The sequence below is a fragment of the Oncorhynchus kisutch genome, linkage group LG18 (genome assembly GCF_002021735.2).
Source record: "Oncorhynchus kisutch isolate 150728-3 linkage group LG18, Okis_V2, whole genome shotgun sequence".
Taxonomy (NCBI): Eukaryota; Metazoa; Chordata; class Actinopteri; order Salmoniformes; family Salmonidae; genus Oncorhynchus; species Oncorhynchus kisutch.
The window spans coordinates 62,037,680-62,109,768 of record NC_034191.2 but is presented as its reverse complement, the minus strand read 5'-3'; the positions used below and the strand labels follow the sequence as shown (position 1 = coordinate 62,109,768).

Sequence of the window (72,089 nt, the reverse complement as noted above, 5' to 3'; positions counted from 1 at the left end):
AAGTGCAGTAGGGAACGTATAATAACCAACCATTTGAATCATTTACAGCTCTGCAAAGTTGTGTTTGTCATCTGGTTCATATACAGACAACAGAAATTAATTTTAAATTAATTTCAGCTCTGGCATTTGGTAAGCTGGAGGTTGGGAGAAAGACTGTTGGTGCATGTGTGCATGTGTGTGTGCATGCCTGCATAAATGTGTGTGTGTGTGTGTGTGTTTGTGTGAGATCGAGCGAGTGTGTGCGTGGGTGCGTGTGTGTGTGTGAGAGAGCTCAGGATTATGCAACCTAACCTACCAGAACCTTCCGACCAGAACTCATCAGCTGGTGGGGTTGGGGCTGCTGGGGCACTGTGGGCAAATACATGTCCAACAAAAGACATTTGAAAGGAACTGTTTTGCAGGGAACAGAACAGAGTGCAGTCTGTGGAAAAGTGTTTGAAGGAAAACACAGGCAAGGGACTTCAGGGAGGGAGTGGGGACTGCATACTGCATAGGGTTCCTGCTGCAGTATTTTGGATATGGTTTGGATATTGATGGCTTTTAACCTGGCCCAGACTCAATCAGTCCTGTGGTGGCCTCATCCAAATGTCCAAATGGATGGTTCTAGCACTGCAGAGAAGTCACTCTTACTGACTCTCTCATGAAACCCTCTCAAATTCCTTACTGGTTAGTGATGCCTTACAATCAAAATTAAATCAAATGTATTGGTCACATACACATGTTTAGCAGATGTTATTGTGGGTATAGCGAAATGCTTGTTCTTCGAGCTCCGACAATGCAGTAATATCTAACAAGTAATATCTAACTGTTTCACAACATATACCCAAAATACAAGTAAGGAATGGATTAAGAATATACACTGCTCAAAAAAATTAAGGGAACACTAAATATTCTTATTAAATACTTTTTTCTTTACATAGTTGAATGTGCTGACAACAAATTCACACACAAATTATCAATGGAAATCAAATTTATCAACCCATGGAGGTCTGGATTTGGAGTTACACTCAAAGTGGAAAACCACACTACAGGCTGATCCAACTTTGATGTAATGTCCTTAAAACAAGTCAAAATGAGGCTCAGTAGTGCGTGTGGCCTCCACGTGCCTGTATGACCTCCCTACAACGCCTGGGCATGCTCCTGATAAGGTGGCGGATGGTCTCCTGAGGGATCTCCTCCCAGACCTGGACTAAAGCATCCGCCAACTCCTGGACAGTCTGTGGTGCAATGTGGCGTTGGTGGATGGAGCGAGACATGATGTCCCAGATGTGCTCAATTGGATTCAGGTCTGGGGAACGGGCGGGCCAGTCCATAGCATCAATGCCTTAGGAGGAACCCAGGGCCAACCTCACCAGCATATGGTCTCACAATGGGTCTGAGGTTCTCATCTCGGTACCTAATGGCAGTCAGACTACCTCTGGCGAGCACATGGCGGGCTGTGCGGCCCCCCAAAGAAATGCCACCCCACACCATGACTGACCCACCGCCAAACCAGTCATGCTGGAGGATGTTGCAGGCAGCAGAACGTTCTCCACGGCGTCTCCAGACTCTGTCACGTCTGTCACGCGCTCAGTGTGAACCTGCTTTCATCTGTGAAGAGCACAGGGCGCCAGTGGCAAATTTGCCAATCTTGGTGTTCTCTGGCAAATGCCAAACGTCCTGCACGGTGTTGGGCTTTAAGCACAACCCCCACCTATGGACGTTGGGCCCTCATACCACCATCATGGAGTCTGTTTCTGACCGTTTGAGCAGACACATGCACATTTGTGGCCTGCTGGAGGTCATTTTGCAGGGCTCTGGCAGTGCTCCTCCTGCTCCTCCTTGCACAAAGGCGGAGGTAGCGGTCCTGCTGCTGGGTTGTTGCCCTCCTACGGCCTCCTCCACGTCTCCTGATGTACTGGCCTGTCTCCTGGTAGCGCCTCCATGCTCTGGACACTACGCTGACAGACACAGCAAACCGTCTTGCCACAGCTCGCATTGATGTGTCATCCTGGATGAGCTGCACTACCTGAGCCACTTGTGTGGGTTGTAGACTCCGTCTCATGCTACCACTAGAGTGAAAGCACCGCCAGCATTCAAAAGTGACCAAAACATCAGCCAGGAAGCATAGGAACTGAGAAGTGGTCTATGGTCACCACCTGCAGAACCACTCCTTTATTGAGGGTGTCTTGCTAATTGCCTATAATTTCCACCTGGTGTCTATTCCATTTGCACACCAGCATGTGACATTTATTGTCCATCAGTGTTGCTTCCTAAGTGGACAGTTTGATTTCACAGAAGTGTGATTGACTTGGAGTTACATTGTGTTGTTTAAGTGTTCCCTTTATTTTTTTGAGCAGTGTATATAAACTCAGCAAAAGAAGAAACATCCTCTCAAATCAAATGCAATATTTTCAGCAAACTTAACATTTGAAAATATTTGTATGAACATAACAAGAATCAACAACTGAGTCATAAACTGAACAAGTTCCACAGACATGTGACTAACAGAAATGGAATAATGTGCCCCTGAACAAAGGGGGGAGTGGGTCAAAATTAAAAGTAACAGTCAGTATCTGGTGTGGCCACCAGCTGCATTAAGTACTGCAGTGCATCTCCTCCTCATGGACTGCACTAGATTTGCCAGTTCCTGCTGTGAACTGTTCCTGGATATTTCTGGGGGGAATGGCCCTAGCCCTCACCCTCAGATCCAATAGGTCCCAGACGTGCTCAATGGGATTGAGATCCGGGCTCTTCGCTGGCCATGGCAGAACACTGACATTCCTGTCTTGCAGGAAATCACGCACAGAACGAGCAGTATGGCTGGTGGCATTGTCATGCAGGAGGGTCATGTCAGGATGAGCCTGCAGGAAGGGTACCACATGAGGGAGGAGGATGTCTTCCCTGTAACGCACAGCGTTGAGCGTTGCCTGCAATGACAACATGCTCAGTCCGATGATGCTGTGACACACCGCCCCAGACCATGACGGACCCTCCAACTCCAAATCGATCCCGCTCCAGAGTACAGGCCTCGGTGTAATGCTCATTACTTCGACGATAAACGCAAATCCGACCATCACCCCTGGAGAGACAAAACCGCAACTCGTCAGTGAAGAGCACTTTTTGCCAGTCCTGTCTGGTCCAGTGACGGTGGGTTTGTGCCCATAGGCGACGTTATTGCCGGTGATGTCTGGTGAGGACCTGCCTCACAGCAGGCCTACAATCCCTCAGTCCAGCTTTTCTTAGCCTATTGCGGACAGTCTGAGCACTGATGGAGGGATTTTGCGTTCCTGGTGTAACTCTGGCAGCTGTTGTTGCCATCCTGTACCTGTTCCGCAAGTGTGATGTTCGGATGTACCGATCCTGTGCAGGTGTTGTTACATGTGGTCTGCCACTGAGAGGACAGTCAGCTGTCCGTCCTGTCTCCCTGTAGCGCTGTCTTAGGCGTGTCACAGTATGGACATTGCAATTTATTGTCCTGGCCACATCTGCAGTCCTCATGTCTCCTTGCAGCATGCCTAATGCACGTTCACGCAGATGAGCAGGGACCCTGGGCATCTTTCTTTTGATGTTTTTCAGAGTCAGTAGAAAGGCCTCTTTAGTGTCCTAAGTTTTCATAACTGTGACCTTAATTGCCTACCATCTGTAAGCTGTTAGTGTCTTAACGATCGTTCCACAGCTGCATGTTCAGTAATTGTTTAAGTTTAATTGAAAAAGCATGGGAAACAGTGTTTAAACCCTTTACAATGAAGATTGGATTTTTATGAATTATCTTTGAAAGACAGGGTCCTGAAAAATATATATATTTTTTTGTTGCTGAGTTTACATATATGTCAGAGTGGCATTGGACTAAGATACAGTGGCATAGTATAGAATACAGTATATACATATGAGATGGGTGAGCAATATTTACACACAATTAAAGTGACTCAGTAACTTCCCGCCCTCCTGGACACCTACAGCACCCGATGTCATACGAAGGCCAAAAAGATCATCAAGGACATCAACCACCCGAGCCACTGCCTGTCCACCCCGCTATCATCCAGAAGGCGAGGTCAGTACAGGTGCATCAATTCTGGGACAGAAAGACTGAAAAACAGCTTCTATCTCAAGGCCATCCGACTGATAAACAGCCATCACTAGCACATCAGAGGCAGCTGCCTATAGACATAGATTATGACATTTAATAATGTTTCAGTATCTAGCATTACATATGTATAAACTGCACTTCACACTATTCTACGGTATCTTAGTCACTTTTAAATTGTGTTTACATATTACATCACCCATTTCATTTGTATATACTGTATTATATTCTATACTACACCACTGACTGTTAAACAGCAATCTCCAGCACATCAAAGGCAGCTAGCTGCCTACAGACATAGTGACACGGTATACTCCGCACACCTGGACCCTATTCCCAGTGATTAGTAATTGTATAAGTGTGTCCTTGGTTTACCATTGTCCTGTCGATTATTGTTACAATGTCCGTTGGTTCATGTGAGAACCTGTGCTGTGTGTTTTGGCTTTCGTGCCATTGTGGATTGCGCAGATGATTACGGGTCTCGTCCCGTGTGTTAATCAATGTGCACATGTGTATTTATTCGAGATACTCCTCGCTCTTTTGTTTGGGTTTCAACCCTGTGTTTTGTATAGTGTTTGTTTGGTCTTTGTCCCTGTGCCTTTACACGGCACGCTTTAATTTGGGTATAATAAAGAATCATATTACGCATTCCTGCGCCTGTCTCCCGAATACCTCATACCAACATGACACATAGATTAGGGATCACTGGCTACTTCAAGGAAATGAAACACCAGCCACTTTAATAATGTCTCCGTATCTTGACTTACTCATCTCATATGTATAAACTGTACTCAATACTATTCTACGGTATCTTAGTCACTGAGTACATAATAGTCTTCGGGTTTGGAACGCTTGTTTCAGGCTTTGGTTGTGTAGTTATTAGCTTTCAACCAACTAAAGGAATTCTACCAAAGTACAGGTTATGTTACAAAAGCAGAAACGTTAGTCATGTTTGTGTGGTGAGATAGGATCGAGACTGAAATAGTCTCTGCCTGGTACTCTTTACCCTCTAGTCCTACTGTTGAGTTTTATATGTCAGAAGTAGGATTTGCTTCTGGCCCTCTCACTAATTGACAGTAAAACAGAGGATGCCTTCTAATTGTATTTCCTCAAATTGAATCTGAGGTATTCAACATCTCACTGGGAGAAATACTGACTCCATTGTTCGCCCATGTTGCTGTCACTAACTCACAGCGTGGTGTTTGGACTATAGAGATACCAGATTCCCTCTGTTCCCCCATGGTTAATGTTGTATTGTCTCACCCAATGTCAACATGCAAGGAAATTAGGTCTAATTGCTAGACTGAGAAACAAGTAATTTACAGATAATGGCGTATGACTCTCATCCAGCACCCAGCTGGTTTAGATTAGCACCAGCCACAGAGGGCTGAGTTAGTGCACCTCTCTTCCCAAATGAAGATACAATTTGGGCTTCACACGCGAGGCTAATTCTTAGCACGCTAGGCAACTGAGAAGCATTATAGATGCTCTACTCCTTCATTAGAGATTGTAAGGAAAAAAGTGGGAGAATTTAGTACAACATTCGTATGTTGATGGCGAAGCAAAGCTTTGGTCTTTCCAACCACATGCTAACATTGCAGCAGAATGTACTGTGTCTTGGATGTGACCATGAGAAAAAGATCCCGAGAACCTTTTAGTACAGGTTATGGTGCAATGGTGGTTGACTTTGTACTTGTGCACATTCTCTGAGTCTGAGCAATGCAAACGTTTTGCTAACAGCCATCCACTGGCATGTGAGGGAGGATAGGGCCTCATCATACTCACTCCAAGACCCAACTCAACCTATGTATATTGGTTGTAGTTCACAACCAAGGACAGCAGTGAAGGCTTTTGTGTGCCCTTTGTACATTGTTTGACATGCTGTCATTCAAAGGTATCCCTTGAATACAGTAGACACATTCATTGTAGATTCATTGTGCAGTTTATTTGACAGGCAGTCAAGCAATTAAAATATGTTTCTATGTCAGGTACAGCAATTCCTCTTTTTAAAATGTAATCTTACAGGTTCAGGTTCACTGGGCTAGTAAAGGGCTCCTGGCTCCCGCAAAGGGACTCCCACTGGTCTTGGATCAGGGCCCAAGTCTCACCAGTAGTGACTGTATCTCATGATGATCACCAGCCCGTCAGCTGCAGAAAATGGCCCTACGCACACGCACACGCACACGCACACACACACATCCCCCTAGCCTCCATGTCCATGTATCTGTCAGGAGCCTGATATATCCTCCCCCTAACCCCTGTTCCCCTCATCCCCTGTTCCCCCCATCCCAGGCGAGATTCGTTGAGTTACAGCCCGAGGAGCAGCTAGCTGGAGCTCTCAGCTAATAAAGTCCAGACCTCGGAGAGACGCTAGCCCACAGTCTCCTTCTTTTCTATTGTCTTTGGAGGCAACCAACCATCCATCATGTGTCATTAATTCCCTGCGCGGCTCTATCACGTTACACTGCAAAACCAGGCCACTCGAGTAATATGAAATCAATAGAAATATGCATGGTGGTATTATTACCAAAATATTTTTCAAAATATGCATGGTTGATAACCTGAGATGAAGCTAAAAGCAGTTTCAAACCACAGACCCTCCGTCTGAAGCCTGGTCCTCTCATAGATGTGTTGACTGATTGGAAGATCTCTGGGCATTGAGAAACGATGAGGCTTCAATGTCAGCCACAATGCTAGATTTCCTCAGCTGCAATGTGAATACACACCACTGTACCTTCTCTGTTACCTATTAAAATCATTGGTAAACTTTCTCAAGTTACTGTAACTGACCAAAAGACACCGCAAATATGGAAATGAACCAAGACCGAAAAGTAGTCTCTTAAACAGTAACAGTCCGTGGGTAATGGTTACCACACATCGTTTATCAAAGACCTTCAGTATACATGCTTCCTGACATGTCTTTGGCCCTGAGCTCTGTGTGTGTGTGTGTGTGTGTGTGTGTGTGTGTGTGTGTGTGTGTGTGTGTGTGTGTGTGTGTGTGTGTGTGTGTGTGTGTGTGTGTGTGTGTGTGTGTGTGTGTGTGTGTGTGTGTGTGTGTGTGTGTGCGCTAGGTATCAACACGGTTTGTGTTTGCCTCCCGCCATGCTGCAGGACTGGTCGTTTCGAGTTCTGCCTTGCCTTTAAAGGCCTTCCTACTGCGGTTGCTGCGGTAACCACCTTATTTGGACTGCCTTCTCTAAAATTGAGTCTTGCGTTTTCGTCCTGGATTCCAAAGCTCACACACAAAGCACTGATTATTCCCAAGCAGTGAACTGACTGGGGCTAAAAAAGGAGACAGCTCTTGAATGAATGCCAGAGTTTTCTCATGAAGCCCATTGGTTGAGTTGGCATGTCACCGTCCTTGGTGTTACGAAGCCCAGTATGGACACACAGTCTGTTTGACTAGCTCTTCACATGGCTGGATACACAAGAGGTCAGCTACCAATAACTATGATGCTGTTGACGCAGTGTATAAGTAGGCATGATTCATAAACTGTGATAGTGTGAATTTGACAATGGAAAGCAAACAAGTGGATTTCAAGAATTATAAGACCTTGAGCGATGTACTTAATATATAATTGTGGACTCACCAAAGGAGAAACACTTTGTACATGCATTTCCACTAAAAGTTAATGGTGTGGCGTGTAACACAATATGTTAGGTCTGCCTTTACAAAGCCAGTAAACCAAATGCTGCAGCTCTTAACATTCCATCCAGATTGAGGCCTTGAGTGAATTACCATACATCGCCTTTTTGCAGACCATGTCCAACACTAACACTCCACACACACCCCATGTCCAGAACACAGACAGCCACCCTCAGAACTGACTCACTCAACCATCCCTTTCCCAGAACACAGGAATGCTAGTTCTCAAAACACACTCATCACATTGCTTTCAGTTCAGCCTTTCTTCTGCTTATTCCATTCAGGAGTGGGACAAAAAGAGAGAGCAGCAAAGCTTAGCTTAATTAAATTCAGTTTCCAAATGTCTGTGGATGCTGGCTGAGCTGCTTGTCCTCTGTCATGGTTGTTTATTGGGTTGGATCTCTGGCCAAGCCATTGGAACAGTTAATCAAGCTCTACTTTACTGTCACAATTGAAAAACAATTCCTGAGAAGCAGCATAAATGCAGTTATTTATTTAGGCCACACAGACTGCAGTTAACATTTTAATGATTCATTTTCAACAGTATATGACTAAAAATGGTCAGTAATTGATATACGGAGAGGCACATCAGGCAAGTTTCTCTTCAGCCAGTGGGAGTGTCAGTAATGGCATCCTATTCCCTACATAGTGTTCTAGTCAAAAGTATTGCACTATTAGCCCAGACAAATCCTATGACTTTATTTTGCAGACTTATTTTTGTTTCACTTTTGAGATGAACTGCTTTTCCACTCAGAGCAGTTACAACAGTCTGCACTGTGGGACATCGATTCAGGCAGAGGGCTGCTTTCCAAAAGCCATCTCAGAGACATCCACTGTGGCTAAAGCCTCATAAACAGAATTTTGAGAGTAATTTTAGGTCTATATGAATAGTTTTAATATACAACCAAAGCTCAGCGATGTTCCAATTTGTCATCATAAAATGTACAAGACTAGCATGCCCTCCTAATGAAATCAAAAGTCCTGCAAGCCTGTTAGTATTAAAGGGCAAATGCCAATCAGAATCACAATGTGGAAAAATACTTCCTGCTTCAGGCATGTCATTTAACTCTGGTTCAATTACATTACCGATTTATATAGAGGAAATTTGATAAAAGATTGTAGGACAGTGCAAATAAAGTTGACAATGGACTATGAAAGCTTGGAGAACCAAGGAATAGGCTTTATTTGGAACATACATTTTTTGCTTTAAAAAAAATAAAAAATAATTACATAACAGGACAGGCTGCGTCTGAAATAGAACCCTATATAGTGCACTACTTTAGACCAGAGCCCTGGCTAAAAGTAGTGCACTATATAGGGAATAGGGTGCCTTTTCAGACACCACACTAGTTTATAATGAGAGACATGGCAATAAATACAGGTGGGAATGGAGGGCTATAAGAACATGAGACATGGCACAATAAGACTAGCCCTACTGTATGCATCTGGTCTAATGGAATAGCCATTAGAAATTACTCTGTGCGATTTTAGGAAAATAAATGGTGCAGTGATTTGTATTGAAACATACCAAAAAATGTAAAGACGAGACGGCCACTGGTTACTCTGAGGCTCACTCAATTGTATTGATGTAAAAAAAAAGGTAATAATTGGTCCTTTTACGTTGGCAGAAACCAAAGCAGTTGGTGAATTAATTCCTTTAAAGGGATGATATGATCAGTAAAAGAAGTCTAAGGGATAAATTATTTTTAAAAAGTAGAATGGTTGCAAATGCTACAAAGTTGGCAAAATTTATCTTTACTTCAGTGTCCCATACTTCATAATGTAATAGTATAATAATATAGCATCTCCAACACTGTATCTCAGCACTTTATGCTTTAACGACATCGGCATGAACACTACTGCTCAAATGGAAGGAGAGTTGGGGAGGTGGTGGAGAAGGAACGCACTCGACAATATTTATCTCTTGTGCTTCAATTTTTAAAAAAAGTTAAAGATTAGCGAGGATAGCAAAAGACTTGCTCTGTTTGTCATCAATAAAATACACTGGTTTAATACTGCTCCGTCTAGCGGTCGTTGTGGTTTTAAGGTGGCGCCGGATTAACCTGGTCCCAGATCTGTTTGTGCGGTCTTGCCAACACCTATGGTCATTGACAAGACAGCACAAACTAATTTGGGACCAGGCTAGTGCCGGATGGCCCCGGACAGCCCTAATAGTCGATTCCCTGGTCGATGTTGTTGTAGTGGGCCACGTCGCTGTAGTTGTCCTCTTCCTGATAAGCCACTGGGTACTCCTCCCCCTCTCCCTCCTGGAGGAATTCCTCTGCCTGATAGTCACTGTCGCTGATCTCAGAGCAGTTGGTGCCCGTGCCTTGGCTCCCGTTGGCATGTATGACGGGCTCAGTGGGCGAGCCGCAGTACTTGGGGTCGTACACCTGGCGTCCCAGCCCGTACGCACTCATGCCTTTCTGGGACGCCACCTTGTTGGTGCCCATCTGCAGGGAGATGGTGGAGTTGTCCACTGGATGCACCTGCTTATTGTCGAAGATGTCCCGACGCGTTCCCGGGCAGGACATACCAGCCTGGGGTGGGGGGGAGAGGGGGCACACTTTAGGAGCTTTCCAGGAAAACAGTTGTTGACTTTGATTGTCTTCAAGACAAATATACGTATCATCAACCATGTGATTATGGTGATGTGCAATGAAAAGCCATGTGAAGTCTCCGTCATATTGTACACTAGATCCCATTGCTCTCCGTTACATTCCCTTGGCTCTCTTGAAAGTAGCACTTGCTAGCTAGTTCCTTCCATTACATAGGTTCCATCGAAGTAGACCCCTATAAATGCATCAGTGTTCGTTCTACCCATAGACATTCACAGTGTTTATATAAATAATTGGTTATACCTGGCTGGCTCCTTTGTTGGTACCCATCTGCAGACTGATGGTGGTCTGGTCATAAGGCTTGTCTGTCTGGGACCTTGGGTCGTAAAGATGTCTTCTGGTCCCATATGCTGTCATACCAGCCTGGCTCGCACACTTGTTAGTCCCCATCTAAAACACACAGGAACATAGCTGAATAGACGTATTACACTTACATTTTAGTCATTTAGCAGACACTCTTATCCAGAGCGACTTCACCTAGTTTGTTTGGGGATTAGAACCAGGTTACTGGCCCAACGCTCTTAACCGCTAGGCTACCTGCCGCCCTACATCTATTACAAGCAATTGAAGAATCTGTTAAATAAGCTACATATAAAACATTCATTAAATCAGGATGATTTCCATTGGCAAAATATTGAAAGGTATAATAATGGAGAAAAAACAACAACATTGTATTATATCGGTCACATCCAGTAACAGTCCAACAACCTGTGGCTGTTTGAGCATCAGCATGTCTTACCTGCAGTCCGATGACGCATTGTCCAGCCTTGATCTTATCGTCATCAAAATGGCGTGTCTGTTTGTCTGCGTATTTCACACCAATGTCACACGATGTGTGCATGCCTTTGGTCTTTGCCTGTGGAAGAAGATAAGAATGTGGAAATATATTGATGCTACAAGTCCCTTGGAGAGAAGGAACCCTATCAGAATGTCTTGGTAACACTTTACAGTAGGTGTCAAAGTCTTTCTCCCAGCAGACACTAACTGTACCATAACATGTCTTGTATGTTTAAAAACAAATCTAAATACTATTCATAATTAAGGAAGTCTTTCTACCCCCCTGGGTATCACACTCACTATGCTAGCAAGGGAGAGCAATGTGCTCTGGACTTGGGTCATGTTGCCGTTCTCAAACAGGTCATTGGCCTCGAAGATGTCATTGGGCTTCATGCCGTAGGCCAGGATGGCTTTGATGAAGTTGCCAAGGTTCTCCAGCTGGGGGAATAAAACTCAGGTTACAGATAGAAATAGATTGAATAGAGCTGGCACGATTCCTTATTATTTCTGACAAGACAATAATATATTTTCTACACGTTACATTTCTATCCGAATGTTCTGTGACATTATATCCTCCTGATGGGCATAGCAGAGATGGGGGGGGGGGGCTTTAGTAAGAACATCAGTAAGTAATAACTCCATAAAGAAGGTGTTGTGTGTGTGTGAGAGCCAGAGTGAGGAGAGAGAGTGAGCTGAAGGCTTAATGAAGGAGTCCCCTTATTCTCCATGCATGACATATGGCTTGCAGGTCTTAAACGGTATTAATGAGCTAAACAGCCACCCTTTTGTCTTTGTGCTTTTTTTTATTACGGAAGACAGTACTCTAAACAACTCCATACATTGAGGTTTAGGTTAGCCTACCTTGTGCCAGTTCAGTTGTGAGTGGTTAATTTTCTTTATCGAGCCAGGTTGCAGTTTGTTTATCAATCTAAGAAAGAGAGAAGGTCAGTCTATCAAATCTGATTGTCACGTACACATTTTGCAGATGTTATAGCGGGTGTAGCGAAATGTTTATGCATCTTACACACATATTCAGTTAAAACTATTCAAGTTCAATGAAAAAATATATATAATCCTTGGGGGGGAAATATGCTGAGGACAGACAAAATGCAAATCACCACATCAATCTGTGGATAGACTGGAGTGTGATTGATTACTCGTATGTAAAATCTTAGTCAGTCTCCACTCTGCAAACATTAGCTGCAGATCACAGCATAGTGTAGAGGGTGCAGCCCTGCAGTAAACACACAGACACTTACTCTCCCAGGATGACTCCATCCTTTAGGCCCTTCTGGAAGTTCTCGCCAATGGCCATCGCCGTCACCTCCTCGATCCAGAACCGAAGCTCCTCCTCCTTTTGCATGTCATATTTGCCTGCGATCTGAGAAGGTGAAAGCACACAGTGGGTTAGTAAAAGTTCTCAGAACCTAGAGGAACATCTATGTTCAAGCTACAGGGTTGCATGGCGCGTTTCATAATGTCCTTTGACATTGTAATAAAATAAAAAAAGTTCTACATCGAGAAGACTAAGAAGTTGTTAGCAAGCTGGGCTTTTACATATGTGCCCCAAATGGCACCCATTTCCCTATTTAGTGTACTACTTTTGATTAGAGCCTTGGTGAAAAGCAGTGCACTATAAAAGGAATAGGGTGTCATTTCAGCAGAGTAAGTACTGAGCTGTGGGGTAAATCAACAGGCTGGGACTGGGGGGGGGGGGCTTAAAGCTCAAATGTTGACCTTCTGTCTGGAATAGCATAAAAGCCCAGACGTTTGGCTTTAAATGTTGTGCCAACCAGACGTTTATTTTTTAATTTAACGAGGTAAGTCAGTTAACCTCTACGGGATCGGTGTCCCCCCACGCGGGATGGTTGAGCTAATGTAGGCTAATGTGATTAGCATGAGGTTGTAAGTAACAAGAACATTTCCCAGGACAGACATATCTGATATGGGTTGAAAGCTTAAATTCTTGTTAATCTAACTGCACTGTCCAGTTTACAGTAGCTATTACAGTGAAAGAATACCATTATATTGTTTGAGGAGAGGGTACAGTTATTTACTTGAACATTTATTAATAAACCAAATGAGGCACATTTGGGCAGTCTCAATACAACATTTCGAATAGAAAGGCAATGGTTCATTTGATCAGTCTTTGCACACACACTGCTGCCATCTAGTGGCCAAAATTGAAATAGCACCTAACCTGGAATAGTACATTGTGACCTTTCTCTTGAATTTCAAAGATGATGGAACAAAAAAAAAAAATTTTTTTCTTTGTATTATCTTTTACCAGATCAAATGTGTTATGTTCTCCTACATTCATTTCACATTTCCACAAACAAATGGTATCAAGAATATGCATATCCTTACTTCAGGTCCTGAGCTATAGGCAGCTAGATTTGGATGTCATTTTATGCAAAAATGTAAAAAAATATATTTAAAAAAGTTCCGATCATTAAGGAGGTTTAAAGAACAAATTATTATTTACAATGACGGCCTAACCCAGACAAACGCTGGGCCAATTGTGCGACGCCCTATGGGACTCCCAATCACGGCCGGTTGTGATACAGCCTGGAATTGAACTAGGGTCTATAGTGACACCTCTAGCACTGAGATGCCGTGCCTTTGGCTCCTGAGTGGCACAGCAGTCTAAGTGATTTAGCTAAGTGATTCATGTAATATAGATTGTTGTTAGAACCTTATTGGGTCCAAACAAACAGTAAAGACGTCAACCGTCCTAGTGAGTCTCAACATTACGTCAGAAATGCTTTCAGATTCCCACATCGGCTTCAAAGCCAGTGCGAGAAAGAAATACACACAAATTCACGTTGTTCATAAGGGAGCCCATGATGCAACCACGGTTTACTGAGAACTAAAAGAGAAGCTATTTTCGAGACTGACACACTAGCACAAACGAAGACACTTAAGGCCATTGGTGTAGTCCGATGTAGTTCTCTAGAGCACTTTAATCCTGGTCTATTGCCAGGAAAATAAAATGGCAATAATGTATTTATTGTGGTCTTGTGTTTTAGTGACAGTCCGTTCTCCCAGGGTCAGCTCACTAAGATGCTGGGTAGCTGTGCACCAGGACACAGCTCAGAGGGGAAGTGATGCTATTGGCATCATGGCATGGACAGTAGCCATCGGAGGAAGAGGAAGTGTGTATGTGAATGTGAAGCCAATTACAATGGCATGCTCCTCTTCTTCTCCCACTGTTTTCTCTCCATTACACACACCACGAGAAGTCAAGGGCTTGGAAACCTTCCAAGCTGGCTCTCTGGATCTGCTAAAAATGTTACATTGAATATGTTGTAATCTACTGTAAATGACTAAGCACTGTACTGTCAATTACCCACAATTAGATTGCACAATGCCATGGAACTTTTCCAGGTCCTTTCTACAAATGTCACACTACTGAGTATATTTAACTGTGCTTCACAGCTACAGTCACCCATTAGTTCATATTCCATTGTAAACAAACACTTCAACATTGGCCTGTCCTATAAACATGGGCTTTTAACAAGTGCACCACACAGTTCACACGGGAGTCAGTTAAACAAACAACCTCATCTCTATAATCTAGTCAAAGAGGAAGAAGACAAAGCATCTAGCCTCCATTCCACTCCTCTCCTTACATTATAGTCCATTCTTTGTTTCACCTTTACTCTACAACTGTAGCTTATTCCCAGTGTGCGGATATTAGCTCTTTAGCACCACATGTTAATACTGGGATTCAAGAGGGATGCTATATGTAGGCTATGTAAACCAGGCATTTGAAAGCTAATAAAGCCATTGGGGTAATGACAGCCTTTTAGCACTACTATGCGAGACTGAAAGCTTGAAGCCCATAAACTTGTAGCCAACTTCTTCCCCCCCTACTCGGCAGAGAAAGGCTCGTTTTCATTTAACTGCAGTTTATCACCCCCCCCCCCCCCCACACACACACACTAAATCCTGTCAGCTGGAATGTGAAGGCCGTCACCAGAAAGACATGCCCTCTCTGAAGCGGTGTACGTGTGTATGAGAGAGAGAGAGGGAGAGAGAGAGTGAGAAACGAGGCCCTGTTCTCACATAATAACAGGCAAAGACAAATCTTCAAACGTCCCTCCATCTTGTAAAAAGGCCAAAGTGGGGTTCTAGTTGCAAAACATGACTCAATGAGAGGACTGGGATGGAGTGGAAGGGTTATAGAGGAACTTGTCCAGCCCTTCTGAACAGCTTGACAGCACACTGTCATTTACAAAAATTCATCAGAGGCTTTTTGTGCCACTGACTGACAGCAGCTGGAAGCCAAACCATCACCCAAGAACACACAGAGCCCTCAGAGAAATCAGGGAGGATTAGAGAGGGGAGAGATTTCTCTTTCTTCACTTCTCTCTCTCCCAACACAGCAGTACTAGTCTAGGAACACTGCCAACTCCCCCCATTTCTCATATGTCTTGGAGTCGTTAAACGGAAAGCTTCTGAGGAGAAATCTGGAAAGCTACATGGGCTAAACCCCACTGGAATTGAACCCCAGACAAGCCCGTCTTCCACAACCCAACACTGTACTCCAAAGCATTTCCTGATGACGAACCTAGAAAACATCTGGACGGAGAAGAAGGTTTAAAAGGGAGAAAATGCCCCAGAAGTCCAACACGATCAATTCAATATAGGCTAGATAAACCACTGTTGAGGCAATCGTTGTTTAAAATCAATAACATGTGTATCATCCAGTCTGGTATTGTTTCTCTTTGAAACAATTTATTGTGAAAGGGAATTATATAGTCATGAAGTTCCTTACAATCAAGTTATCGGTCCCATTTATACAATATCTTAAAGAATTGAGGGCATCGCCAACAGGGAACTTGACAGAGTCTATGACCAGAATGACCCCCACTTGATTAATTATTTGTTCAATCACACACACATGACAAAGTATTGAACAAACAGTCCAGCTGGTATTCATTCATATTTAACCACTATCCGTTAGCTCTGAAAACGCTCCGTAGACCACATAATGTGAAGTGAATGGCCGTGCTATAAAATATGTAGTGAACTAGAAATGTTTACATATAGTTTGGAGCCTTAATAAAAACCAAACTTGAGACATGTGGAAAGAGCTTCTGATGTTAATTAAGCAAGAAACCAACTAACAATAACAAAAAAGTCCAACAGAGTCAACAAATCGTAGATTAAGCCTTTAACATGTTGTTACAGGCAATAGTGTTATCACAAATAAATAAGTGCACTAGCTAACATTAGCCTTCATCAAAGTTGAACATGTCAAGGTTGGTGAAACACCCAGTGTCGATCTTGGGGATGTGAAAATAAAAAAAGCTGAACAATGGTTTCAGGAAAAGGGCTCAATTTCTGTTCACCCCAAAACAGCATCTCAGGGGTTAACGCGACAGAACAAGGAATTCAGGAATCAGTCTCACCGTGAAAAGAAAATCCAGCCTGAACCATAGCAGGGAGGGAATTGTCTCCTGTCAGCAAATAGCAGGGGAACACTCCATCCCCCAACACTTCTCTCTGCAGCACTCCCCCCACATTGGTAGTAATGGTACTTGGGGGGGGGGGGGGGGGGTAAGACAACCCCACAATAACCAGTCCTCCACCACATATCTGGGTCATTTTCATTTGGCACCAAAGCATAGAAAAAAAGACTAAAACATGGAGGGACTACCTGGACTTTTGAGAAGGACTACCTAGACTCATTTTTCATGTTCTGTTTCAAAGCCAGGGAAGCCTGAGATGGGCCTCATTCAGCCAACCCCGGGCTCCTATCCAGGTCTCCCTGCCTGCTCCAGGGCCACTAGAGAAAACACACATTGAGGTAGAGGAGAGCAGAGGAGATGACAGAGCTTGCATTGTTGTGTGTCTTGTGGTTCCAAGACTGCACGTCTGCAATCTCTTTCCTGCCAAAGATTCAGCAAAGATATACAACCAAATGCTCTGTTTGCTTGAGGAACCAACAACTCGCCCACCCAAAGACTTCAATGGAGGGGAAAAACAAACAAGGCAGAGTCAGACCTACATGAATGGCGAAGCTTTGTAGCCCCACTATCTACGATCAACTATTTTAGCAAGCATGTATTAGTGAGTAATCAGATAAATGTGATGGGATCTCCTATCAGACCCGGCTGGAGAAAATATAATATTTACTACTGAAACCCTTTAGGTGAGAAACAAACTGAACATTAAGTTGTTTTTTTCTGGGTGGAAATCTTTACTTCGGAAACCTTTGGGCTGAAATGAAAACAAAACGCAACATGAAATTCTCAGGAGGGCTATAGGCTACTTGGTGGTGACCCAACGTCTTCTGACCTCATTAATACGACTCCCTCTTTCACACAGCACCGGATTCAGCTAAAGCTCTACCTTAACAAGAGCAGTCAAACTCTAAGTTCACCACCCTCCAACTGCTGTAGGAAAGATATGACAGATGTGAGTTCATGTGCTCCCAGGCTCCAGAGGGAATTCCTGCTCTATTTTACAAACACTTGAGAAGTCCCAGCCCAAAATAACACCAGTTAGTCAGACAGTCAAACATTTGGTCAACACTTCAACCTGAGTGGCAGTGATCCCTTGGAAAGCACTGCTTGTTTGATTACAAATAAGTAAAGTGGTGGTTTGACTTTATAAACAATATGGGCTGAGGAAAGTAACTTTGGAACACAGACTGTTCCAAACATTCAGCTTTTTCTCTAACATAATCAAGCAGGAAAGGACAACTATTATTCATTTAAAGTGCGCGTGTGTGTGGTTGAATGACAGTTGCTGGTCATCTTTCGACATTAGCAAGCATTTACATTGGAAACTAAGCTGCTTTCCATTTCCCCTTTCAGAATGCACTGGATATTTATCACAATTAGCCCTCAAATAAAGCATGTGTGTTGGCAGCCACCCTGGAAAATATCAGAAAGCACACACGCATTAGAAGAACGAGAGCTAACATCATTTTAATATTTTCCCGGCTGAGCCAGCGTTTCGCTGTACTAGTATCGCTCATCTGATCCTGTCAAGGTTCAAGAGATTACCTTAACTAAAAGCTTTTCATACCACCACAATGTGAATTAGAGTACAAATGTAAACAGGGGCAGTAGGTAAAGCTAGGAGACATGACGCAGTAGCCTAAAACTGTAGCCTGTCTTGAACCACTTTGTGGATCAGATGGACCACAACAGAAACTGTGCTAATTAAGGAATGAGGTGGTCGGGTCTCATTAAGGCATGAGAAACAGATGGTTTGAGCCACAGGATTATAACTCTGCTTGGAACCACAGCTTAATGAATTTATACTCGTAATATCCCAGCTTCAGGCAGAGAGAGACCTCTCAAAATGACAAAAATCATAGGAGAGAGAGAGCACCATAGCTCAGTGAATTAGAGATCTTTCAGATTGGGTTGTTTGTTGCCGGTTTCCAGGTTCCAGTTTCTCACGTTCAGGAAGTGTGGCAATGTGAGACTAGGGGATGTTGGTAATAGAGAGGAATCATTGAGGAATTCTAAGCATCTCTGACATGTGACTTCCAAAGAAGCCCGTACAATACGCGTGATTGCATGTATAGTTTCCTCCAGTTTCTGCAGTGTGTATTTAATCAGAGCTTGATAAATTCACAATCTGCTGGAGTGTTTGACAAATTCCTGACTTAGTGTGCCAAAAGTTGACATAGAAATCTGTCACTTGAAAGCCAGCCAGTGCAAGGCAATGTATGAATGGACTGTGTAGGCTACTCTAACACTGGGTTTGTTGATGATCTCATCGTTCTGCAACACACTTAAATACAGTAGCCTTGATTCCACTGTGTTGTTCACAAGTTTTTGCGCTCCTGGTCAATTTCTCCTCAAGGATTGTTGAAAAATATTCATTATCATCCCTCTCTAACTGGATTTTCACATCATTAGCCAACAGCAGACTATGACTGTATGCTTATCTTTTATCAGGAGAGAGAGAGAAACATTGGCTGGCATCTGGCACCACTGCTATCAATTCAAACCGAGACAGGGCAGATAGAAACTGTACACGAGACACAGTTTCACATAAACATTACACATGGGCCTGAGTAGGCTATGCGCCTTCAGCCTTGAATGTCCTGTTTCCGATGGATAGGCTGATCGACGATGTCATGATTCAGTCATTTCCTACAGGGGGACAACTTCGGTAGCCTAGGCCAATGTGTTATGAACCAGTGGGACATCAAATCCAATTTTATTGGTCACATACACATGGTTAGCAGATGTTAATGCGAGTGTCACAAAATGCTTGTGCTTATAGATCTGAAAGAGCAGTAATATTTAACAAGTAATCTAACAAATTCACAATGACTACCTTATACACACACATATGTAAAGAGATAAGAATATGTACATATAAATATATGGATGAGTGATGGCCGTGCGGCATAGGCAAGATGCAGTAGATGGTATAGAATATGGTATAGAATATGGTATATACATATGAGATGAATCATGTAGGATATGTAGACATTAAAATAGTGTTATTTAATGTGACTAAAGTAAGGTATTAAAGTGGCCAGAGATTTGAGTCTGTAAGTTGGCAGCAGCCACTATGTTAGTGATGACTGTTCAACAGTCTGATGGCCTTGAGATAGAAGCTGTTTTTCCAGTCGCTCTGTCCCAGCTTTGATGCACCTGTACTGACCTCACCTTCTGGATGATAGCGGTGTGAACAGGCAGTGGCTCAGGTGGTTGTTGTCCTTGATGATCTTTTTGGCCTTCCTGTGACATCAGGTGCTGTAGGTGTCCTGGAGGGCAGGTAGTTTGCCCCCGGTGATGTGTTGTGCAGACCTCACTACCCTCTGGAGAGCCTTATGATTATGGGCAGAGCAGTTGCCGTACCAGGCAGTGATACAGCCCGACAGGATGCTCTCGATTGTGCATCTATAAAAGTTTGTGTTTTAGGTTAGGAGCCAAATTTCTTCAGCCTCTTGAAAAGACCCTGTTGCGCCCTCTTCACCGTGCCGTCTGTGTGGATGGACCATTTCAGTTTGTCCGTGATGTGTACGCTGAGGAACATAAAACTTTCTCCACTACTGTCCCGTCAATGTGGATGAAGGGATGCTTCCTCTGCTGATTACTGAAGTCCACGATCATCTCCTTTGTTTTGTTGAGTGAGGTTATTTTCCTGACACCACACTCCGAGAGCCCTCACCTCCTCCCTGTAGGCATTCTCGTCGTTGTTGGTAATCAAGCCTACCACTGTAGTGTCATCTGCAAACTTGATGATTGAGTTGGAGGCATGCATGGCTACACAGTCATGGGTGAACAGAGAGTACAGGAGAGGGCTGAGAACGCACCCTTGTGGGGCCCCAGCGTTGAGGATCAGCTGGGTAGATATGTTGTTTCCTACCCTCACCACCTGGGGGTGGCCAGTCAGAAAGTCCAGGACTCAGTTGCACAGGGCGGGGTCGAGACCCAGGGTCTCGAGCTTAATGACCAGTTTGGAGGGTACTATGGTGTTAAATGCTGAGCTGTAGTCAATGAACAGCATTCTTACATAGGTATTCCTCTTGTCCAGATGGGATAGGGCAGTGTGCAGGCGATTGCGTTGTCTGTGGACCTATTGGGGCGGTAATCAAATTGGAGTGGGTCTAGGGTATCATGTAGGGTGGAGGTGATATGATCCTTGACTAGTCTCTCAAAGCACCTCATGATGACAGAAGTGAGTGCTACAGTGCAATTGTCATTTAGTTCAGTTACCTTAGCGTTCTTGGGAACAGGAACAATGGTGGCCATCTTGAAGCCTGTGGGCACAGCAGACTGGGATAGGGATTGATTGAATATGTTCATAAACACACCAGCCAGCTGGTCTGCGCATGCTTTGAAGACACGTCTAGGGATGCCATCTGGGCCGGCAGCCTTGTGAGGGTAAACATGTTTAAATATTTTACTCACGTTGGCCACGGTGAAGGAGAGCTCACAGGCTTTGGTAGCGGGCCATGTCAGTGGCACAGCATTGTCCTCAAAGCGAGCAAAGAAGTTGTTTAATTTGTCTGGGAGCAAGACGTTGATGTCCACAACAGGGCTGGTTTTCTTTTTGTAATCTGTGATTGACTGTAGACCCTGCCACATATGTCTCCCGTTTGAGCCGTTGAATTGTGACTCTACTTTGTCTCTATACTGACACTTTGCGTGTTTGATTGCCTTGCGGAGGGAATAGCTACACTGTTTTCGGTCATGTTTCCAGTCGCCTCGCCATAATTAAAAACGGTGGTTCGTGCTTTCAGTTTTGCGCGAATGCTGCCATGAATCCACAGTTTCTGGTTAGAGAAGGTTTTAATAGTGAGTGGGTACATCCCCACCGATGCACATACTAATAAACGTGCTCAACTAGTCAGCGTATACGTAAATTTTGTTGCCTGAGGCTACCCGGAACAAATCCCAGTCCACGTGATCAAAGCAATCTTGAAGCTTGGAATCCGATTGGTCAGACCAGTGTTGGATAGATCTGAGCACAGGCGTTTCCTGTTTTAGTTTCTGTCTATAGGCTGGGAGGAACAAAATGGAGTCATGGTCAGATTTGCCGAAGGAAGGGCGGGCTTTGTATGCATCGTGGAAGTTAGAGTAGCAATGGTCCAGAATGCTACCAGCTCATGTCGCTCATTCGATATGCTGATCGAATTTACTTGGCTCATCGCATTCTACCAACTCTTTGTGGCGGGCCGAGCACCTGCAAGCTGACCACGGTCGTCAGTTGAACAGTGTTTCCTCTGACACATAGGTGAGGCTGGCTTCTGGGTTAAGTGAGTGGTTGTTAAGAAGAGCGGCTAGGCGGGTCATGTTTCGGAGGATGCATGACACAACCTTCGCTTCTCCCGAGCCTGTTGGGGAGTTGCAGGGATGAGACAAGATCATACTTGGATAACATGAAGTTGGGGGTAAAATTACACCATTTTTATTTTTTTAAATAACAAATAATTTGATACTAACCTACGTAAGAGTCATCATTTGTAATACCTTGACCAAAGAGAGACTGTCAAAGAATACAGCAGAGATTCTGTTTTTATGAGTGAGTTCATGGTTAAGTGATTTGAGGAAGTGACTTGCTGTTTGGGGCAAGTTTCTCAAAAATGTGAAATCACAAACAAAAAAATTTGAGATTTGGTGGTTACATTTCTCTCATTTATATGGGCTGCCATTTGGCTGAAACACAATTTCAGGATTGTGGCTTTAAACCAGGGCCCAACCCGATAATTCACCTCTCATTGCATTTGTTGTTCAAGTTACACTAAATAACATCTCCGACTGACAGAGACAGCTGTACAGTTACAGTGTAGCCCCCATTGCCACATTTAAATGTGGGGGCATAGCCTACCCATTGCCCCTGTACTGCAGACTCTAATGATGTCAGTCTTATCAGTGAGCTGGCTTATTTGGCTCAGGTCAGTTAAAACAGCAGGTGATTTGGCTCCTAAAATGGCTATTCGTTCAGTAATAACTGATCTCTAATGTAAAACCTACAAAGTTGCCTAGCACTATGTCAGATCTTGACATAGGAGTTCAAATATCCTACAGCTTTACATGACGACATTATTAGGCGGCCTGAAGAAAAAAAAAACGCACTGCATAAATGTGTGGACCAGAAAAAGTCCCTCACCTTACTATTGTTCCTGCAGTGAGGAATTATAATATTCAGAGAATGTTTGTATAACTTTTCTGCAGTTAATCGTTGTCTGGATATCATTTAAAAAAGGCTCTTTCACAGACGCGATTCGGTTAACTGTTAAAAAAAAAAAAACGTTCGAACGAACCATCACTAGCGAACTCCTCCCTGTCCCACTGCTACAAACAATGCATTTGGCTTAGTTGGCTTGCACTCATGCTACTTCCAGTGATTATTTTTGAAAACACTTAAGTAAAAACAGTTGGTAGTTTAAAAAAACCCAGTTTAATTAATGTGTGAACCTTGTTTTTTTTCCGTCTAAATTTCTGTAGGGGATAGTCCCATATGAAAATGGCCCTTGTAGCCTATTAATCATAACCAAAGATGATCTGCCATAACAGTGCATCAAACTATTAAACCAAGGACGACTCACATGTTCAACTCTGTAGCCCATTTCAGCTGCAGCAGCAATTGGTTGGTTCAGTTGGTTTATCCATAACGGCAATAATTTACAAACCAAAATGTGGTTATAAAAAAACAAACAAATGATTTACTTTTTAGTTCTTTACTCACTTTGCTTTTCACCTCTGCTGATAACCCGTAGGCTGGTCCCTTATTGAATGAAGTCATATTTGTTTTAGATTTACAACCAAAGTCAATATCCACTGCTACAAAGTAGCAAAAACGATTCCTTTCGGTTACTTTGTATCACACAACGAACAGCGTAGTTCGGCGTCCCGTTCAGTCAGTCCAAAGGAGGAGTTTAAATCCGTGCAAATGTGTGGACTGTGAGTATCGCAGAGGCTGGTCGGACTAAAAGTTCTCGCTTCAATACCTCATTTTTGTTTGGAAAAAATTTCGCAAGACCATTGACGGAGCCTTCCGAGCCAATCAGAGGAGCGGATTCTACATACCTCTCCCCATTGTTGGAGGCTGCTACTGTAGTGCATTTCTACGGAAGAGAATGATGTAAGTGATTTTACCAGGAACAAGCTATCCTATGTTATCTGATTTTACTGTCCATTTGGTTTGACATTTGATGTCTAATGATGTTGTTGTGGCTACAAACTTCACTGATTTACACTGAAAAAGGAGGGAAATTAAGCACAGCATAGCCTATAATACATCTTTAGGTAAGTAATAGGTTTAATTTCATTGTTTGATGATTTGTAGGCTACTAAAAGAAACCAAACACTGATTTATTTATTTATTTATAATAAGCATATATTGACAAAACTGATCTTGGTGCCTCTTATTGATTGGATCACTGCAGCCTTACATGCTTGTAAAATAACAAATTCTTTCAATCTTGGCTGGCTGCCATGAATTTGATTGGTGCAATAATTTGCCCCATGAAAAATAGCCAGATTGCCAATCAAAGTATTGAGTCTGCAAATTGTCCTCCATCCAAGCAACACACACACACGCACGCACGCACACGCGCGCGCGCGCACAGACACACACACACACACGCACACACATCTATCTTCCTATGTCACTCAACCTTTGTGGTGTGTATAAAGGGACCCTATTTGAAAGTATGCCATTTGTCTGTTTCAGGTTCTCAGGTAATCCTCTAGAACAGAATTGGTTTCACAAGCTTCAACACTCAACCTGTTCAACTGGTAAAGTAGATGGGCAGAGTTATTTCCTTCTGCTTCCATCCTGGTACAGTCACCTTTAAAGGCAGAGTGCAGTCAAAATCATGATTTGCCTGTGTTTTACATATCTCCACACTATGAGGCTAGAATAATACCTTGAAATTGTGAAAATGATGATAATGCCCTTTTAGTGTAAAAGCTGTTTGAAATTATGGCCTGAAATTACGGTGACATCACTATGCGGTAAATGAGTTAAGGCCAATAAAAAAGAGAGTTCCAAACCTCTCTGCCAATAACAGCAAATGTTCACCCTCTGATAGGTTCTAAATTCTAACAACCTATGAAACCAGAGGTTGACCCATCTCTGAGGATAGGGGTCACCATAAAACAGAATTTAGACAGCATTTAATGCCCTAAGTGACATTCATCAGGCTAAGGCCGATGGCTGTAAATGAGCTATAGGCACTTTAGAGTGATAGAGACGTCTAGTCCATGGTTCAATCTGGCCTTGCAAGTTGTCTTCTGTTTTGACCAGGGCCCAGGCACTTGGAGGCAGATGGAGAGAGAACAGAAAGAAGGATGAGCATATACTGAATGTACAAAACATTAAGAACTGTTCAGTGTGAAAAACCCAGCTGCGTTGCAGTTCTTGACACAAACCATTGCACCTGGCACCTACTACCATACCCCGTTCAATGACACTTAAATATTTTGTCTTGCCCATTCACCCTTTAAAAGACACACATACATAATTCAAGTCTCAATTGTATCAATGCTTAAAAATCCTTCTTTAACCTGTCATCTTCCCCTTCATCTACACTGATTGAAATGGATTTCTCAAGTGACAACAATAAGGGATCATAGCTTTCAACTGGATTCACCAAATTCTTGCTTGAAAAAATGCTCTTTGCTAAAAAGCTATTTTTGTTTACTTTTGCTCATTTGAACTGGAAACCATTACATTAAGGTACTTAATTGTTACCCAGGAATGATATTGAGATAAAAACAGCTGCATTGGACCTTTGTTGTATTTAAGTGACCTACTCTCAAGTCCTTTAGCATGTCATGGTCAAGCTTCTAAAATGGTCAGCAATACGGTACCTTTCCACGTTGTAAGAGGCCAGAGTGGCATTTGTTACTGACCCACTTGTGTCATCCTCATAGAGGTCGACCTAAAAGAGCTCTGATTTCAAAAGATATGGTCTGTGTGTGTGCTGAGTCATACCTCAGACATTACCTCTCTTCTGCTGGGTTTTTGAGGTTAGCAGTCCGTGTAGCCCATGCATGTTCCAAGACATATTTTCTATGTTGTCGAGATCCATCTCATCATTAACGTAAGGCTTGCATGTCTTTTACCTACCAGTCTAGAGTGATTTATTTAACTCAGACAAGGTGCGCCCAGCCCTACCTTGTCTAACATCTGGTATAACCTGATGATGACTCTGATAACATGAATTTGCAAATACAGACATGAATGCTCAGTATTCAAATACATATATGTGTTTTATCTAAATGAGACTAACCTGGTCAAATAAAATAAATACATGCTGCAAACATCCTACAAAGCTCTCTAAGTTTGATCACTTCACCTTGTGTGTGTGTGTTACCAGGACGAGTGAGTGTGTGTGTGTGTGTGTGTGTGCGTGTGTGTAGGGGCTCCTATTCCCAATGGTGTCTTGATGTGGGTTATGATGTGGTCTGTGAGTTAATTAAATGGCAGATGCTGCATGCTGCAAGCCTTTAGGTTCGTGTATAATTCATGGTTTGAGATGTATGGACTCGGGCCATGACAGTGGTTGTGCCCAGTGCGTTCTCAGCAGGAACAAGATGTCACACATCCATGACCATATTAGGTTGAATGAGTTTGTGCTCGTATCTGAACTTAAGGATGGACTAAACATCCAGAGTTCTGAAAATGTGTCAACTTGCTTAGTCTCAATGTACATTATCCAATTTGAAAGACCATGTGTTGTTTTCAGGACATAAATAAGTACAATTTGGGGTTTGAGACCCTACCAATTGTCTTTTATTTAACCATGAAAAAAGTATAGGAAAGCCCTGTGCCAAGTCTCTACTCTTATCGACCGAGACAGATTTAGCAACGTGCATATTTGTCACACTGACATTCTAAGATAAGACTTATAAATAGCGGAAACGTCAGCAACAGAATACAGACTTTTCCCTTTCTCTGGGCCAGTAAAACTCAAGGTTTCCATTATAGTCTATGCCCATTGTAGTTGAACTGTCACGCCTGCTCCCGGTCTTCCTCCCCGGTGCTCGAGGCCAGGCTTCCAAACATTATGCACTCCTGCCACCATTATTACGCACACCTGCCTTCCCCCATCACGCCCATCAGCAATTATTGGACTCACCTGAATCACTTCTGTCATTACCTCCCCTATATCTGTCTGTGCCCCCACTCTGTTCCCAGCTTCAGCATTGTTTGTCATATGTCCTTGTATTCCCGTTTGCTGACACTGGTCCTGTCTTGTTTCATGTCTGTTCCTGATGAAATGTTTCACTCCCTGCTTCTCTACTCCAGCATCGGTCCTTACAGAATGCTGAAGCCACCAAACAAAGCATCGGGGAGTGCCTTTCCCGGTTGGCGGTGACGTCGGGTTCGGGGACCGCCACCGATGGAACTGGGGGTGCCTAAGCCAGCTTGTCCGGCTGTCACACTCTAGCTGGCTCGAGAGGTTTCTTGCCCCAGTTGGCTCAGAAGGCGCCCTTTCCACGTCAGGCCTCAGCTGGCTCGTCAGGCTACTCCGCCTCCGCCGGATCATCGGGCTCCCAGGCCTCAGCGGGATCGACAGGCCTTCATGCCTCAGCCGGATTGTCAGGCTCCTATGCCTCAGCCGGCTCGCAAGGCTCTCATGCCTCTGCCGGTTTGTCGGGATTTCACGCCCAGCCGGCTAGTCCAGCGCCCCTGCCGGCCCGTCAGGCTCACCCAGGTGGGACGCCGGGTCGTGTCCCTAGACGGGGGGGTACTGTCACCCCTGCTCTCGCTCTTTCCCCCCTGGCGCTCGAGTGCGCCAGGCTCCCCAGCACTCCTGCCACCATCATAACGCACACCTGCTTTCCCCCGTCACGCAGATCAGCGATTATTGGACTCCCCTGGACTCTGTCATTACCTCCCCTATATCTGTCTTGTCCCCCGCTCTGTTCTCCGCTTCAGCATTGATTGTCATATGTCCTTGTATACTCGTGTGCTGACGCTGTTCCTGTCTTGTTTCATGTCTGTTCCTGATTCTTACAACAACATTCGTGACAGAAGATCCCACCACCCACGGACCAAGCAGCGTGCCCAGGAGGAGCAGGGATCCTGGGCTTGGGAGGAAAGCCAGGAGTGGAGGACATCCTGGACATGGGACAAAATAATGGCAGGAGACAAAAGCCTGCCATGGAAGCAGTCGGAAGCAGCGAAGGAGGGACAGCAACGACACCGGGGTTCACGGCCACGACGTAGGCCCAAGAAGCAGCCTCAGAAAAAGAATTGCGGGGGCACACGGGGTGATCGGGTGAGGGGTGAGTCAGAGACCATGGAGGAAGCATTGGGTAGATTGAGAGAGAGTGAACGGAGGGGTGAGATAGAGACCTTCGAGGAGTGGTTGGCGAAATGTGAAGAGAGTGAAGCTCTACGATCCGGACCTCCAGTGCGCCTCCACAGCCCGGTACGCACTGTGCCAGCTCCACGCACCAGGCCTCCAGTGCGTCTCCCCAGCCTGGTACGCCCTGTGCCAGCTCCATGCACCAGGCCTCCAGCGACATTCTGCAGTCTGGAGTCTCCAGCGACGGTTCCCAGTCCAGAGCCTCCTGCGACGGTCTGCAGTCCAGAGCCTCCTGCGAGGGTTCCCAGTCCGGAGCCTCCAGCGAGGGTTCCCAGTCCGGAGCCTCCTGTGAGGGTTCCCAGTCCAGAGCCTCCTGCGAGGGTTCCCAGTCCAGAGCTTCCTGCGAGGCTTCCCAGTCCGGAGCCTTCAGCGAGGGTTCCCAGTCCGTAGTCCCCGGCGACGATCCATGGTCCGGAGTCCCCGGGGAAGATCCACGGTCCGGAGCTTCCGGCGACGATCCACGGTCCGGTTCCTCCGGCGACGATCCACGGTCCGGTTCCTCCGGCAACGATCCATGGTCCGGAGCTTCAGGCGACAATCCCCGCACCAGAGTCGCCACCGAAGCGGGCTGATCCGCGAGCGGAGCGGGGTCTACGTCCTGCACCGGAGCTGCCACCGAGGCTAGATGCCCACCCGGACCCTCCCCTATAGAGTCAGGTTTTGCGGCCGGAGTCCGCACATTTGGGGGGGGGGGGGGGGTACTGTCACGCCCTGACCTAAGAGATCCTTTATTCTCTATTTTGGGTTAGGTCGGGGTGTGACTAGGGTGGGCATTCTAGTTTCTTTATTTCTAGGTTGGCCTGGTATGGTTCCCAATCAGAGGCAGCTGTCTTTCGTTGTCTCTGATTGGGGATCATACTTAGGCAGCCTTTCCCACCTGTTGGTTGTGGGATCTTGTTTGTGTATAGTTGCCTTGAGCACTGCATAGCTTCACATTCGTTTTGTTCTTTATTGTTTTTTGCCAGTTCACATAATAAAGATGATGAACCCAAACCACGCTGCATTTTGGTCTGATTCTTACAACAACGTTCGTGACAACCATGCCAGCCCAGGACCTCCACATCCAGCTTCTTCAACTGCGGGATCATCTGAGACCAACCACCCGGACAACTGATGAAACAAGAGTATTTCTGTCTGTAATAAAGCCTGTTTGATAGGCTGATGCCTGGCTCCCCAGTTTACCTCTACCCAGTCATGTGAAATCCATAGATTAGGGCCTAATAAATGTTTTTTAATTGACTGGTTTCCTTATATTAACTGTAACTCTAAAATGGTAAAAATTGTAGAAATTGTTGCATGTTGTGTTTAGATTTTTGTTCAGTATAATTCAAATGCTCCAAAAACAACATCAATCTTTGCTTTGAAGCGTTTGTTTGTCTTAAATAAAACGGTCCCTATAATTAAATATCAATGACTATCATTCAAGGAAGTGTTTGGTTGTCCATTTCAGTCACACTTGATGCAGGCACACAAATGTGCTTTTAATTTGCTCTTCCTGCTGAGCAGGATGGAAAGGTGTTATTAGTGAGAGAGATGTACAAGTAAAACATAATGTCATAGAGTACGGATGAAATAAAACCTATCCTTCCACAACTCTGAAGACAGAGCTCGTCCTTTTCATTCCGGCAAGAGTATTAATTAAATGTGCATAAAACGTTTCAAAGATTTCCCTCATAATACCTGATGTTGTTCATTGATAGTACTACGTGGCATGGTTATAGAAATACTAATATGCTGTCTTGCATCTGTCATTATACTGGGTTTCTCTCTCACAATGACAGCTGCTTTATCACTACACAGCAATAAAAACAGCTGGTTCCACTGTTCTGTCTTTGACATAATGTTTTGGTGTGTTCTCTCTGTTCCTCTTTATCGGTTTGAATTCAAAACCAGAAAGCTGAGGTTGTGTAATAGCTTGATTAATTCAATGGTAGTTAGCCTACACCAACACCTCACTCGAGTCAGCTATAGCTACATATATTTTGTATTTCTTCACACTGTTCTCTGTACCATAAATGAAAGTGACATTACATAACACATTCCACATATCCGAAGCATCTTTACATAGTAACTACTGTATGTATTAGGTCTCTATGTTCCAAAGTCTTTCCACTGGAGCTGTAGAAGAAAATGTCCATCACAGTATATCAATCAGGCAAACTATTAAGCATTTTTTTCCCCAGAGCAAAGTGTTCCCATTTGTAACATAAGGAAAAAGTTGTATGAAGTCTGAGAGGGTAGAGGATCTTCCCACAGAGGGACAGGCTCTCAACTCTGCAGATGCTTTCGACGTAGACAATCAGGACCATCTTCAATCCCAGGATAACTCCTGCATCGCACAGGGGGACGCAGGTCCCTGAGCTGTTACACAGCACCTGAAACAACAAAGAGAGCGAGAGAGAGAGAGATGTGAAATAGAATGGTAAACGCAGCAATCTGGCTGGTTCCATCAGGCTAGGTTATCAAGGTGAGAGTGAGTAAGTAAAACAGAGGGATGAGCACAGGTTCAAACACCGTGACACTCCAAGCCACTCACAAGCCCGCAAACATCACCAAGTTGCACCTCCACTCCTTCTCAACTCACTCTTGAGAAACAGAATGTGCTGTACTCTGTTGGCTCTGGATATACAGTCAGGAGGGAGACGGAGATTTCGAGAAAGAGTAGGGAGATGGAGTAAAACTGAGAAGAGGGGACATAGATCTGGGCCTATAGAGAGCACCTTCATGCCTAAAGGAGTCTGAGAAGAAAAAGAAGAAAAGTAAAAATAATAGGAGAGAGAAAGAGACAGAGAGAGAAAGAGAGGATATAGAACTATGGAGACACCATGCCTTGTGGGCTAGAGGAGCATGAAGGAGTATGGTCTGGGGAGTAGAGGAAGGAGGAGAAGAAGAGAGTGAAAGAGGGGGTAGGGCTAGGAGAGAGTGAGGGAGTAGTCTTTGGGGAGTAGGGGAATTACAGGAAAGCAGCCAGACAGACGGCTGTGGAGACACAGGGCCGCAGGGTCTGGAATATACATCATACAGCTCTCTCTCTCTCATAAGGTTGGCTCTCTCAGCACAGACTTAGTCCGGGCACACACACACCAACCAACACTTTAATATCCTCTCCTCTCCACACACACCGTCATGGAAATCAAGTCATACTGGCACTACAATCATACTGTCATTAACAGGGTTGGGGGGGCTGATTATACTTGAATTATTACTACTGAAACAATCAGATAACTACTGTTATTTACCAAAAATGTCATAATTCACACAGTAACAGTACTAGAAGTACAATATCTCATATTAATACAGGTGTGATTGATAACCATGCCTGACATCAGCATATTTCATATGACATCACAGCTCCAGTTCCTAGCATTAAGTTCAGTGTCAGCCAGCAGTAAAGAGCTGAATAGCTGACTCGACACTCTAGCTCAAAAGGTTATATAGCTCAGAGCCATGAGATCTGAGAGTGTTTGCTCTCAGCTAGGCCCTAATTGGGAAAAACACTGTCTCCATCTGTCATCACACAGGTGCAAATTTGAGTGGAAGTAGACTGAGCCTTTCACACAAAATAAATCAAAGGCTAGAGGACTCAGTGCCAAATGCTCTCTGTGCCCCCTCCCTTCACCCTTCTGTACTGTACCTAAGATACTGGATTCACTGGTGGTGAATTTATTGAGAAGTTGACCAATATTTGCTGGTGGTTGCAATGAAATTCTATGTCAAATCAAATCAAATTTATTTATATAGCCCTTCGTACATCAGCTGATATCTCAAAGTGCTGTACAGAAACCCAGCCTAAAACCCCAAACAGCAAGCAATGCAGGTGTAGAAGCATGTATGTTTAACTACTACTCCTGTACACTTGGATTATTGTTGTTGCTATTATTATTATTATTAATAATATTATTATTGTTGCTTTGTAAGGGAAACCCTCAATGTAGGTCAGCGTTCCATTTGGAAGAAACGCATTGAGTGAAATATTCAGTCTAAAACTTCCACCCCTGTCCACTATACTGTTCTGTTCATACATCATGTATTCCTGAAAAAAATGCAGTAGCCTTTGCTGGGAAAGCTTCTTAGATTGGGCTTTGTTTGGGCATTTCTAGCATTGGAATCACAGTACACCTCACGTAAGAAGAGTGTTGGCTCTCTAAAGCCTTTCTTTTGTAGCGCTGCATTCATAAACCTGACTGGAACATTCCTAGCATGCTTTCCCTGGCACGGTGTGTGTGTTGGCACCGTGGGGTGAATTACCATAGGCCGACTGACTATCCCTTCTTCTGTTGTGCTGTGTTCTGGGAACAGGAATGATTCAGCCCCGCTTCAAAACCTTGCTGAGGCCTAGAATGAGCAGAACCTGAACATGATGTCCATGACGATCAGCGGTATGACGTCAGACCACATCCGCGCTAGGCACACCTGTCCATTTGTTCAAGGCCCATAATTTGTTCAGTTGACCGACAGACAGAGAAGTACTAATTGCACTTCACATCTGAGTGAGGTGTTCATGATGCATCACAGGTTGAGGAAGAAAGTTCTAGAACGGGAGAGAAGTAGCATACCTGATAACATCATCACAACAAACACTGCACCATGCACAGGCCTATAGTCAACAACACATTGAGCAATAGAAGGTAAGGCCTCTGTCCGTCTGTCTATCATCAGTTGTAGTCACTTTCTGATTCACTGTCTGGGGTAGATGGGGTGAGTCACCAGACAGCAGACTAGACTGTCTACAGGTGTTAAAAAGTGTTAAAAGAACTACCAATTACTGTCTGACATAAGAAACCAGATCTGGACGTTACGCCCGCTATACTGACTGTACTAAGCTGTCTGTAAGCAGTAGAGGAGTCTAGCTGGTGTCAATTCAAACCAGAGTGAACACACGAGTAACTACCAAAATAAAGGAAACACATGAGTAAATGAAGGAGACAAAGTATATTGAAAGCAGCTGCTTCCACACAGGTGTGGTTCCTGAGTTAATTAAGTAATCAAAACATTAAAATCAAATCACATTACATTTTATTAGTCACATGCGCCGAATACAACAGGTGTAGACCTTATAACGAAATGCTTACTTACGAGCCCCTAACCAACAATGCAGGTTAAAAAAATGCAAATAGTCTCGGTAGACATTTGATTATATGTTCAGGAGTCTTATGCACATTTCACATGCTGATAGAAATTTGGTAAAAAGGATTTAAGTTTCCCTGCTTTAAAGTCCCCGGCTACTAGGAGCGCCACCTCTGGGTGAGCGTTTTCTTGTTTTCTTATGGCGGAATACAGCTCATTAAATGCTGTCTTAGTGCCAGCCTCTGACTGTGGTGTATGTAAACTGTTACAAAAAACTCTCTAGGTAGATAGTGTGGTCTACAGCTTATCATGAGATACTCCACCTCAGGCGAGCAATAGCTCGAGACTTTCTTAGATATCGTGCACCAGCGGTTATTTCAAAAAATACATAGTCCACCGCCCCTTGTCTTACCAGACACCGCTGTTCTATCCTGCCGGTGCAGCGTATAACCAGCCAGCTGTATGTTGATAGTGTCGTCGTTCAGCCACGACTCCGTGAAGCATAAGATATTACAGTTTTGAATGTCCCGTTGGTAGTTTAATCTTCCGCGTAGGTCATCGATTTTATTCTCCAAAGATTGCACGTTTGTTAGCAGAATGGAAGGAAGTGGAGGTTTATTTGATTCCCTACGAATTCTTAGCTGGTAGCCCGCCCTCTGGCCCCTTTTTCTCCACCTCCTCTTCACGCAAATCACGTGGATCTGTGCCTGTTCCCGAGAAAGCAGTATGTCGTTCGCGTTGGGCTCGTCAGACTCGTTAAAGGAAAAAAAGGATTCTGCCAGTCCGTGGTGAGTAATCACAGTCCTGATGTCCAGAAGTTACTTTCGGTCATGAGAGACGCAACATTATGTACAAAATAAGTAAAAACACAAGTTTCAAACAATGCAAATAAACAAACAAAAAAACACAATCGGTTGGGGACACGGAAAACGCCAGCCTTCTTCTCCGGCTCCATTTTATCAAAAAATTCCATTTTGTATAAAAATGCCCAGTTGCCCATTACTTTGGTTATCATGGCTAGAAGAAGAGATCTCAGTGACTTTGAAAGAGGGGTCTTAAATGAGCATAGAGGGTTTAAAGGATGTGTGCATGTGTCTCAGTCACCAGATCTCAACCCAATTGATCACTTATGGGAGATTCTGAAGACGCTGCCTGAGACAGCGTTTTCCACCATCATCAACAACAAATTATGGAATTTCCCATGGAAGATGTTGCATCCCTTCAGTAGATTTCCAGGAATTTGTAGAATCTATGCGAAGGTACATTGAAGCTGTTCTGGTGGTTCTAGGGGCTCGTGGTGCCCAACACCCTATTAAGACACTTGATGTTGGTATTTCCTTTATTTTGGCAGTTACCTGTATATCTTTGGCCATTTTCGTCATAGAAAGTTCTAAATAACCGTACCTCCTCCTTTCAATACTATCAGCCTCTACAAATACAGTTTGGTTCATAATTGAGTGGAGAGAGCGATAGATCTGTGAATGTAAGACCGGAACCTCATTAAGTGCCAGAGAAATATCGATTAATCAAAAGAGTTGGGTTGAGTCAGTGGATTTATGAGTTGGCCCGCCACATGCCTTCTCCCCCCCCCACCCCGCCCCACCCCCACCCACAGACAGACTAGATGCATTAGACCGCTGACTTGCTGACTGTCTCTCTGATAGATCGGTGGTTTGCACAGCTGCTTGAAGTAAATGTCTGTGAATGCTACTTTTCTATTATTATTATTTTTGACAGCTGGAGTGGAGACGGGTTTGGTTACTGGGGAGGTGGGGAGATGTCACCGAGGCTCTGTTTGAACAGATGGAACTGCTGGTCCCAGTGAAATACAGACCGACAGTGAATAGGGCCCACATTCAATCTATAGATGCCTGAAAGTTTTATATGAAGGAGATAACAAGCAGAGAATGTTCTTACTAGTAATTACAGTGTTACCACACAGGTATAAAAGCAACCTAATGTAAAGGGTTACCTTTTATTTTAGGCAGAGCACAAAGATCCCAAAGGGAATTGCTTATCCAGGGCTACCGGCAAAGTTTAAACAGTAACCATCTGAAACCAACTTATATGGATGCATTTAACACAGACAGTGGCTCATTAATGTGTGGTACAGTGTCACGTATACATACATGAGCTAATATCCACGCATTGAATTTCGGAGGTGCAGCTTCTTCAATATTCCAGCATGCTGGCCCTGACGTGTTTGGTTAACAATCCATCCAAAAGCCTGAATAGAGTCCATGTCAGTACCATTAAATATAACATGAAAGCAGAGGAAAAGGGAGTGATGGTAGGATCGTATTCCTGGTCGGAATCTTTCAAGAAACAACCAAACAATCCATTCCATTCTCTAACCTTATTTCCTAATAAGGTTAAGATGAACCATATGGTGTTCCACCGCTGGAGCGGAGCGGAGTGAGCATTCAGGGGGAAAACAAATGTAGAAAGGCTAAGGCTGGCTTTAGCTTAGCCTTGGCAGAAGCTACTGTACCTAACAGCTCACACAGGAATGCCAAGTAATGGGAAGGCCACTGAGTGGATCCTTGGTCATGGTCATTTGGTTTGGTTCCATTTTTGACCTTCAATCAAAGCCATTGCACTATATAAAATCTATAGTCTTCCATCTCTATTCTTGGTTCTCCCAATTGTTTTCCAGTCATGGAAAAGTTGAGTGTGTCGAGAGGATCTAATTGACATATGACCTAGTCTGTTGAGAGGCAGGACCTAGGCTAACTGTCACTGCTATACATGATTCGGGTTAATCATCTAACCGAGTGTTCCTACAGACTGAGCCATGGTTTGTCTGTATGTCATTTTACCTTTAGACCAGGTGAGGTCATTGTCATATGAGGAATTCAATAAGACACATGTAAGAAAGGTGTAAACCTCTATAATAAGAATACATTTCCTTGTCTGAAACCGGCCTTTGGGAAAACACTACTCACATCAAAATACAGCCCAAATTTATTCTGGAATGCATTATGTAACCAGGTTTTATTCTAGCAAAACAAAAGTATTAATATGCCCCTTTGAGCACACTTCAAACCTCTCACTGTGAAGAAGCTGTCATCTCATTGGATTGTGCTGACACATCTGGGGAAGGAAACAGAGGGGGTGATGGGGTGTGTGTAGGAGTGTGATCTCACAAATGCCCTTTTATGGCTAACACACGCTTAACAACCTTCCCCTCTCCTTACAGAGACCCCCACTCCCCCTCTCTTCCCACCTGCCCAGCACTCTGGCCTGACCCCACACTTCACTGTGATTCCTCTCCAGAATGTGTCCTGCCTCCACTGTGAAACCCCCCTGCTTCCTGCCACCACTCCCACACAGACATGCTCATGTTTGGTCAAAACAAATAAACGTCAGCATTTTAGTTATGCTCAAGAATGGATCCTGTTAGTGCTGACACAAAAACTATACGTTGGAAGGAAAGAGGGAGAGTGTTGAACAGAGTTGTAAAACTTAGTATGTACTGTACATCCCTACAGTATGAGGGTAATAAACTCACGCTCTGCATCACACCCCTTTTTCCCCTTCCTCCCTCTCTCCCACCATTCACGCCTGTTGTCCAGAGCAGAGCTGCAGATAGGCTACAGTCAGCTGGCTGTGAGGAACCAGTCAGGTCCTGCCACATCCTGTGAACAAGGCCCTTCTCCCTCTGTCCGGCACCCAGCCCCCACCATTACACAACACACAGAGGGAGAGAGGAGACAGTAGAAGAGAGGAGCGGTAGAGAGGGAGGAGAGAGAAAGTTGGAGGTCCAGGTTTTTCTGTTCAGTCCTGTAGAAACCTCCCACCCAACTATACCTATTTTCCCCTTCCCCTTCCTCTTCCCCTCTCTGTCTATCTGTCTCCGTCACTCCCTTTCCCCCTCTCTGTCTATCTGTCTCCATCACTCCCTCTTCCCCTCTCTGTCTATCTGTCTCCGTCACTCCCTCTTCCCCTCTCTGTCTATCTGTCTCCGTCACTCCCTCTTCCCCTCTCTGTCTATCTGTCTCCGTCACTCCCTCTTCCCCTCTCTGTCTATCTGTCTCCGTCACTCCCTCTTCCCCTCTCTGTCTATCTGTCTCCGTCACTCCCTTTTCCCCTCTCTGTCTATCTGTCTCCGTCACTCCCTCTTCCCCTCTCTGTCTATCTGTCTCCGTCACTCCCTTTTCCCCTCTCTGTCTATCTGTCTCCGTCACTCCCTCTTCCCCTCTCTGTCTATCTGTCTCCGTCACTCCCTCTTCCCCTCTCTGTCTATCTGTCTCCGTCACTCCCTCTTCCCCTCTCTGTCTATCTGTCTCCGTCACTCCCTCTTCCCCTCTCTGTCTATCTGTCTCCGTCACTCCCTCTTCCCCTCTCTGTCTATCTGTCTCCGTCACTCCCTCTTCCCCTCTCTGTCTATCTGTCTCCGTCACTCCCTCTTCCCCTTTCTGTCTCTTTCTCTCCCTCCCTCCCTCTGTCTGTCTCTCTCTCCCTTTCAAGAGTTAAACTTAAACTTAAAACTGAAGAAGTATGCAGCCTATCAATTTCTTGAATAGAATTGTGCAGTCGTAGCCAAAAGTTTTGAGAATGACACAAATATTAATTTCCACAAAGTTTGCTGCTTCAGTGTCTTTAGATATTTTTGTCAGATGTTACTATGTAATACTGACGTATAATTACAAGCATTTCATAAGTGTCAAAGGCTTTTATTGACAATTACATGAAGTTGATGCAAAGAGTCAATATTTGCAGTGATGACCCTTCTTTTTCAAGACCTCTGCAATCTGCCCTGGTATGCTGTCAATTAACTTCTGGGCCATGTCCTGATTGATGGCAGCCCATTCTTGCATAATCAATGCTTGGCTTTTGTCAGAATTTGTGGGGTTTTGTTTGTCCACCCACCTCTTGAGGATTGACCACAAGTTCTCAATGGGATTAAGGTCTGGGGAGTTTCCTGGCCATGGACCCAAAATATCTTTGTTTTTTTCCCCGAGACACTTAGTTATCACTTTTACCTTATGGCAAGGTGCTCCATCATGCTGGAAAAGGCATTGTTCCTCACCAAACTGTTCCTGGATGGTTGGAAGAAGTTGCTCTTGGAGGATGTGTTGATACCATTCTTTATTCATGGTTGTGTTCTTAGACAAAATTGTGAGTGAGCCCACTCCCTTGGCTGAGAAGGAACCCCACACATGAATGGCCTCAGGATGCTTTACTGTTGGCATGGCACAGGACTGATGGTAGCGCTCACCTTGTCTTCTCCGGACAAGCTTTTTTCCGGATGCCCCAAACAATCAGAAAGGGGATTCATCAGAGAAAATGACTTTACCCCAGTCCTCAGCAGTACAATTCCTGTACCTTTTGAAGAATATCAGTCTGTCCCTGATGTTTTTCCTGGAGAGAAGTGGCTTCTTTGCTGCCCTTCTTGACACCAGGCCATCTTCCAAAAGTCTTCGCCTCACTGTGCGTGCAGTTGCACTCACACCTGCAGTTGCACTCACACCTGCCTGCTGCCATTCCTGAGCAAGCTCTGTACTGGTGGTGCCCTGATCCCGCAGCTGAATCAACTTTAGCAGATGGTCCTGGCGCTTGCTGGACTTTCTTGGGCGCCCTGAAGCCTTCTTCACAACAATTGAACCACTCTCCGTGAAGTTCTTGATGATCCGATAAATGGTTGATTTAGGTGAAATCTTACTGGCAGCAATATCCTTGCCTGTGAAGAACCTTTTTGTGCAAAGCAATGATGATGGCACGTGTTTCCTTGCAGGTAACCATGGCTGACAGAGGAAGAACAATGATTCCAAGCACCACCCTCCTTTTGAAGCTTCCGGTCTGTTATTCGAACTCAATCAGCATGACAGTCTGCAGCCTTGTCCTCGTCAACACTCACACCTGTGTTAACGAGAGTGTCACTGACATGATGTCAGCTGGTCCTTTTGTGGCAGGGCTGAAATGCAGTGGAAATGTATTTTGGGGATTCAGTTCATTTGCATGGCAAAGAGGGACTTTGCAATTAATTGCAATTCATCTGATCAGTCTTCATAACATTCTGGAGTATATGCAAATTGCCAACATACAAACTGAGGCAGCATCCTTTGTGAATATTAATATTTGTGTAATTCTCAAAACTTTTGGCCACAATTGTACTTCATTATTCCTAATTCACAATATCAAAATGACAATAAATATCAACGTTGATATCTGGGCAGATCTACAAGTAGGCCTACAATAAGATAAAGTTATGAAGAACAAAGTCTACGCCGAGAAAATGAGATGGGAATGAGTCTGAGTTGAGTGAACTGGTTTCCTCTAAGAAATTGACCTAGACCACTGAAAGGCCCATGAATCATGAATATGTAATTAATCTTACAGTACAGGAAGAGATTTTACACACCAACTGGGAGGGACCTTTGACTGGTGAGAGGACTGAAAGCCAATGAAATGTTTAACATTGTAGATTAATGCTAGCAGACAAATGTTGATAGTGATGTGGTAGCAAAGGAATCTGAAAATTACAAGTTGTGAAAATGGTACTACAACCTGGTCCCAGATCTGGCGAGATTATATTCTATTATGAATAAAACTTCCATGTCTGATCTGAGAGTGAATACCTAGAGTACTATGTCAGACCTGATTAGGCAATATGATATATTATATTATGATTAAACCTACCATGTCTGGCCTGAACACCAGAGAGAAGGAGTACAGCAGGGCGTTCAGAGTGGTGACCACAGAGGAACTCCAGGACTGACAGACCTCAAGGCTACGAGGGATACTCTGGATGGTAAACTGATGGGGAAGGGAAGTGATGAAATGAGTAGGCTCAATTGATAGGACAAAATAAGCTAAAATTATACAAGTTACAGCAGGGACAAGTAACACATGCAATGCTGAATACACAGAGATACAGATACAGTCTCTCTATGGTAAGTCGTGCTGGGATTTTTTTACGCCGAATAAAGGGGTTGTCTCCATCTGCTGGTGAGAATGGGAATCTCAGTGAGATCTTGGGTTTACACCTCATTTTCTCATGTCAATGAGATCTAATTATTTTAATTTTTTATTGATATATATATATATTTTTTGGGGGGGAAATCATTGGTTTTTCAACTTTAAAAAAAAGATATATTTTCTATTATGAACACAACAAATACAAAAACAGAAATATAGAAACAAGAGTACATAACCTAACAGTCAGAGGGGTATTACATATCGAGTACATTTCAATTTGTCAAAACGTTTTATGGTGCGTATTGCTTTTTTGTTTTTACATTTACTGATAATTTCAAAATAATATTTAAATGATATCTTAAATAATGTGAAGAGGGGTTTGTTCTCTGCCCACTTCATTTTGTGGACAAAGAATCTTCCATGAAAAATAAACAAATGAACAATGAAAGTTAAACCAGGGTCATATCATTTGGATCAAAATAAAACATTATCAGAGTCTCTTAAATTAACATTAATAGTAATTTATTTTTCAAATAAAATCTTCTAACTCACTCCAAAATCTTCTGACATAAGAACAGCCCCAAAATAAATGGTCAAGAGTTTCTGGGTCACAACCACAAATTACACATTCCTTATCTATAGCTATTTTAAATCTATGTATAATTGAATGTAGATTCATAGAAGATTTTAAGAATGACTAGATTTGGTGAATGAGTTTGTATGATACTTCTTTCACCTTATTATATATGCAATACTTGCCAGACAACAACAGGATTTTTGTTCCTGTTCACTTGTCCTAGTGCTGTATTCCAGTACATTCCAGTACATTTTAGCAGAGGGAATAGTAACATCTCGACGTCGTGGTCTCATATACATTGTATTACATTTACAGTTTAAAATGTCAATTCCTAGTTGTATTGAGGCTACAAAATCCTCAACAGTTTCAGTTGGAAAATTGATATATTATCCTAAAAGAATAGCACCTTTAAGGGCAGCTCAAACAACAATTTGATGTCAATGAGATCTAACAACATAGATGTGTGAATAGAACTGAATTTACAAAGATCACAGCAATGAACAACTTTGTTAGGTAAAGCTGTTGTAAAAAAATAAATAAAGGCTTTATACTTCATTCAAATAATTGAGAAAACGCATCTAAAGGATCGTATTATTAAAACACTCTCCAAACACGGGTCTTTGTAGACCCACTTTTTCTCTGCTTGAACCTCGTGTGAAAATAAGTCCTGCACATGCGCCATATGTGGACAAAAAAAATATGAATAACTTGTGGGGGGACCTATCGTGTGATTGTGTGTGAATCTCCACTGTAGCTATAATTCGATACCCATAGGATAAAGCGCATTGGGAAGGTCGGCTCTTTTTACTGACTCGAATCTTTTCGACTCGTTCAGTCAAAATAAAGAATCTTTCGACTCATGTCGTTCATTTGAGTCAATAATGCCCAGAGCATGCAGGACCCCTACCGGCGAAAGATAGAAAACAAACTCGAAAGAGCCATGATTCTACGAGCCTCTCGTTAACCATAGGAGTTAATGGACCTGTCATTTGTGACTGAGACTTGTAAACAAACGTATACTTTAAACAATTTTCATGTTTTAGACATACAAATAAGATCATTTCTTGATACATTTGAAACGAGGTCTAGTTTGTGTCCGGAACCGGACAAGATTGTGAACGACTCTTGGCGGAATGCATTGCTAGACTGCCGTGAGGGTGATAAATGAGGTAGACTCAATTCTTCCGCTGCTCTCTCCTTCGCCAAATACTTCTCACATTGCAGAGTAGAAACGTCAGTGGGCGTGGCGTGACGTTTGATCGGAACAAGGAGTCTGGGTAGCCAGGCAGGTTGATAACAAAGACTATAGAGATACTGACAAGATACCTGTCTCCGCCCTAACAATGGGAGTCGTTGTACACAAAGCGGTACGGTGGGCTGTCTAGCTCCCGCCTATACTTTCTTTAAATTGGTGCATATATCTCATTATTGAAACCCTTTTTTAAATATTCGATTAAGGTTTTTGACGTTAATCGCCTGTAATCAATGGAGAGAGATGCTTTGCTATACTAGCCTCGTTTCACGAATAGCCAGAGCCTGGGTTTAAACAAACATCTTCTCTTTTCAGGAAGAGAAAAGCTCAATTATTAGGGGCAGAATAGCAAAGTCCATAAAGTCAGAATGTCATAGAGAGGAATCAATATATCCCCATATGCATCGGAGTCACGTTTTTCCCAGGCATAGCTTGTTGTTACCATAAGGCATCACCGAGTTAAGCATTGTTATAGAACGCTTGATATATTTTGGATACGTTTAATTTATTTAAAGCAAACAATAGATATCCGTTTTTTCCATTTTCTTTAACAAGGGTATGTGTTGCCCTCACTCAATTCGAGCCCTGGTTTTAACCAGACACACCAAACCCTTTCCAGACACGGAGGTATTTATTTTATTTCAGTGCATGCGACAATATTGGAGTATTTGGCTATTCCAAAATCAATGACTAGCATAATTGTGCCTGTCAAACAGGTAGGCTTAAAACTTATTTTTGGGAATAGGAAGAAATAGCCTCAAATTATATGTCATTCTATGATTATGCCCATAGAAAATGTTGGTGCGTGCGTGTACATCTGCATATGAGTTACAATGTTACAATCACTATGCAGCCAACTGCCTATAGTAGGAAACCGAGTTTCTTATTAAACAATTTGCCACCTGTTATCACACATGGCACAATCCCATAATTGTTACAATCAATAAAAATAACATATTTAACATATATTTGTATATTCCCGTAGAACTGTAAAAAACTAAAAACATATTTTGAGCTTTAGAAAGAAGTGCTTTCATAAATGCATGGCGGGCCTCATTTCGCTGGAGAAGTGTCAAATAAGCTCTATGTCAATGATCCAGCCTTAACGAATTTCGTTTATTTACATATCGAATTTGATTGCCCAACATCAGTTTCAGCATTTATTTATTTTGCCTCCAAAAAGTGGCCTCTTTCCTCTTCTGTTTTTTTCTCCCAAAGTTACCGAGATGTCACGTGTTCCTACTTATAGCAATACACTTGTAACAACTTAAGTATTACGAAACTTATGTTCGATCAATTAAACCTCACGTAGCAAATAAGCCATTATTTTTTGTTGACCAAATTCGACGCTCTCATTGGACATCCATGCAAAAACTCCTTGCTTGGTAGGCGAAACAACGAACAAACGCCACCTGCTGGAAGGAGACCCATTTTCCGCCAAGTTGGGCCTCTCTCTTCCTCTTCCTCTCCTGGTGATAAGAACAGTCGTTCGCGAAATGCAGCCCATGGAACGATTCGATCTAGAGTTTGAGTTTGTTAAGCAGAGGCTGTGTACGTTTTAGTTTTTAGAAAGCTTTGTCCATCACAATATTCAATAATAAATTAATTGCAGTCATTCTTGCACCATGCGATCAATTGTCAATTCTAAACATGTATTTTTTACTCTCTAACTCATAGTCTATTTTTTTGCGCGCATATGACAGACAAGTGGTGGTCTTAGCACGTTTCTGCAATCGAACGACTAAAATGATCCAGTCACGTAGAAAAACGAATCATGACTCTCGAGTCAGTAAAAAGAATCGTTAAAAAAGAACGAATCATTCGCGAACTGCACATCACTACCCTATAGTAACCTCGCCCGTCACTTCCATAAACGACCATCAGTTATGCAGTTAGGCTACTCTGCTGCATCCCACACCGCTGTCAATATGCGTGTTTTGTGGGGTGGATTTATAATCTATTTCATTGCCATTTAGAACAATGGTCCGGCATCCTTTTGCTAGGTAGAAGCAAGCTAGTAGGCTATGAGTCAGAGAGCTATCCGTTTGAACAAAATGATTAAACATGGCATTCGACAGAATTTGCTATGCCTTAGCACCATCACAAACCAGTTGAGTGCTGAACATATTTGAATGAGAGGTAAGTCTCGAGGATTTGTGTCAATTTAGGCTATGTGCGTTTATAATTTAAGCATAGACTATATATATATATTATATTAGTTATTCTTTGACATTTAAAGGGAATGCTGCGGTTCGGCCAATGCGGCGTGAACTGGCCCATTCATGTTGTTGTTGGTTACATTGTTTGACATTAACATTATATTGTATCGATTGACTGCATGATCTTTGATTGTAATGCATCTGCCGTGTAATTTCAATATTACACGTTACGTCACAGCAGATGCTGCGATTAATAGCCTACATTTTGTTGGGTGATGATTTGCAAGTAAAGACCATGACATCCAACGTATCGCCACATTTAGCAACATGGTAGAAAACAATCTGATTTAATATGCCCGACGCAAAATAGGTTTATCTAGAAAATAATGCAAAATAAGTCATAGTTTAATACATTTGCACCAATTGGCCAAAATATTGTGGATGTGTTTTTATGTTTTGTGAACAAGAACCCCCCCCCCCCCAAAAAAAAAAAAATTGCTACCATGTGTTGTCTCATTGCTGAAAATGTTAACGTTTCCCTCATGACTGCCATGCACCCTCAAACCCCCATTACTTCTTCGTGTGGCCACTCCCATGACTTATTTGAAAATACTTGTAAAAGTAATTTACATGTGCTTGAGGCAGTTTGTTTTAGTTTCCTCTACCTTGTTGAGGCAACCGCATGACCCTGGATGTATCTTGACCTAGGCCTATTCCAACCTATTCCAACAACTGTCATCAGCAGCATTGACACACTGAGTGGTAGTTATTTATTTAGATTTCATAGTGAGGCAAAAACTGTTGCTGAATTGCGCTATGGACACCATTATGCGTCAGCTGTCTCTATATGTTGACATTTGACCTCCGACATCTATCTGCCCTAGGAAGCACTGTGTGTGTCTCTGTGTCAAACCAAATCATATAACTGCCCCTGCATGTGTTTCATGTGCTGCATCCAGTGGTGTAAAGTAAATAAGTCAAATACTTTGAAGTAGGCTACTAAAGTAGTTTTCTTGGGTATCTTTACTTTACTATTTATATTTGACAACTTTTACTCCACAACATTCCTAAATAAAATATGTACTTTTTACTCCCAAACATTTTCCCTGACACCCAAAAGTAATCGATTGTATACAAGTTAAATCATTTATATAATCATTTATTTAAACCCACTCCCCCCATTGGTGTAATGTTAGCTAGAAACCGCAAGTGTCTGTCCAGTTAATGAAAAGGCACCCGCAAAAGAAAGTTCTAGGAACTTGCATTTGCGTTGTGCATGATCACGAGCAAGGTCATTGTAGCCTATCATTTCTCTTCCCCTGTGAGAACCATGAGCACGGGCTGACTTGGATTTGCTGTGCCGCAGCCTGCCAGCAGCATACCTACTAAAGGCTGCACCATGTCCATACATGTAGAAAAAACAAAGACGTACACTGCTCAAAAAAATTAAGGGAACACTAAAATAACACATCCTAGATCTAAATTAATTAAATATTCTTATTAAATACTTTTTTCTTTACATAGTTGAATGTGCTGACAACAAAATCACACAAATTATCAATTGAAATCAAATTTATCAACCGATGGAGGTCTGGATTTGGAGTCACACTCAAAATTAAAGTGGAAAACCACACTACAGGCTGATTCAACTTTGATGTAATGTCCTTAAAACAAGTCAAAATGAGGCTCAGTAGTATGTGTGGCCTCCACGTGCCTGTATGACCTCCCTACAATTCCTGGGCATGCTCCTGATGAGGTGGCAGATGGTCTCATGAGGGATCTCCTCCCAGACCTGGACTAAAGCATCCGAAAGCCCCCCAAAGAAATGCCACCCCACACCATGACTGACCACCGCCAAACCGGTCATGCTGGAGGATGTTGCAGGCAGCAGAACGTTCTCCACGGCGTCTCCAGACTCTGTCACGTCTGTCACATGTGCTCAGTGTGAACCTGCTTTCATCTGTGAAGAGCACAGGGCGCCAGTGGTGAATTTGCCAATCTTGGTGTTCTCTGGCAAATGCCAAACGTCCTGCACGGTGTTGGGCTGTAAGCACAACCCCCACCTGTGGACGCCGGGTCCTCATACCACCCTCATGGAGTCTGTTTCTGACCGTTTGAGCAGATACATGCACATTTGTGGCCTGCTGGAGGTAATTTTGCAGGGCTCTGGCAGTGCTCCTCCTGCTCCTCCTTGCACAAAGGCGGAGGTAGCGTTCCTGCTGCTGGGTTGTTGCCCTGCTACCGCCTCCTCCACGTCTCCTGATGTACTGGCCTGTCTCCTGGTAGCGCCTCTATGCTCTGGACACTACGCTGACAGACACAGCAAACCACCTTGCCACAGCTCGCATTGATGTCCCATCCTGGATGAGCTGCACTACCTGAGCCACTTGTGTGGGTTGTAGACTCCATCTCATGCTACCACTAGAATGAAATCACCGCCCGCATTCAAAAATGACCAAAACATCAGCCAGGAAGCATAGGAACTGAGAAGTGGTCTGTGGTCACCACCTGCAGAACCACTCCTTTATTGGGGGTGTCTTGCTAATTGCCTATAATTTCCACCTGTTGTCTATTCCATTTGCACAACAGCATGTGAAATGTATTGTCAATCAGTGTTGCTTCCTAAGTGGACAGTTTGATTTCACAGAAGTGTGATTGACTTGGAGTTACATTGTGTTGTTTAAGTGTTCCCTTTAAGTGTTTTTTGAGCAGTGTATATACAGTGGGGCAAAAAAGTATTTAGTCAGCCACCAATTGTGCAAGTTCTCCCACTTAAAAAGATGAGAGAGGCCTGTAATTTTCATCATAGGTACACTTCAACTATGACAGACAAAATGAGAAGGAAAAAAAAATCCAGAAAATCACATTGTAGGATTTTTTATGAATTTATTTGCAAATTATGGTGGAAAATACATATTTGGTCAATAACAAAAGTTTATATCAATACTTTGTTATATACCCTTTGTTGGCAATGACAGAGGTCAAACGTTTTCTGTAAGTCTTCACAAGGTTTTCACACACTGTTGCTGGTATTTTGGCCCATTCCTCCATGCAGATCTCTTCTAGAGCAGTGATGTTTTGGGGCTGTTGCTGGGCAACACAGACTTTCAACTCCCTGCAAAGATTTTCTATGGGGTTGAGATCTGGAGACTGGCTAGGCCACTCCAGTATCTTGAAATGCTTCTTACGAAGCCACTCCTTCATTGCCCGGGTGGTGTGTTTGGGATCATTGTCATGCTGAAAGACCCAGCCACGTTTCATCTTCAATGCCCTTGCTGATGGAAGGAGGTTTTCACTCAAAATCTCACGATACATGGCCCCAATCATTCTTTCCTTTACACTGATCAGTCGTCCTGGTCCCTTTGCAGAAAAACAGCCCCAAAGCATGATGTTTCCACCCCCATGCTTCACAGTAGGTATGGTGTTCTTTGGATGCAACTCAGCATTCTTTGTCCTCCAAACACGACGAGTTGATTTTTTACCAAAAAGTTATTTTTTGGTTTCATCTGACCATATGACATTCTCCCAATCTTCTTCTGGATCATCCAAATGCTCCCTAGCAAACTTCAGACGGGCCTGGACATGTACTGGCTTAAGCAGGGGGACACGTCTGGCACTGCAGGATTTGAGTACCTGGCGGCGTAGTGTGTTACTAATGGTAGGCTTTGTTACTTTGGTTCCAGCTCTCTGCAGGTCATTCACTAGGTGTGGTTCTGGGATTTTTGCTCAACGTTCTTGTGATAATTTTGACCCCACGGGGTGAGATCTTGCGTGGAGCCCCAGATCGAGGGAGATTATCAGTGGTCTTGTATGTCTTCCATTTCCTAATAATTGCTCCCGCAGTTGATTTCTTCAAACCAAGCTGCTTACCTATTGCAGATTCAGTCTTCCCAGCCTGGTGCAGGTTTACAATTTTGTTTCTGGTGTCCTTTGACAACTCTTTGATCTTGGCCATAGTGGAGTTTGGAGTGTGACTGTTTGAGGTTGGTAACGAGTGGAGGACAGAGGAACCTCTTAAAGAAGAAGTTACAGGTCTGTGAGAGCCAGAAGTCTTGCTTGTTTGTAGGTAACCAAATACTTATTTTCCACCATAATTTGCTAATAAATTCATAAAAAATACTACAATGTGATTTTCTGGTTTTTATTTCTTCTCATTTTGTCTGTCATAGTTGAAGTGTACCTATGATGAAAATTACAGGCCCCTCATATTTTTAAGTGGGAGAACTTGCACAATTGGTGGCTGACTAAATACTTTTTTGCCCCACTGTAAACCCTAGATTGCCAATGCTATGTATTGGCCAGTGGGAGGCTTTGAAGCCACCGGTCGGCCATATTGGCACTCCCCAGAAGGAGCAGTTTTCCATAGGAATGACTGTAATTCTACAGTATTTCAATGAAGTGTTTAAACAACAAAATTACATGTATGAGCCTTAGGATCTCATCACGGTATCTCTGCATTCAAATTGCATTCGATAAAATGCATTTGTGTTCGTTGTCCGTAGCTTATGCCAGCACAAACCATAACGCCACCATAGGGCACTCTGTTCACAACATTGACATCAGCAGACTGCTCACCCACACAAGGCTATACACGCTGTCTTCCATCTGCCCTGTACAGTTGAAATTTGGATTAATCCTTGAAGAGCACACTTCTCTAGCGTGCCAGCGGAGGTGAGCATTTGTCCACTGAAGTCGATTACTAAGCCTAACTACAGTCAGGTCAAGACCCTGGTGAGGACAACGAGAATCTTCCCTGAGACATTTCTGACAGTTTGTGCAGAAATCCTTCAGTTGTGCAAACCCACAGTCTCATCAGCTGTCTAGATGGCTGGTCTCCGATGATCCCACAGGGGAAGAAGCTGGATGTGGAGGTTCTAGGCTGGCGTGGTCACACGTGGTCTGCGGTTGTGAGGCCATTTGGACATACTGCCAAATTCTCTAAAACGACATGGTTTATAGTAGAGAAACTAACATTAAATTCTCTGGCAACAGCTCTGGTAGACATTCCTGCAGTCAGCATGCCAATTGCACGCTCCCTCAACTTGAGACGTGTGGCATTGTTTGTCTGACACAACTGCATTTTATTGTCCCCAGCACAAGGTGCACCTGTGCAATGAACCTGCTTTTAATCAGTTTCTTGATATGCCACGTGTTTTAGGTGGATGGATTATCTTGGCAAAGGAGAAATGCTCACTAACAGAGATATAAATAAATGTGTGCACAAAATTTTACAGAAATAAACTTTTTATGCGTATGGACATTTCTGGGATCTTTTATTTTTTAATATTTTTTGGTCGAGTGGTTAGGCCTCCTCACTATGGTAATAACATATAATATAGCACTGGAGTCTTCTAAAATGGAACCCAGGCCAGAGAGAGAAGTAGAGGATGGAGTGTTTTTCAGGAAGATAAGGTATATGTCTAGCCTAGCTCTTTCAGAGATGTACATCTTTGGAGTTCGACAGGTTGACTTATCCAAAAGCCAATCAAATCAGCCCTTTATGCAAATTATTCAAGTGTGACAGACAGGAAAAGAGTGCAGAGGGAGCCATGACTCCCACACCAACTGCAGTAGCCTGCTGTGGTTGACATGCACTTGTTAACATCAGCCATGACACTGCTTTGTTGGCTGGGACCTTTGTTGTGTTTGAGGGAGCTGGAATTGGAGAAAATCTAGGTGCACTGACTGACTAGGTATATTTGTGAAACTTTGTGTAGGCCCATCCCAAAGTATCACATTTAACAATTCCGTCATCCTTGTTTTGTATAAAGAGTAGTCCTCCGGTGGTGCGTGTATGCATAGGTTATACAAGTAGGTCTAAGTGTAGCAATAGGATAGCCATGTTTTACAGATTCAAAAGTGGAGCATGCCTCTGTTTTTGTTGACATTTTCTCAGTACTAGGCCCACATTGAACCATTTCCATTCCAAGAAGGGTCCAAGTGTTCATAGCCTATATGATATGAATACACACACACACACCACTACTAGGGCTCCTTAGTGGCGCAGTGGTCTAAGGCACTGCATCTCAGTGCTTGGGGCGTCACTACAGACACCCTGGTTTGATTCCAGGCTGTATCACAACTGGCCGTGATTGGGCGGCGCACAATTGGCCCAGCGTCATCCGGGTTTGGTCGGTGTAGGCCGTCATTGTCAATAAGAATTTGTTCTTAACTGACGTGCTTAGTTAAATAAAGGTTCAATTAAAAATAATAATTGACTAATGCTCTTGATTGTAAACCACACTAATTGAACTGGCTCACTGGGAAGGTATCAGGAGATGTCCTGTGTTTGCTTTGCTTTCTGCAGTGCTGATGAGTGTATCTCTGAGTGGCAGGATCGGGCTGGTTTACTGCCACACACCACTGTTGAGGCAGAGACGGGCTGTCTCCTGGGTCATAGCCCCAACCAACGTTCTGCTCTACTGCTGCTGGGATCTGAGCCCTTACGGTCATGGATTCACAGTGTACTAGCCCATTATCCTATCGACTGGTATAGGCAATAATAATAATGAAGTACATACAGTTGACATCGGAAGTCTACATACACTTAGGTTGGAGTCATTAAAACTCGTTTTTCAACCACTCCACACATTTCTTGTTAACAAACTATAGTTTTGGCAAGTCGGTTTGGACATTTTTCCAACAATTGTTTACAGAAAGATTATTTCAGTTATAATTCACTGTATTGCAAATCCAGTGGGTCAGATGTATACATACACTAAGTTGACTGTGCCTTTAAACAGCTTGGAAAATTCCAGAAAATGATGTCATGGAGTTAGACGCTTCTGATAGGCTAATTGACATCATTTGAGTCAATTGGAGGTGTACCTGTGGATGTATTTTAAGGCCTACCTTCAAATCAGTGCCTCTTTGCTTGACATCATGGGAAATCAAAATAAATCAGCCAATACCTCAGAAAAACAATTGTAGATCTCCACAAGTCTGGTTCATCCTTGGGAGCAATTTCCAAACGCCTGAAGGTACTACGTTCATCTGTAGAAACAAAAGTACGCAAGTATAAACACCATGGGACCACGCAGCCGTCATACTGCTCAGGAAGGAGACTCATTCTGTCTCCTAGAGATGAACGTACTTTGGGAAAGGTGTAAATCAATCCCAGAACAACAGCAAATGACCTTGTGAAGATGCTAAAGGAAACAGGTACTAAAGTATCTATATCCACAGTAAAACGAGTCCTTTATTGACATAACCTGAAAGGCCGCTCAGCAAGGAAGAAGCCACTGCTCCAAAACCGCCATAAAAAAGCCAGACTACGGTTTGCAACTGCACATGGGGGCAAAGATTGTACTTTTTGGAGAAATGTCCTCTGGTCTGATGAAACAAAAATATAATTGTTTGGCCATAATGACTATCGTTATGTTTGAAGGAAAAAGGGGGAGGCTTGCAAGCCGAAGAACACCATCCCATCCGTTTAGCACGGGGGTGGCAGCATCATGTTGTGGGGGTGCTATGCTACAGAAGGGACTGGTGCTCTTCACAATATAAATGACATCATGAGGGACGTAAATTATGTGGATATATATTGAAGCAACATCTCAAGACATCAGTCAGGAAGTTAAAGCTTGGTCGCAAATGGGTCTTCCAAATGGACAATGACCCCAAGCATACTTCCAAAGTTGTGGCAAAATGGCTTAAGGACAACAAAGTCAAGGTATTGGAGTGGCCATCACAAAGCCCTGACCTTAATCCCATAGAAAATGTGTGGGCAGAACTGAAAAGAGTGTGTGAGCGAGGAGGCCTACAGACCTGACTCCGTTACACCTGCTCTGTAAGGAGGAATGGGCCAAAATTCACCCAACTTATTGTGGGAAGCTTGTGGAAGGCTACCTGAAGCGTTTGACCCAAGTTAAACAATTTAAAGGCAATGCTACACTCAATTAGTATTTGGTATGTAAACTTCTGACCCACATGAAAGAAATGAAAGAAAAGCTGAAATAAATAATTCTCTCTACTATTATTCTGACATTTCACATTCTTAAAATAAAGTGGTGATCCTAACTGACCTAAGACAGGGAATTGTTACTAGGATTAAATGTCAGGAATTGTGATACTGAGTTTAAATGTATTTGGCTAAGGTGTATGTAAACTTCCGACTTCAACTGTAACTGTCATATGTATACAGTAGAATCATCTGGAGATCAAAACTAACATGCTGTGTTGCTGAGTAGAAAATGTAGGCCTAATTTTAGTAGCTGCATTTTACTGCATGAAAGGTATTGTCTGCATACATTGATATTCATAATGTAGCAATATGGTACAGAATGAAATAAGAGCCAGAACATCAGGACGTTCAAGGGTGTCCAATCACAGCAGCATGACAATCTCCACAGCGCACTGTGTGTGTGTAATGGCTTCTGCTGGTCTGAGCTGGTGCTTGGTTGGCTGGTGATGTTTGAGCCAAAGGCTTATCTGTATGGATCAGTGCTTTCTCTACTCTGCACGGGTCAGAAAGGAAGATTCTACAGCAGAATGAGTCCATCTCTCTACTGTATGGGGACTAATATGAAAGTTGGTGGTTCCTTTTAACATGAGACTTCAATATTCCAAGGTAAGAGGTTTTAGGTTGTAGTTAATATAGTATTTATAGGACTATTTCTCTCTATACCATTTGTATTTCATATACCTTTGACTATTGGATGTTCTTACATTCACTTTAGTATTGCCAGGGTAACAGTATAGCTTCCATCCCTCTCCTTGCCCCTACCTGGGCTCGAACCAGGAACACATCGACAAGAGCCACACTCGAAGCAGCGTTAACCATCGCTCCACAAAAGCCGCGGCCCTTGCAGAGCAAGGGGAATAACTACTCCAAGTCTCAGAGCGAGTGACGTTTGAAACGCTATTAGCGCGCACCCCGCTAACTAGCTAGCCATTTCACATCTGTTACACCAGCCATTAGGCTGATAGGCTTGAAGTCATAAACAGCGCTGTGCTTGCGAAGAGCTGCTGGCAAAACGCACAAAAGTGCTGTGTGAATGAATGCTTACGAGCCTGCTGCTGCCTACCATCGCTCAGTCAGACTGCTCTATCAAATCATAGACTTAATTATAACATAACACACAGAAGTACGATCCTTTGGTCATTAATATGGTCGAATCTGGAAGCTATCATTTCGAAAACAAAACGTTTATTATTTCAGTGAAATACGGCACCGTTCGGTATTTTATGTAAAGGGTGGCATCCCTAAGTCTAAATATTCTTGTTACATTGCACACCCTTCAATGTTATGTCATAATTACGTAAAATTCTGGCAAATTAATGAGCCAGGCTGCCCAAACTGTTGCATATACCCTGACTCAAGAGAATTGACACAATTTCACCTGGTTAATATTGCCTGCTAACCTGGATTTCATTTAGCTAAATATGCAGGTTTAAAAATATATACTTCTGTGTATTGAGTTTAAAAAAGGCATTGGTGTTTATGGTTAGGTACATTCGTCCAACGATTGTGCTTTTTTCGCAAATGCACTTTTGTTAAATCATCCCCCAGCGTTGCATCGATTATATGCAACGCAGGACACGCTAGATAAACTAGTAATATCATCAACCATGTGTAGTTATAACTAGTGATTATGATTGATTGATTGTTTTTTATAAGATAAGGTTAATGCTAGCTAGCAACTTACCTTGGCTTCTACTGCATTCGCGTAACAGGCAGTCTCCTTGTGGAGTGCAATGAGCAGGTGGTTAGAGCGTTGGACTAGTTAACCGTAAATGTTGCAAGATTGGGTCCCCCCAGCTGACAGGGTGAAAATCTGTCGTTCTGCCCCTGAACAAGGCAGTTAACCCACCGTTAGGCTGTCATTAAAAATAAGAATGTGTTCTTAACTAACTTGCCTAGTTAAATAAAGGTATTAAAAAAATAGGCAGAATCAGCGCCCAAAAATACCCATTTCCGATTGTTATGAAAACTTGAAATCGGCCCTAATTAATCGGCCATTCCGATTTAATCGGTCGACCTCTACTTGAGACAATTGAAACATGGATTGTGTATGTGTGCCATATTAGAGGGTGAATGAGCAAGACAAAATATTTAAGTGCCTTTGAACGAGGTATGGTAGTAGGTGCCATGCGCACTGGTTTGAGTGTGTCAAATCAAATTTTATTTGTCACATACACATGGTTAGCAGATGTTAATGCGAGTGTAGCGAAATGCTTGTGCTTCTAGTTCCGACAATGCAGTAATAACCAACAAGTAATCTAGCTAACAATTCCAAAACTACTACCTTATAGACACAAGTGTAAGGGGATAAAGAATATGTACATAAAGATATATGAATGAGTGATGGTACAGAGCGGCATAGGCAAGATACAGTAGATGGTATCGAGTACAGTATATACATATGAGATGAGTATGTAAACAAAGTGGCATAGTTAAAGTGGCTAGTGATACATGTATTACATAAAGATGCAGTAGATGATATAGAGTACAGTATATACGTATACATATGAGATGAATGATGTAGGGTATGTAAACATTATATTAGGTAGCATTGTTTAAAGTGGCTAGTGATATATTTTACATCCTTTCCCATCAATTCCCATTATTAAAGTGGCTGGAGTTGAGTCAGTGTGTTGGCAGCAGCCACTCAATGTTAGTGGTGGCTGTTTAACAGTCTGATCGCCTTGAGATAGAAGCTGTTTTTCAGTCTCTTGGTCCCAGCTTTGATGCACCTGTACTGACCTCGCCTTCTGGATGATAGCGGGGTGAACAGGCAGTGGCTTGGGTGTTTGTTGTCCTTGATGATCTTTATGGCCTTCCTGTGACATCGGGTGGTGTAGGTGTCCTGGAGGGCAGGTAGTTTGCCCCCGGTGATGCGTTGTGCAGACCTCACTACCCTCTGGAGAGCCTTACGGTTGTGGGCGGAGCAGTTGCCGTACCAGGCGGTGATACAGCCCGACAGGATGCTCTCGATTGTGCATCTGTAGAAGTTTGCGAGTGCTTTTGGTGACAAGCCTAATTTCTTCAGCGTCCTGAGGTTGAAGAGGCGCTGCTGCGCCTTCTTCACGATGCTGTCTGTGTGGGTGGACCATTTCAGTTTGTCTGTGATGTGTACGCCGAGGAACTTACAACTTACTACCCTCCCCACTACTGTTCCTTCGATGTGGAGAGGGGGGTGTTCCCTCTGCTGTTTCCACTAATCATCTCCTTAGTTTTGTTGACGTTGAGTGTGAGGTTATTTTCCTGACACTACACTCCGAGGGCCCTCACCTCCTCCCTGTAGGCCGTCTCGTCGTTGTTGGTAATCAAGCCTACCACTGTTGTGTCGTCCGCAAACTTGATGATTGAGTTGGAGGCGTGCGTGGCCACGCAGTCGTGGGTGAACAGGGAGTACAGGAGAGGGCTCAGAACGCACCCTTTTGGGGCCCCAGTGTTGAGGATCAGCGGGGTGGAGATGTTGTTGCCTACCCTCACCACCTGGGGGCGGCCCGTCAGGAAGTCCAGTACCCAGTTGCACAGGGCGGGGTCGAGACCCAGGGTCTCGAGCTTGATGACGAGCTTGGAGGGCACTATGCTGTTAGATGCCGAGCTGTAGTCGATGAACAGCATTCTCACAGAGGTATTCCTCTTGTCCAGATGGGTTAGGGCAGTGTGGTTGAGATTGCATCGTCTGTGGACCTATTTGGGCGGTAAGCAAATTGGAGTGGGTCTAGGGTGTCAGGTAGGGTGGAGGTGATATGGTCCTTGACTAGTCTCTCAAAGCACTTCATGATGACGGAAGTGAGTGCTACGGGGCGGTAGTCGTTTAGCTCAGTTACCTTAGCTTTCTTGGGAACAGGAACAATGGTGGCCCTCGAAGCATGTGGGAACAGCCAGCTGGTTCCCACATGCTCTGAGGGCGCGGCTGGGGATGCCGTCTGGGCCTGCAGCTTTGCGAGGGTTGACACGTTTAAATGTTTTCCTCATGTCGGCAGGCAGTGAAGGAGAGTCCGCATGTTTTGGTTGCGGGCCGTGTCAGTGGCACTGTATTGTCCTCAAAGCGAGCAAAAAAGTTATTTAGTTTGCCTGGGAGCAAGACATCCTGGTCCGTGACGGGGCTGGTTTTCTTTTTGTAATCCATGATTGACTGTAGACCCTGCCACATACCTCTTGTGTCTGAGCCGTTGAATTGAGATTCTACTTTGTCTCTATACTGACGCTTAGCTTGTTTGATTGCCTTGCGGAGGGAATAGCTACACTGTTTGTATTCGGTCATGTTTCCGGTCACCTTGCCCTGATTAAAAGCAGTGGTTCGCGCTTTCAGTTTCACGCGAATGCTGCCATCAATCCACGGTTTCTGGTTTGGGAATGTTTTAATCGTTGCTATGGGAACGACATCTTCAACGCACATTCTAATGATCTCGCTCACCGAATCAGCGTATTCGTCAATGTTGTTGTTTGATGCAATACGAAACATATCCCAGTCCACGTGATGGAAGCAGGAAATGCAACACTGTTTTTTTCACACTCAACTTTTTCCCGTGTGTATCGAGTGGTCCTCTGCCCAAAGGACAACTAGCCAACTTGACACAACTGTGGGAAGCATTGGAGTCAACATGGGTCAACATCCCTGTGGAGCTCTTTCAGCAGTTTGTATAGTCCATGCCCAGGCAAATTGAGGCTGTTCTGGGTGTAAAAGGGGGTGCAACTCAATATTAGGATGGTGTTCCTAATGTTTGGTATACACAGTGTATGCATGCCTTTGAACGAGGTATGGGGTGGCAGGTAGCCTAGTGGTTAGAACGTTGGACCAGTAAACGAAAGTTTGCTAGATCGAATCCCCGAACTGACAAGGTAACGGTAAAGATCTATTGTCCTGCTCCTGAACAAGGCAGTTAACCCACTGTTTCTAGGCTGTCATTGTAAATAAGGATTTGTCATTAGCTTAACTTGCCTAGTTAAATAAATGCCTTCACTTTTAATATTTAACCTACTCTGTGTTATAGTCTACTGTCAGTCCATATTTACTTACTACCCATATTGATCTACTACAGCGTCTCTGGAACAATTCCTGGGGGACATTCTAGGTAAATTATTTAGTTTATGCTTTGCCTGTACCCTGTCCCTGGCCATAACGTATGTCAGTATAGCCACAAACCTTATATTCTCCACACACTGTTGGTGTCAGTATGTCTCTTTGGGCCAGTATGTCGGTTCATTAGCCTAAAGCACCCGTCTTCTCCACTCCCTTAGTTTAGCCAAGCCAAACGTGAGTTCTGTTAAACATTGACTGACTTTGGATTTCACTGACTGACACACATTGAACACCATCACACTGAGACAGTCACACCACAGTCATGCCATGGTGCAATTCAAACGGATAAACACAGGCTGAAGAAAATAACTTTTCTAGGATAAATAGTAGGTGAGTGAAGATCAACTCAGCTTGAGGTTGGGCCTAAAACTTAGTATACTGCCTGTCTACCTAGTTGTATCCACAGTTCTTTGTTTTGCCTATATGTTTTCTCAATGCAACCTAGATGTGTTTTGTTGAATCTATCCAACTGACCGTTCACCTTTCACCCTCTTTCTCCCTTCCTCTCTCTCCTCCCACTCTCTCCCTCCCTCTCTCCAGTGGGCTTAGGCGGCCATGGACCTGTTCAGCCAGCTCATCCTTGTCATCTCGGTCACCAGTTTCCTCTCCTTCCAGTGGCTCTTCCACCGGGTCAGTCCCTGGGTCTCCACCCGTGTCAGCCCTGGCTTCTTACGCCTTGCAGACAAGCAGAAGGTGGAGTGGAACTCAAGGTATAGAACACTGGCTACAACACTTTGTGTCAACACTTTGTGTCAGCACATTAATGCATACATTTTAGTGTATGTAGAATGGAGTCATCGTCCATATTTCCATAATGGGCACACTTGGTTAATGTTTTCGAACGTATCCCACAAAATTGTGGGTCAGAATATTTACAGTAAAGTGTCGACAGTCTGCTAAGTTGTTAATTTGTCGTCCAGTTGTTTTACACAGTTCATGACTTAATGTGCCACCATATCTCACCAGATTTACTAATCAAAATATCGGACAAAAATACACTCTTATCACACCGCATGGTACACTGTGTACCATGCACAGTTATGATATAAAATCCTTATGGTGTCAGTTATTATTATTATTATTATTACAACTGTCCATAGTAGAGTGTACTGTCTACTGCAAAGCCACAGCTGTCTTGAAGATTACAGATTACCCTCAGATGACCCTGTCTGTGAAGGTTCTGTAGTGGTCTCGTCTTTCTCTGGCAGACTGGCAGGGAGATGTTGATGTGGGTCGTTACAGGAGAAACACAGACCTGGCTTACAGTAGATACAGCCTAACTGAGTCCGCCTGGGCGCCTGATTTACTTGACAACCTGTCTAACTTTCTCGACTGACTGCCTGGCTTTCTGCCTGTCTGACTGCCCGCTTCCCTGTCTGACTGCCTGATAGCCTGCCTGTCTGAGTGACCCCTGAACGGTGTTTAATCTCCTGTTCTAATTGGGCTGAATCTGTCTGCCGGTGGCCGTGCAACCAATCAATTAATTCCACCTGCACTGTGCACAGGAACGCTTAATCTGCATCACTTATTAAAGTGTTTGACCAGGGGTGTGTGTGTTCTTTTAGGACAGTGTCCACGCTTCATGCCCTTGTGGTGGGACTCTTCTGTCTCTACATCCTGCTCTTTGATGACGCCATCAATGAAGACCCCGTCTGGTGAGGACTCTGTCGCTTTGTTGAAGTGCATGATGGAACCAGTGTGTTGTGTACATACCATTTACCCATTTGTGTCTTGTCCTGTCTTTTTCTGCCAACAGGGGAGATCCCACACTTGTGAAGATAAATGTTGGCATGACAACAGGCTACCTCATATCTGGTGAGAACAAAGACACTTTAGTCTCATACCCACTTGCAAAGGTCCTCATTCACTACAGGACGTCTTGGCAATCCCTAGCCACTCTTCAGCGACATTGGCAAAATCAGTTTTGTTTTGCCCTTTTTGTCTGTACCAGAATTTGTTGTTGTTGTTGTTGCATTTCTTAACACTTTTGTTCACCTTGATGTAATATCTTCTGTTTAATATTGTGTTGTTCTTTTCGTCTGTTCCCAGATCTGCTGCTAATATTTTACTATTGGAAGGCGATAGGCGACAAGTTTTTTGTAGTGCACCACCTGGCAGCGTTATATGCTTACTACTATGTACTGGTGAGTTCCCTATTGTCCAATAGCAGAACATGCAGGCAAGATGGGAAAGAGACGACTAAAGGTGAACAGCTGTGCCATGTCATGCTGGGTGATTGTGATGACAGGGCCGGGAGATTGGGTGTAAGGAGAGCGCTAACGCGTGAACATAGTTCTGTTCCTATTAGCTCTGCTAGGACTCTGCTATTGAGAACATGTGGCGCTAGCCTGCCGGCACTATTTTCACCTTCTTCTAATGCATCTCATTAGCTAATCCTCAGCTGTTGAATATATGTGTATGGGAATCATTAGAATAGTATAGGGCCATACTGTTGGCTTGATAGTATATCATTCACCCAGGACCTGGACTCTTGTGATCTCGTAAAATGTGATAGCCTATGTGTTGGAAGTTATTGGGAATTGCTTTCGTTGGTAATGTTTTGTCTCACATTAGGGATTGTGATTGAGTGTGAAAAGGGTTGAGGTTATGATACAAGAAGTGTGCATACATTTTGGTTAGGATGATCATTGGGGATAGTTTGGATTGAAAGAATGACTGATATGTTTGTTGATTGTCGGGTATTACCATGCTTAATCGGCACTGTCTAGTCAAGGAACATGCTTGTTTGTCTGGACAGTGACAATGAACCTGGTTATAACCACTGGTTATAATGGTGAAGCAGGTTGTATGCCCAGCCATCCAGGACACTGCTGTTCACCCTTGGTCTGTAGCCATCCAGATCACCAGGTTCTGTAGCTCATAACAATGTTGGTATTTTTTGCATGGAATGCTTAATGATGGTAATGTCCGACACCCTCCTTCCCTTCTTCCTCACCTTGCCCTTAAGTCCTGCATTTATTTCACTGATCCCTCAGCCTTTTATGGAGCTGGACTGAGCTGAGCTGTGCATGCCTCCATTTGTCCGGGCATTCCCAATGTTGGTGGAGGGGTCTCCAACTACTGTATGTGCATGCCAAAACAACGGTACTGCCTCTTACTGTTTTGTGGCAGAGATGAGCTCTGCCTCCTTTCTCTCAAACTCTGGTCCTCTGCCCCACTATTTCCTAAGCTGCTTCTTCCTAGACTGTTATGGCAGAGGACCCTTGAGAATAACTGAAATGTTGATGATAATAATAACACCTTGCCATGAATGATGCTTAAATGTGTCTCGTCTATGAATGTGTCCTCACTGTAATGCTTTAGCTCTGTGAGGGCTTGCCTACTTAACTTCAAGCCTCACGTGTCTCTGTTTTAAGAGTGGCCTTGTTTCAAACCAACCCATAACCTTAAATCTTTCTACAATAATCTTAGCTGAGTTTATCCCTTAGTGTTGTATGCAAATTGTATTCATATCCAACTTGAAGGACAAAAATGTACAGTGTATGCATTGCAAAGCTACTCTGAGGTACAATGCATTTCAATGTACATTTGAGAGAAAATGTGAAAGTGTACATTTAAAAAAAAAAAAAGGCCATACTGGTGTAGGCCATACTGTCACTGGACACTCACGACTGCTTAGCACAGTCATGCTTGTTATTACTTAGCAAAATACTATACTAGTTGATGGATTTAACTTTTTTATTCTGGCTTTCTATCAAAGCTGTTAAGTCAGTATGTTGTTAATTTGGTGACAATTATTAATTGATCCAGCTGTTTTATGTAGATGTAGATTATATTAGATCATTGTAAAAACAATAAGGCTATTATACCCAGAACAAGCAAACTAATTCATAGGCTAATATTTGATTGCTGTTTGATTTCTAAAGTGCATGTTATCAATGTTGTTGCTTCTTTATGCTTCTAACTATAGTTGCACCTTTCTCTCTAATCTGTCTGTCTCATAGATAAGAGGACTCTAGTGCCCAAAAGCCAGTTTAAGAATGGGCAGCGCCAATAATGACATTCAACAATTTGAAGTAGTCAACTGGCTGGCACTTCCTATGGGTTAGGGGATCAGCCAATGAATTATACTTGTGAGCAAACATTCCATAATTGCAGGTGGCAGTAAATTGCCAACCTTGGTTTTATACCTGTTCAAACAACCCACTCCAGGTGGCAGTATGCAACCCTTTCCATTTGTTTACCAACTCATAGTAGTGGTAGAAGAGGAATGTTGACTACTTCAAAATGGAGATGGCCTCAATGGCGCTGCCCATGCTCTCACATATGCCGTAATGGGCCAGATACAACGTTGCGACCTGTAACTTTCTCTATGGTCTGTCTCTCTATCCTTTGCTAATACGGTCTCTTAAAATTAATATAGTCTCACAATTACCAGCAAAACATTCATGCAAAAACTACCCAATTCAAATTAGGTTGTGTAAAATGTAAACGCTTAAGATCAGGCCTGACTCCTCGAGACTGAATCCTTCCTGTCTTGTCTGCTGTTATTGCCTTTGTGCTACACTGAGCAGATATGACCTATCTGTCCAGTAACGGTATGGATTTACCAGTACCTAGAGGTCCTAGCATGGAGATGCTGGGAAAGTTCATATCCTCTCTGGTATAACTTGAACCATGTCCATATCTTGAGAGTAAGTATATGCCACGTATTAACTTTTGTTTCAGTCTTATAAGGTAAGTTTCCACTTTTGGTGTGTGCTATTTGGAAAATCTTGCCCTGTGTTAAGCCTGAAATACCAATAGGATATGGAAATGAGACTTGTTTTTATGACCAGATTTGTACACCACCCGGAAGAGAGCGAGCTGATACCAGCCCTTAGATCATACCAGCGCTCATGTCCGAGGATGATAATATAGGGTCGATACCTTCCTATAACAGCTTGTGATTATAAGCATCGCTCTTATATGCATGGCTAATCATTGCTCATTTGGCTAGTAGCTGAATGTCTACACGTCAAACCCTGGCTGTGCGTGCACACTATGTTGAGCTTTACTTAACACTATGCTATTAGAAATGTTGCCAACCCATTCATGTTGTGTGTGAAGGGACTGTAATTTAGCTGTTTCACCGACACCGTAATTTTACTGAGTCACTAACTTCGTGTTTTTTTTAGTCCTGGAACCTCATTGCTGTCATCGAGGCTGTCATCGTAAATATACCCTCAGTGATATGAATGAGCACTCCGTATATTGGGTTCTACTGAAGATGAAATAAGAACACAGACTACGTAAATGTGTACCCTTGAAAAGCCTCAAGACGTTAGCTGAGTCTCCTGAAAAATAGCCATGGAGCAGACCTATAATCAGAAAGTGATTTAAATGATTACATTTTAGATCCAAACCACTCCAAAATGGCTCCTTAATTAATTGAAAAGTTCAGTATGGTAAAAGTGAGATCTTAACTCGTTTCCCTCCCCCCAAAAAATGTTTTACCATTATCATGTGTTCTTTTGTTAATGATGTTGGATCCATCTTTCTGTACACACATGGTGTGAAGGCCTCCCTTTAACTATACTGATGTGATGTTTGATCAGATGAAAGCATTTTGAGTCCCTTTCTTTCCTGTTTCATTGTTTCTCTCCATTTTCCTCTTTTTACCCTGTTCTTCCAGGGACACGGAATGTTGCCTTATTTTGCTAACTTCCGTCTGCTTGCAGAGTTCTCCACGCCGTGTGTCAACCAGCGGTAGGTAGCAGATGTATATAAACGCATTGAATATGTCTATGGTAGGTACCAACCACACCAAGGCCTGAGTTTAGACAGGACAGTGACACTCATGACCAATTGGCTCAGATGCCCTGCAAAGCAGCTGCTGAAAAAATAAACCCTATTCATTTGTTAAGTAACTGTCCAGTGAAAATCTCACTTAATATTCTTCTAACTCACACCCAAATAATGTTGTTTACTCATCCTAAAACATAAACTCCACCTCAAACTTGATTCTCAAACAAATTGTTTCAATGCTTTCTTTTTCCTCATAGAGGATGATGTGAACTGGTCGATCAGCGGTCGTCTCTCGTGAATATTTTTACTGACCGCTATACGCCCACACCATTCTGTTGTTGGGGCACGTCCACACCATTCTGTTGTTTGGGGCACGCCCACACCATTCTGTCGTTTGGGGCACGCCCACACCATTCTGTCGTTTGGGGCACGCCCAAACCATTCTGTCGTTTGGGGCACGCCCAAACCATTCTGTGGTTTGGGGCACGCCCACACCATTCTGTCGTTTGGGGCACGCCCACACCATTCTGTCGTTTGGGGCACGCCCACACCATTCTGTCGTTTGGGGCACGCCCACACCATTCTGTCGTTTGGGGCACGCCCACACCATTCTGTCGTTTGGGGCACGCCCACACCATTCTGTCGTTTGGGGCACGCCCACACCATTCTGTCGTTTGGGGCACGCCCACACCATTCTGTCGTTTGGGGCACGCCCACACCATTCTGTCGTTTGGGGCACGCCCACACCATTCTGTCGTTTGGGGCACGCCCACACCATTCTGTCGTTTGGGGCACGCCCACACCATTCTGTCGTTTGGGGCACGCCCACACCATTCTGTCGTTTGGGGCACGCCCATACCATTCCAACACAGAAAAGCTGCTTTTTAACATACTTTCTCATATTTGTAAGGAAAAATTTTTTCACTCATATTGTAATTATAGGTCATATTTCATACAAATCTGGAAACACTGGACAATTACTTTCATATAATGATTTCAATATATATATGATTTTTTTGTTTTTATGTCCATCTGTGAGAGATTACCCTTTATATTGTTTGAATCCCTATAGCCCAGAGTTGTGTTAACTTCAGTTTTTCTCCTCCTCTACTTCATTGTACTGACTGTCTTTCTTCCAGCTGGTTCTTTGAAGTGTTAGGTTACTCCAAGTCCTCCAGGCCCAACATCGCTAATGGGATGGCCATGGCCGTTGTCTTCTTCCTGGTTCGCATTGCCGTCATGCCCCTCTACTACAGCCGCATGTGGTCCGTGTATGGCACCGAAGCCTTCTACCGCGTCCCGCCGGAAGGCCGCGCTGCCTGGATCATCTCCAGCATCTGTCTGGATGTCATGAACGTCATGTGGATGCACAAGATCGCCCGCGGCTGCTACAAGGTCATGCGCTCGGCCCGACGACACAAAGTGGGGACACAGGAGAACGGAAAGGCTGAATAAAAAGCAAGAGGATGGTTGATGTTATGGGTAAGGAGAGCCCATTGAACCACTGTCCCCTTTTAGTGCACAATTGGATTTGTAACTTTGTAACTGGGACTACTGTTTCAGTGTCAACTAACTTACAAAAAGCTAAGTCTTGCACCGACTGAACTTTATGGTAGTAGACGCAGGACACTGATGTGGACAAAGGGGCAATATCTTGGGCAGTGATGTGTATAACTGCCTCTTAGCAATACTTCCTGTGCATGGCAAATGTATTTTTCTGTTGCATTTTATCACAAAACAGCGTGTCTGGGATGAAGTCTGTTTTTCCCAAACGCTTCACCAAGTCAAACGTTTACTGCTTGTTCTAGACCATAGACTCAAATGTGTGAATGGTCCTGTGCTCCCCAAAACAACTTGAAGCACCTCCCTTTCATTTGGATTTTTATATAAATTTGAAGTCGGAAGTTTACATACACCTTAACCAAATACATTTCAATTCAAGTGTATATAAGTTTAGGTTTCTCACAATTCCTGACATTTAATCCTAGTAAAAAATTCCCTGTCTTAGATCAGTTAGAATCACCACTTTATTTTAAGAATGTGAAATGTCAGAATAACAGCTTTTATTTCTTTCATCACATTCCCAGTAGGTCAGAAATTTACATAGACTCAATTAGAGGTCGACCGATTTATGATTTTTCAACCTCGATACCGATACCAATTATTGGAGGACAAAGAAAGCCGATACCGATTAATCGGCCGATTTTTTTTAAATGTATTTGCAATAATGACAATTACAACAATACTGAATTAACACTTATTTTAACTTTATATAATACATCAATAAAATCAATTTAGCCTCAAATAAACAATGAAAAATGTTCAATTTGGTTTAAATAATGCAAAAACAAAGTGTTGGAGAAGAAAGTAAAAGTGCAATCTGTGCCATGTAAGAAAGCTAACGTTTAAGTTCCTTGCTCAGAACATGAGAACATATGAAAGCTGGTGGTTCCTTTTAACATGAGTCTTCAATATTCCCAGGTAAGACGTTTTAGGTTGTAGTTATTATAGGAATTACGCCAACAGCCACCCTCGAAGCAGCGTTACCCATGCAAAGCAAGGGGAACAACTACTCCAAGTCTCAGAGCGAGTGACGTTTGAAACGCTATTAGTGTGCACCCCGCTAACTAGCTAGCCATTTCACATCACATCGTTGCACCAGCCTAATCTCGGGATTTGATAGGTTTGAAGTCAAAAACAGCGCAATGCTTGACACACAACGAAGAGCTGCTGGCAAAACGCACGAAAGTGCTCTTTGAATGAATGCTTATGAGCCTGCTGGTGCCTACCATCACTCAGACTGCTCTATCAAATCATAGACTTAATTATAACATAATAACACACAGAAATGCGAGAATTAGGTCATTAATATGGTCGAATCCGGAAGCTATCATCTCGAAAACAAGACATTTATTCTTTCAGTGAAATACAGAACCGTTCTGTATTTTATCTAACGGGTGGCATCCATCAGTCTAAATATTCCTGTTACATTGCACAACCTTCAATGTTATGTCATAATTATGTAAAATTCAGGCAAATTAGTTCACAATGAGCCAGGCGGCCCAAACTGTAGCATATACACTGACTCTGCGTACAATGAACGCAAGAGAAGTGACACAATTTCACCTGGATAATATTGCCTGCTAACCTGGATTTCTTTTAGCTAAATTTGCAGGTTTAAAAATGTATACTTCTGTGTATTGATTTTAAGAAAGGCATTGGTGTTTATGGTTAGGTACACGTTAGAGCCACGACAGTCCTTTTTCGCGAATGCGCAATGCATCGATTATATGCAACGCAGGACACGCTAGATAAACTAGTAATATCATCAACCATGATTACGTTTAATGCAAGCCAGCAACTTATCTTGGCTTCTTACTGCATTCACGTAACAGGCGGGCTCCTCGTGAGGCAAGTGGTTAGAGCGTTGGACGAGTTAACTGTAAGGTTGACAGATTGAATCCCTGAGCTGACAAGGTAAAAATCTGTCGTTCTGCCCCTGAACAAGGCAGTCATTGAACAAGGCAGTCACAAGGCAGTCATCCTAGGCCATCATTGAAAATAAGAATGTGTTCTTAACTGACTTGCCTAGTTAAATAAAGAATAAATTTCCGATTGTTATGAAAACCTGAAATCGGACCCAATTAATCGCCCATTCCGATTAATCGGTCGACCTCTACCCTCATTTAGTATTTGGTAGCATTGCCTTTAAATTGTTTAACTTGGGTCAAACGTTTCGGATAGCCTTCCACAAGCTTCCCACAATAAGTTGGGTGAAATTTGGCCCGTTCCTCCTGACAGAGCTGGTGTAACTGAGTCAGGTTTGTAGACCTCCTTGCTCGCACACGCTTTTTCAGTTCTGCCCACAAATATTCTATAGGATTGAGGTCAGGGCCTTGTGATGGCCACTCCAATACCTTGACTTTGTTGTCCTTAAGCCATTTTGCCACAACTTTGGAAGTATGCTTGGGGTCATTGTCCATTTGGAAGACCCATTTGCGACCAAGCTTTAACCAAGCTTTTAATGTTGCTTCAATATATCCACATATTTTTCCTCCCCCATGATGCCATCTATTTTGTGAAGTACACCCAGTCCCTCCTGCAGCAAAGCACCCCCACAACATGATGCTGCCACCCCCGTGCTAAACGGATGTGATGGTGTTCTTCAGCTTGCAAGCCTCTCCCTTTTTCCTCCAAACATAATTATAGCCAAACAGTTCTGTTTTTGTTTCATCAGACCAGAGGACATTTCTCCAAAAAGTACAATCTTTGTCCCCGTTTGTAGTTGCAAAACATATTCTGGCTTTTTTATGGCGGTTTTGGAGCAGTGGCTTCTTCCTTGCTGAGCGGCCTTTCAGGTTATGTCAATATAGGACTCGTTTTACTGTGGATATAGATACTTTTGTACCTGTTTCCTCCAGCATCTTCACAAGTTCCTTTGCTGTTGTTCAGAGATTGATTTACACTTTTTGCACCAAAGTACGTTCATCTCTAGGAGACAAAGCGTGTCTCCTTCCTGAGCCGTATGAAGGCTGTGTTGTCCCATGATGTTTATACTTGCGTACTATTGTTTGTACAGATGAACGTGGTACCTTCAGGCATTTACAAATTGCTCCCAAGAATGAACCAGACTTGTGGAGGTCTACAATTGTTTTTCTGAGGTATTGGCTGATTTCTTTTGATTTTCCCATGATGTCAAATCAAATCAAATTTATTTATATAGCCCTTCGTACATCAGCTGATATCTCAAAGTGCTGTACAGAAACCCAGCCTAAAACCCCAAACAGCAAGCAATGCAGGTGTAGAAGCACGGTGGCTAGGAAAAACTCCCTAGAAAGGCCAATACCTAGGAAGAAACCTAGAGAGGAACCAGGCTATGTGGGGTGGCCAGTCCTCTTCTGGCTGTGCCGGGTGGAGATTATAACAGAACATGGCCAAGATGTTCAAATGTTCATAAATGACCAGCATGGTCGAATAATAATAAGGCAGAACAGTTGAAACTAGAGCAGCAGCACAGTCAGGTGGAAGTTGAAACTGGAGCAGCAGCATGGCCAGGTGGACTGGGGACAGCAAGGAGTCGTCATGTCAGGTAGTCCTGGGGCATGGTCAAGCAAAGAGGCACTGAGTTTGAAGGTGGGCCTTGAAATACATCCACAGGTACACCTCCAATTGACTCAAATTATGTCAATCAGCCTATCAGAAGCTTCTAATGCCATGACATACTTTTCTGGAATTTTCCAAGCTGTTTAAAGGCACAGTCAATTCGTGTATGTAAAATTCTGACCCACTGGAATTGTGATTACAGTGAATTGTGAAATAATCTGTCTGTAAACAATTGTTGGAAAAATTACTTGTGTCATGTACAAAGTAGATGTCCTAACCGACTTGCCAAAACTATAGTTTGTTAACAAGACATTTGTGAAGTGGTTGAAAAACGTGTTTTAATGACTAGGAGGGAGGTTCCTTGATGTGCAGAAGGACATAAGACAAAGGAATGTGTAATATTGGGGAAAGTAGTGGTATGTGTTAATTGTAGGGCACAAGTAGGGGTGCAAGAAATTTGTGAAGTGGTTGAAAAACAAGGTTTAATGACTCCAAACTAAGTGTATGTAAACTTTCGACTTCAACTGTATATATTTTCTGGTTGCCTGAATCACAGAGGTTGAATATAAACATTTTGAACACAGAAGAACCAATGCAGGAAGTATTTCAGTAATGGTCTGTGTCATTAAAAAGCCCATGCTGCTGTCTGTCTGCTGAGGGAGGACAGGGTGTAGCAACTTCCCCTTTAAACCCAAACACAGTGTCTGTAAAAACTGGATGGACATCTAGTGCAATTAAACCTTGATTCCTTTCAGCTCAGCTCTATCTCATTCACTCTCAAGGAGTCACTCTGAAACTGAGCCAATGCTGAAGAAGACCTACTGTATATATCCTTGCTCAAATGGAGTAAGGCCTCTCTCCACTCCATGGGGAAAAAGGGAAAGTTAAATGGATGAATCCATTCCTTATATTTGCCCAGCTGGGTTACAGATTTGGGGGGATTTTGAGTTTAAATATATTTTTGTTTTAATCAAAAAGAGGACGGCGTCGGTGCATTTTGCTGGTATCGTCATAGGAAATGGCGTGCTGCTTGCCTGAGAAAGAGGATGTTGAAAGAGAACTTGAGAACGTGTCAGTTGAAGCGATAGGGAAATGCCTCGTGAGCATTGTTAGCTGGATTCTGACATTCATCTCAGATTTGATTTGCTCAGATATAATACATGAGCTTTTTGTCCTCAACATTTCAATAATGTTTTAAATGCCATAATCTCATAATGTGTATGGTCACAAGTTGTTTTTCTCTTTCTAATTTACACACTTACTGTCTGTCAACATGCATGCACTGTCAACCGGGGCATGCTGCAATTAACTTTCAGTACTGGTTCTCAGATCAATATGAAACTAGAGTTTCCTCCATTTTTGGATGAGGGGCCATTGAAACAATGTTATTGGATGAGTATGTCCCTTGTTCTAGGATCTTGGGGTAAGGAACTTCTTCTGAACTGTATCAAATGTTATTTATTTTTTACCAGTTATATACTGGGGCAGCACGTCAATGTTTGTACCTACATATATTATTTAAGGAGATGAATGACAGAGGTATTCATGATGTACATTTATGAGGAAAAGCTTTCATGATACAGTGACATGCATTTATAATCAATGTTATATACCTGCTTTCTCACTGAGCAGTTGAGTATAGTGCACACACACACACACACAACGTACAGTCTTTGGAAAAGAGGGTGTGTCGTACTACATTAGTATTTTACTGACTGAATGACTATTTAACACAAAGTAGAATGATGACAAATGTTTGTGAGGATAAGGAACTACTAGCATTGTCCTCATCCAAATGAAAAGTAGACTTTTCAAAAACTTGTGCACTTGAATTTTGACTGTACTTTCATTTATATGGTGGACACAAATAAGCATATTTTTAATGGTCTGTGAAACAAAATAGGGAACTCAAGTCATCATATTTGGCCTTGTCATGCTCTCCAGTCTTCTTTTGTGATGGTTGCCTTTTTAAAATCAGATTTGAATTGCACAGTGAGCTTTTGTTACCGTTTTTCCAATGGAATGTCCAAAATATGTTCTTTCTACAGTGTTTGTTTTGATAAGCCCGCTTCAATGTAATTTCAACACATGTTCATTCTGAAAAGGATCGCATAATTATACACAATTGTGTGGGGTGGATTATGGCAATGAATGTACAGTAATCAACTATTTCTCAGTGAAACGTGTGCCAGTATAGAGCAGTGTTAACTGAAGCGCTATACATTTCCGTTGAACTAAACTGCACAAACCCTGACCATGTTCTACTGTCGTCTCCTCTCCTTATCAACTCTCCTCGATGTTCACTGATCTGAAAGGATGGGGGGGGGAATATGGTTACGGAGGGAGGGATTATGGAAAGGAAGCTATGGTAGAGTTTTGGTACATAGTCACAATGAGACCGTCAGCCCTCAGTACTGTGTGTTGTGGCCATACAGTCCGTCTATGGTTGTGGCGGTATGCTCATGCATGATCGTGTTCCTCTCTTCACACACCCTCTATAAATGCATGTGGTATTGCATGGAGATCACTGTAAACAAATAGCAATTTTATTGCAAGCTATATTTTGTTTCTTGTTTTGAAATCCATGTACATGATGTCTAAACCCCATTAGTATTCTTCTGTACTTGTTGTTCATGATGTTATCCAGCGATGATGATTGTGAACATGTGAAACAACTGTGGCTAACACCCAGCACAGAAATATCCAAGTAGGGAAATTATACTTGATAATAATCAGCACAGTTGCAATATGGGCAGTGCAAATAAACATGAATACCTTACGTCTCGCATTTCATTGTAATGGTGTATTTCTTCAAGTAATGGTCATGTTTATTCGTAAAAACCAATAGAAGGTACACACCACTGGTGATTGTACAAGATAGGCTTTCAAAATACTACTTCTCTCATTTTGCAAGTTTTTACTGAATGAAAGATGGGGAAATACATCGTACAGAGATGATTCAGTGAACTGAGCCCTGAATTGTTCCAAAAAAATGTTTGGGTGATGGCTGTTCTTTACTTTTGTTGTTGGTATTTTACAATACATGTCAAATCTGAAGATATGTGTTGCTTTTTATGATTTGAATGTTTTTGTTTTTATTACAATGTTCCAAATGTAATGAAGATATGGGGTCCAATGTTTCACCCAAAGAGAGAAATATACTAGAAAACACTCAGCAGCACCTCTGACCTGTTTGTGGAAAGGGAACGTTTACATGTTGGCAAAAACATGAAAGTTTTCAAATTGAATTCACACTTGTTGTTCTTAACTTTACACACCTGATGCCATTTGCCTGAGTAAAGCAATATGCAGCATTTTAAGTGTCAATAAATATTCAGAATTAAATTGTTTGCTTACTGTCTGTGTGTTCTACTTTATGAAGGGGATTTGGGACATGAAATATTACAAATGAACATATGAGGCTATTGCCAAAACTTTTCTAAACCCAGAGGCCCAACATCGCATGACTTCTAGGAACACACGCTTGTGAAGCAGACCAGAACGGGTTTGGGGTTAGAGAACTCAATGAGAAGTGGAAAATTCATCCTTAGTTAAAGCACAACCTAGATTCAAGCCAATGTCTTAAGTAACAACACAAATTGAAAAAAGTTCTGGGACATTGTAAAGTCCATGGAGAATAAGAGCACCTCCTCCCAGCTGCCCACTGCACTGAGGATAGGAAACTCTGTCACCACCGATAAATCCACTATAATTGAGAATTTCAATAAGCATTTTTCTACGGCTGGCCATGCTTTCCACCTGGCCACCCCTACTCCGGTCAACAGCACAGCACCCCCCCACAGCAACTCGCCCAAGCCTTCCCCATTTCTCCTTCTCCCAAATCCAGTCAGCTGATTTTCTGAAAGAGCTGCAAAATCTGGACCCCCACAAATCAGCCAGGCTAGACAATCTGGACCCTTTCTAAAATTATCTGCTGAAATTGTTGCAACCCCTATTCCTAGCCTGTTCAACCTCTCTTTCGTGTCGTCTGAGATTCCCATGGCAGCTGCGGTCATCCCTCTCTTCAAAGGGGGGGACACTCTTGACCCAAACTGCTACAGACCTATATATATCCTACCCTGCCTTTCTAAGGTCTTCGAAAGCCAAGTTAACAAACAGATCACCGACCATTTCGAATCCCACCGTACCTTCTCCGCTATGCAATCTGGTTTCAGAGCTGGTCATGGGTGCACCTCAGCCACGCTCAAGGTCCTAAATTATATCTTAACTGCCATCGATAAGAAACAATACTGTGCAGCCAGCCGTATTCATTGATCTGGCCAAGGCTTTCGACTCTGTCAATCA

General features: G+C 43.2%; 2 protein-coding genes across 5 annotated transcripts; one reads left to right on the top strand and one right to left on the bottom strand.

Annotated features, from left to right (window-relative positions):
- Window positions 1–8,866: 8,866 nt before the first annotated feature.
- Window positions 8,867–23,628, bottom strand: LOC109909972 (calponin-3). Of its 3 annotated transcripts, none has more exons than XM_020509083.2 (7): window positions 23,285–23,628; window positions 12,367–12,488; window positions 11,969–12,035; window positions 11,408–11,545; window positions 11,070–11,186; window positions 10,574–10,720; window positions 8,867–10,252 (listed from the first exon to the last, which is right to left on the bottom strand). In XM_020509083.2, the coding sequence occupies exons 1-7, from the start codon at window positions 23,339–23,341 to the stop codon at window positions 9,881–9,883; spliced, it is 1,020 nt and encodes a 339-aa protein (XP_020364672.1). In that variant the 5' UTR covers window positions 23,342–23,628; the 3' UTR covers window positions 8,867–9,880. The 3 variants fall into 3 exon arrangements, with proteins under 3 accessions (XP_020364672.1, XP_031652294.1, XP_020364673.1); XM_031796434.1 differs by having other exon boundaries at window positions 23,266–23,538; XM_020509084.2 differs by lacking the exon at window positions 23,285–23,628 and adding an exon at window positions 23,145–23,260.
- Window positions 23,629–43,364: 19,736 nt separating this feature from the next.
- LOC109909973 (TLC domain-containing protein 4-B) lies at window positions 43,365–65,033 on the top strand. 2 transcript variants are annotated; one of them, XM_020509086.2, is made up of 7 exons: window positions 43,365–43,876; window positions 57,474–57,643; window positions 58,499–58,588; window positions 58,690–58,748; window positions 58,983–59,077; window positions 62,569–62,642; window positions 63,821–65,033. In XM_020509086.2, the coding sequence occupies exons 2-7, from the start codon at window positions 57,489–57,491 to the stop codon at window positions 64,134–64,136; spliced, it is 789 nt and encodes a 262-aa protein (XP_020364675.1). In that variant the 5' UTR covers window positions 43,365–43,876; window positions 57,474–57,488; the 3' UTR covers window positions 64,137–65,033. The 2 variants fall into 2 exon arrangements, with proteins under 2 accessions (XP_020364675.1, XP_020364674.1); XM_020509085.2 differs by lacking the exon at window positions 43,365–43,876 and adding an exon at window positions 57,145–57,263 and having other exon boundaries at window positions 63,821–64,738.
- Window positions 65,034–72,089: the final 7,056 nt, after the last annotated feature.

Coding starts and splice junctions, on each gene's coding strand:
- LOC109909972 (XM_020509083.2), bottom strand. CDS start 23,341: ATGACTTCATTCAATAAGGGACCAGCCTACGGGTTATCAGCAGAGGTG. Junction 12,036..12,366: donor GATGGAGTCATCCTGGGAGA/GTAAGTGTCTGT, acceptor TCTCTTTCTTAG/ATTGATAAACAAACTGCAAC. Junction 10,253..10,573: donor CCAACAAAGGAGCCAGCCAG/GTATAACCAATT, acceptor CCCCCACCCCAG/GCTGGTATGTCCTGCCCGGG.
- LOC109909973 (XM_020509086.2), top strand. CDS start 57,489: ATGGACCTGTTCAGCCAGCTCATCCTTGTCATCTCGGTCACCAGTTTC. Junction 57,644..58,498: donor AAGGTGGAGTGGAACTCAAG/GTATAGAACACT, acceptor GTGTTCTTTTAG/GACAGTGTCCACGCTTCATG. Junction 59,078..62,568: donor ATGCTTACTACTATGTACTG/GTGAGTTCCCTA, acceptor CTGTTCTTCCAG/GGACACGGAATGTTGCCTTA.